Source organism: Peromyscus maniculatus, chromosome 10, assembly GCF_049852395.1.
Source record: "Peromyscus maniculatus bairdii isolate BWxNUB_F1_BW_parent chromosome 10, HU_Pman_BW_mat_3.1, whole genome shotgun sequence".
NCBI classification, from domain to species: Eukaryota; Metazoa; Chordata; class Mammalia; order Rodentia; family Cricetidae; genus Peromyscus; species Peromyscus maniculatus.
The window spans coordinates 10824559-10896647 of NC_134861.1; the positions used below are offsets into that span (position 1 = coordinate 10824559).

Below are 72089 nucleotides of genomic sequence, written 5' to 3' on the forward strand. Positions count from 1 at the left end.
TGAATTCTGATAAGATTTAAAATCACCTGGGAGAGAAGTCCCTGGGCATATCTGTAGGTGATCTTCTAGACTTCATGGGTGTCATTGTTCCATGGACATGGATTATGTACTATATCCGAGAAAGGGAGCAATCATGACTCTCTGCTTCCTGGCTGTGGTACAATATGACTGACCATATAGCTCCTGGCTTCCTCTGCTTCCCTACCATAATGTGGACTGTGTCTTGGAACTGTAAGCCAAAGTGTACTCCTTTCCCTCTTAAGTCACTTTTAGCAGTGTGTTTCTGTCACAGCAGTGGGAAAAGTACCTAGGACAGTGCTACACACAAGAGCACCCAACAGGTACATGCCACACCAGAAAACTGGCCTCGGTAGTTTTTTCCATGTGGCAGCTCACACTTTTCATTGTCTCTTGCTAATAAGTAGATTGATTTGTGATGGCTCTTCTCTCATAACAGTGGCATGTATTCTGAATATTAGCTGTTCTCTGATGGCCAGGAGGATGGAATCTTGCTTCTAGTCTACAGAATAAAAGTTCACTCATTTCAGGTAATGAGATGTGACTTCTGGCTCCCTGGTCTGGGGGGCCACATGAGACCCCAACTCTAGGGACTCTTTCAGCTGTCTGTTGTAGACTGGTTTGTTCCCAACAGTGACATTCAGCAAGAGTTGGGATGGTGTGGATTTCCTAAAGTAGCTCAGAGGGAATCTGGGCTGGACATGGGGAGAGTGCTCTGTAGGCTGAATTACTGGCTCAGGCACATGGGGAGAATCGTGAAGTGCTGCTCCCCTTCAGTCATGCTACAGGTTGATGTTCAGTTTGTGGACAGAAGGTGTGGACTGGTAGCATTCCAGGCTGGCGACCTGGCAATGTCATCCATCTGCTGACTGTCTCTACCAAGGCGACTGAAACATACACAGAAACCTCCTTTTGTAACTGTGTGCACAAACCTGATATTGGAACTGCTGTAGGAGATTAGTGGGTGCCCCAGGCAGGAGATTAGTGCGATTTCACCAGGTAAGCAGGGCTGGGCTTAGTAATGCTTGTTAGGGGATTTCCAAATAGAGTAGAGAGGACACACAATGCCTTCTCCACCTTGCTGATGAGATCACCCGTGAGTAAGGGAAAGAAAACTGAGGCCTGGAGGGCAAGTCACTCAGTCAAGGAGATTCTGAGCCAAGGATTCCCATCAAGCAAGGAAGCACTGTAACATGGTGTGGATTGCTGCAGCAAGAATTTAGACTTGGAACTTTCTTATGCTGTAAGATAATATCCCATAGTTAAGGTGAAGTCTAAATATTGGGCCGGTTCTGTAGCAGACACTCAGAAATGTCTCTTTTGAAGTGCTTGATGACCATTTCCTCAATCTTCCTAGGAACATTCTATTTAAATCTTCATTTTTTTATAAACCAATGCTGATTCATTCTGCCCAGACATACTATTGCAGGGTCATTACCTGCTTTTGGTAGCAGATGAAGTCCTGAGTGGATGTGTGTTGATAATATGAGCATGGCTTGGTCAAAGGCTCCCAGGCCTCAGCCCCATGGAAATGGCAAAACCTTCTGCTGATCCAAGTATAAATGGTGACACTGTATGCAGAAACTATCAACCTTGACATCTATAGAGAAAGTATAGAGCATAGCTTCCTGGTCCTGGATGTCTGTAACTGGATACTGTTCCCTGACAGAGCCCTCCTGCTGAGATTTAGTTAACCCACATCCTCTTCATTCATGCTCTACATCACAAACAGCCGAGTTTCCAGGTGGCTGCTGCATCTCCACCTGAGCACATGGCCCACCGAATCTCAGCTTTTCTCTATGTGAGTATATCATTTCTTCATTCTCCACTGCTCCAGTTAAGTCAATGCCAAACTATGCTGGTTGTGGCTGCTCACACATAAGCATTCTGTAAAATTAAGAAGGGAGGCACTTATCTGCCCCCTAGGAATACCCTAGAGAAACTGTCTCCTTTTGGAGGGGGACAATTAGAGTGATAAGCTTATTGGGTATCATTCTAGAATTATTCTAACTTTTTAAACTTAACTCTGCCACATAGACCCCAAGAATGTATGTAGCATAACACATAAATCATAGTGATGACATTGTATATTTTAGTTTTGCTACAAGTAGCAGGGGAAGAGCATTTACCCCTGAAGATCAGTGTTTGATGATATATTTACAAGTATTTTATTTATTTATTTATTTATTTGTTTTGTTTTTTGAGAAAGGGTTTCTCTGTGTAACAGCTCTGGCTGTCCTGGAACTCGCTTTGTAGACCAGGCTGGCCTCAAACTCATTGAAATCTGCCTGCCTCTGCCTCCCAAGTGCTGGGATTAAAGGCATGTGCCACCACCACCTGGCCAATTTACAGGTGTTTTTGTCCTGTGTAAATTTCTCCTTGGATTTTGAATGTCTTTTTAATTTCTATACCAGTTATTCATTTTTTCCCATAAAATTTGAATCATATTTTAAAATTTCCCCCTTGAACCTATGCTGCTTTCTTAAATGGACTAATTTCATATTGGGGAACTCCCTTTTCTGATTTTTCTGTATCTTATTTTATCTGTGTTTCAGGCTATTTTTTTCATTGACTTTTAAAAATCCAAGTATTTATTATAATGGATAATCTTTAATCTATTTTTTTTATTAACTTCTAAAAAATTCAAGTATTTACTATAATGGATAATCCAAAGTCACAGTCATTAGATGGGACTTTTTGTTTGTATGTGTACAAAGAGCAAGGGATTGGCATCTGGAAAGGTATAATTATCTTTAATAATATATGAGGCATATTTTTGCTTTGACAGAATCTGAAATTTCTTATTAATTATACACATTTCTAGGTACAGTATAACAAATTGATACTTATGTATAGTGTATCAAATAAAGGTAGCTAACACTGACATTTCTTCAACTACTTTAATTTTTTATTAACACAAGGTAAATGTACATGTTTTTGGAATGCAGTGAATTCTATTATCAGTACATGAATGATATGTCCTGGCAATAGCATAATTAATGTTTGTGTCTTTTTACTTTTATATAGGAAGACATATACCAGATATTTTCTCCTGTGATGGTGCTAAGAAACAAGTCAATGAGGGTTGTTCATTGATGAATGTGAGAAGCTGGAGAGACAGGAGAGGGGATTGCAAGGAGCTAGATGCTTAGGACGTGAACACTGTCACATGGAACAGTCTAGTGTTCTGCAGAGAGGGAGGGAGACCTCTTGTTGATAATCACCCATTACCAGTGGCTGAAGACATGGCTCAGTGGTTGACAACACCAGCTACTTTTGCATGGGACTCAGATTTAGGTCTCAGCACCAAGGTGGTGGCTGTCAGTCATCTGTTCCTCCAGTTCCAGGGGATCTAACACCCTCTTCTGACATCCACAGACACCAGGCACCCACAGGGTGCGCACACACATAAAATAAATCTAAAATATTTACAACATTTTTACAAAATGAAAAGAAATTCCCCATTCCTCATTTCTATGCCCTCACCTCTTTGTAAGGGATATTTTACCTGCTTACTCATTTTGGTCTTCCAGGCTCCTAGATTCTCCTTTGAGCCTGTGTAGTCTCACTCATGCTTTGAATTTCTTTGTGACTATGCCTGGAATGCTTTCATTTAGACTTGGGCAAAGGTCTTCCTACTTTGTGTTTTTCCATCTGTCTGTTGTGTCTTTCCTGTCCGTTCCTCCCTGTGGAATCTTTGCAGGTAGCGTGCGTCTGCCTTAAAAGTAGGGCGAGCCTTCCCTGAAGTGAGAGCTCCCTATACTTGGTGTTGATCTTCATGGTGGATGAGTCATCATCTTCCCCAAGTCCTTGTGAGTACACTGTTAGGCAAATTTATGCTTCTGTGTGTGAATACATGAATGTGCTCCAAAATCTTCAGATAATATCCTAGGCTTTTCTCCCAAAAATGACAGACAAGGAAAAAAATAATTTAGACATGTCATTTGAAAACATATATTCCTAGAAGTATATATCCTAGGTATTCTTTAGAATGACTAAATTCATGAAGATCTGTCCAATTTGCCTAAAAGTTTGCTTATTTTTCCTCCTTGGTTCAAAGTACAGAAGTACGGCTGATATCTGTTAATGTTGTATGTCTGTAACGTCCCACCAAAGTGAAGAAAAGTATCTTTTCTAAGCCTCCTACTAGACACAAGTTAGGAGAGTGTCTGTGATGGCCGCAGTTGCTTGGATGGCCCCAGAGGGTTAACATGACGTTGAGGCTGACAGTTGCCCAGAGCTCACAGCTGGGGTGACAAAGCTTCCATTGAGCCACCGAGTAGTTCAAGTTCCCTCTGATCCTCCATCAGGAAGTCTGGGGGCCAAATGAGCTTCCTGAGATTTCCAAGCAGAGGCTTGCCAAGGCAGAGCCCCAGGCTCACCTGCCCCAGCAGCTGGTCCACACTGTGCTGGCTCTGATTGACAAGGCACAGGTGGCCTCGTTCATGGCTGCCCTAGGGAGGCAGGATGTGGGTGGTTTCCTGATGACATCTGCACTACAATCATAGACTTGTAAATCACGGTTAGGGAGGAAAGACAGCAACTCATATAGAAATCATTTGGAAACAAATTATAACATTTTAAAAGGAAGATCTTGAAGAGTGCACACATTAAAATGGGTTGATCTCTCCAATTTCTACCAGAATAAGCAAAATGAAGCAGGATCAGTATTCCAAAGTCTCTCCTGAACTGGCCCTGTGTTCACTCAAAAGTCACAAAGGGCCAGTGTGCATAGTCATATTATCCTCACTGAGTTCAAGGGAACAGATATGTGGATATATTGCTTCTTTTGTGTTAGGTCTACATTGAACCTTGCTATAAATAATAAAAATAATGAAAAACAACTGGAAAATATCACTACAAAGTACTTTGTCACATTTTTGCAGCCATTAAACTCAGTTAATTTATTAATTTGCCAGCCTGAGTATTTGCTAAGTTCTTGGCTGGGTTCAGCTTGTGAAGCTGTCACTGGGGACATCTGTGTTCCTCTGAGGAGGAGATCCCGGCCTGCGATCCTCTCCTGATGCAGGGCATACATAGGGAAAGTGGACCTCTCCAGAGCCCTATTGAGGCTAGAGTGTCCTCTGAGATATTTAGGGGGAAATAACACTTTAGTCTTCTAACCACAACCTAAGATTGCACTAGAGTCACAAGGAATGTAAAATAGAAATATAAGCCAACTCTCATGTAGACTTGGAGGCCCTTAAAAATCAGTTGATACCAGGAGCACAATGATTAGGAAACAATCTGGTAGGTAGACATGTCTAGAATCAACCAATAGATGAAGTAGAGACTTGTAACACATGGAGGAGCTCTCAAGGCAGGTGTGGCTTATCACTCATTTGCTGGGCCCCTTCCTTAGGTAGCTTATGACTGAGAAGCACATTAAATACGGAAAAATGACTTTGACCTCCAATTCATCAGCATTAAAGAAAGCCATTCCCATGAAAACCCGGTGCCCATCTGGGACAGCATTTCTTGCACTGGAGAGCATGGTAGGAATGTTAACCTGAGAATGGAGTCATCAGTGATTGTAGGCTTTGATGACTATAAGAAAATGACAGAGATTGGACTCTTCTCACGAGGAGGGGAGGAGAGGGGTGTGTGTGTGTGTATAGATATATTTTTGAACTATATATTTGAAATACTTTTGGGAGAAGTTTAAAATTGAAGCCCCACATGATCCAGCAGCCACGCCTTTGGGTGTACATCAGAAAGATTTACTGATTTGTATGCCTACATTTATGACAATGCCAATTGATGAACCAACCCAAGTTCCATAAGCAATGAATGAACAGAGGAAATGAGATTACGGACAAATTGGAGGACTGTTTAGCCTTGATAAAGAAGGACATTCTATCATTTGACATCATGGATGAATCTGAAGGTGATTATGCTCAATGAAGTCATCCAGGCACTGTGTGAGCCCATATATGGGATCTGGATGAGATGGACTCAGAGACAACAGAGACTGGGAAGGTCTTACCAGGGGCCAGATGTGGAGATAAGATGTCAGCTAAAGATTATGAATTTCAGCTCAGCAAAAGAATGACTTCAGGAATTTATCATACAGCAGTGTAAATACAGCTAAAAATATATTGTATATTTGAATAACACTAAAATGATAGATGTTAAGTGCTTTCATTACAGAAAATATATGAAATGATGAATGTATTAATTTTACAGATCATGGATATATACACAAAACATTATTTTGTACAGTCTATATGTAATTGTCAAATTATCGTTTGACAATAAATAATACTTTTGAGGTTTACACATTCATCTATATTTATTTATACACTAAATTTAAAAACTTCCTTAGATATAATATAAGACATAAAGTTTGATCAGAGGTACCCTGGATGGTTGGATAATGCTGCTCCTAGAAGACATGGTTCACTTGATGAAAATCTCAATGCCAGGCATGGATTGCCTCCTAATGAGATATTGGTCAAAGAGGCCCCAGCTGACCTCCTCAGCTACCATTCAGTCAAGGTCCAGTGCTTTGAATCAGTCCACCCCAACTCTATTCCATCTATGAGCTTCTGGAGCACATGGAAGAGCTGGTCCTACAGAACCAGAACTGCAGGATCACCATGACTCTGGCAGCAGTGGGGTATCTAAGACAGGTATTGGCAATGGTCCAGTGTTTGCGGTGCTTTGGAAACCAGAGACCTTGAGAGAGACCAAGGAATTGTTGGAATGAATGTTTGCATTCAAAGCTACGCATGTTCAATGGAGAAGTGGGAAGGACGGAGGAATGGAGCGAGGCATAGAGAGACTCTATGAAGATAATATGTGTGTGAAAGAAGCCTGTGGGAGACAGGGGAACATGCTGTTCCTGAGTAGGGCTGATGAAGGTGTGTATCAGCCTGAAGGTTGAACTCCAGCTTAGCCCCTGAACCCTCTGCCCAGCCATACAACTGTCCTGGTGCTGGACAGCAGGATGGCCAAGATGAAGAATGGTTCATTTTCTGGATTGTATCTCCTAAAAGACATCTGTGGCCCATGCTATCCTTGGAGGTCATATTGAAGCCCAAGGTTCATGTGAATGTCTATGGTATGTCCCTACAATAGCTGGGAGCTGTGTTGATGTCCCTGGCCCAAGTCACTGCTAAAGACCATATGGATGTCCTTGGTCTGGGATGCAGCTGAAGCCATATTGGTTGGGCTATGCTGCCACCAGGGACCATGTTGATGTGAGTGGCCTGCACTGCCTCTAGAGCTCATGATGATGTCTGGATCCATGATGAAGGCTATGTCATTTGGGGTCTGTGTTAATATCTGTGACCATGTTACCCCCCAAAGCTATGTTGATGTCCTTGGCCTGTGCTCCCACCAAAGACTATGATGGTGTCCATGACGCATGTAGTAGCAGAGGGCCATGTTGATGTCCATGGTCTATACTGCCACCAGAGACTATGCTGGAGTCTGTGGCACTTGTGGCACATGTGGATGTCTTTGGTATGTGCTGTCTTTAGAAACCATGTCTCCATGATCTATGCTCCTGCTAATTGTAAGCGTCAAGGAAACTACCTTTTCCACGATACTGATGACTACACACTCACATCTGAGAAGGAGAAACATAGAAGACTTCTGTGACAACAGGCCCCCTAAAATAAGTAACAGATTAGACAGGAAGCCACTGAAAAGAATTCTTAAAGTTTTTGATATGGATGCTGAAGTGTAGCTCTCCACAATTGATAGCTTCTGGGAATGTTTGGATGGGGAAGGACTCTGTTTTCCTTAAGGGGCTGGCCACAAGGTATTTTTGACCATGCTCTAGTGAGTATATGGGCAACATATATTGGTCTTTTTTTTTTTTTCTTTCTTCTTTTCTGGGGGTGTGGCAGATAGACCTGGGTGGACTGGGAAGTGAATGTACTCAGGGTTCATGATGTGAAATTCCCAAACATCAATAAAAATAGGAAAAAATATGAAAACACACTTAACCTTAAAAAAAAGAAAAAGAAAAAGAAAAGAGCCTTTTTCCCATTATGGCCAGTCTGTACCCTTTGATTAAGGGGTGAAGTAACTGCCTGAGAAGGGCCCAGTATGGGTTGCAGAATATTATTTTAAGATATATTACATTTGTTTATGCTGTGGAACATTTGTTTAATGATACAAAGATGTGTTGCCTCCTTTTAAGTTTCATTTGTTTAACTCTGTGAAGCTGTGTTACTTTGCCTGTCTAAAACACCTGATGGTCTAATAAAGAGCTGAATGGCCAATAGTGAGGTGGGAGAAAGCTTGAGTGGGGCTGGAAGGCACAGGAAATAAATAGGAAGAGAAATCTAGGAGGAGAGGGAAGAAAGAGCAAGAGAACAATGCCACCCACTCGACCACCCAGCTAGCCATGGAGTGAAAGAAAGATATATAGAAATAGAAAAAGGTAAAAGCCCAGAGGCAAAAGGTAGATGGGATAATTTAAAGCTAAGAAAAGCTGACAAGAAACAAGCCATGCTAAGGCCAGGCATTTATAATTAAGAATAAACTTCTATGGGTGATTTATTTGGGAGCTGGGTAGTGGACCCCCCAAAAGAGCTAAAACAACTAACAACATTTTGGTGTTCCAATGTGGGGCCATAGAAAGCTGGACAACTCCAAATGTGCACTGATTTTTGTATTGCTGACTCCTGGCCATGATTGTGAGATGGGCAGAGTAGATGCTTGATAAGTAGTTGCTGATAATTTTGTTTGTCTCTTTGAATGGGTAACAATAAGTATTTCCCAATATAGGAATTGGGGTAGAATTCTGATGGGGAAGAGCAAGGATACGTTGCTTCAATGAACTGCATGTGTGAACACTTCAGAGTGTCAGCCTTAACTCTTACCATGAATCACTCATCTTTTGTTTGGAACAGTGGGATGGGCTGAGAGCTGCTGCTGTCCCCAATTGGGACTAAAGGTGTTTGTAGTCTCACTCACTGTGATGAGAAGCCTCAACATCAGCTGATTAGCCATTAGCCCAGTACTTACCTTGGCATGGCCTCTGTTCCCAAGGTCTTTCAAGATCAAAGCCAAGTCTCTGAATTCACTACTTCCACCTCTACTTTTCCCAGGCTGGGCAACAACACTCCAGTTAGATTGGATGAGAGTGCAAAAGGTGTCTGCTTTTCTTCCAGATCTACCTGATGTGTCAGAGATCAACTAAATTAATGGAGCACTAGCATCCACTCATTAGTTGACTTAAAAAATTTTTTTATTGATTCTTTGTGGATTTCAAATCATGCATCCCAATCCCATTCATCTCCCCATCCAATCACTTCCTCAAGGCCTCTAGCTTCTGCTAAACTATTGATACGGGGCTCTCACTGAGACTCCTCTTGGAAATCCTGTTGTTATCTTGTGTCATGGAGATTCTGTGGCTTTGAATCTGCAAGTCTTGGATCCATCAGTTCAAAGATGAGGTGGATGTTAGGGTGGGCTACCTTGTAGTCCTGGTTCTGGGTTTGGGTGGTAGCTGGGTTGGTCAGTCTGCCAACTTTCCCTCATTGTCACTACTTGGGCAAGCTCTCCTGCACTGCCCTGGCTAGCTCTCCCAATGTAGCAGACAGCAAGGAATAGGGCCAGTTCTCCTGCTCTCATGGTCTCAGGTCCAGCTCACCCACACTCACACTGCCAGGGCGAGCTCTACTGTTTTGCCTAGGGCAGGTGCAGGGCCCACTAATCCGTAGACTTTTAAAATTTATTCAAAACACATGCTTTTCTTCTGCATTTACTTCATGGGCTTAGTGTCTGAAGAAATAAAATGTTGACTAAGAAAATAGGATCAGCCTATCTTTACCCCTAATCAAAGAGTACAGGTTGTTCATCAAGAATGGAGACAGAATGAAACAGAAATTATGCAGAAGTATATTTATAATTCATATAGCCAAAGTATTTTTGTCCAGGATGGAGACAGTGAGTATCTGAGCTCATAGCTTGCATCGGTTCAGGGGCAAGAATTTTTTCTGTGTAGTGTTCACATGCAGTTGGAGAGCTAGGGATACCAACATTGTCCTTCTTTAAAATCTGGAGATCTGTGAAAGAATGGCTACATTGTGCTCCATCATTATTCTGGTCTTTTGAATTTGCCTCCTTCATTATCTGAAAGGGACCAATGAGGTGAACCTTGGGAACAATAATATACTAAAATCCCATGCAACCTATTTCTAAATCCTTTACTTATGGGACAAATCATACCTGATCCAGGAACAGTGTCCGTGCCTGTGGATGACTTCATTCATCGGGATGGGATGGAGATAGCATTGGGATGGCAGCCTTATTCGTACTGAGAGTCCAGGGCAGCCTGGTCACTGTGGAGAGGGTGGACCAGGAAGGAAGCAGGCAGTGTGGCAGGGAAGAAGGGCAGAGATCTAATGGCTCAGGTCCTGGTGTTCAAAGTGCTAGGCAGGACAGATGGGCATGTGTGAGCCTCTAGGAGTTCAGAGCTAAGTTCAAAGAAGAGGTTTGTGTCTGGACAGAGGGCCATGCAGCTCTGAAGGTGGCATCAGATACCAGGAGTGGTTTGACTTTGTCTTATCACAGTTATTTCTGAGTACTTTTATTTTTAATACTACTTTATTTCACAAATAAAAGTTGTATATATGTATAGTGCTCAGCAAGATATTTTGCAACATATATATAGTGAAGAATGGTTAGGTCAAGCTATTGAAATATTGTTTTACATTTATTTATTTTGTACATATGGGCACAAATACCATGGTGCATGCATGGAGGTCAAAGATAACCTGAAGGAGGCATTTCTCTCTTTCAATGATTTGGAATCTGAGAGTTGAACTCAGGTTGGTGGCAAGTGCCTTTACTCACTAAGTCATCTGGCCAGCCCAGTGTTGACATATTATTGCATAAATATACATTTATGGTGAATACATGTCACAGGTACCAATCTAGCAATTCTCAACCCATTTCTAGCATCAACCGTCACCATGATAGACTACTTGCTGACTACTTCTAGTTAGTTTTACAAAGTACACCCACCTTTCAAGGCGATTCCTGGCTTGTCATGGGGACCAAGGGAGTCCTGGGCCCACAGGGCAGAACTGGGCTTAGCTGTAACACTGGGTCATTGCCCAAACTCCCAGACATTTCTTTCCTCACCTTCACAGCAGGGACATCACCCCAACCCTAGGGCTACAGAGGGGATGAGCCAGAGCACAGCTTGGCTCTATCACAGAGCGGGTGTGTGAGGTCTGGTATGTCTAGATCTGAAGACATTTAACCATAAAGAATCCTAGAAAAACTGGCTAACACAATGGCTTAAAATCAAAGATAGGCACTTTGGCTTGGAGGAAATGTTTATCTTGTATCTGAATTTTTCTGTGCAATGCTTAAATCCTCACAACATTCCTTGCTAATTGCTTGCTCTGATAACTTAGTGTCAGTGAGTTCATCTGCTTCCTTTCTTCCTTCTTCTCTCCCCTCTTTCCTCCTCCCCTCCTATCCTTCCTTTCTTCTTTGCTTTCCCCATTTGCCATGCAGGGTCAAGCACAAGGGATATAATGGCAAGATATAAGTGGCACTGAGCAAATTCTCAAACACAAAATAGATGTGCTATTTCTCAGAATGGGGACTGAGTCAGTCATGGTAGGGAGAGTGGAACAGCTGAAACGTGCAGCTGGCATGGTCCCTGTTATTGTCTGGGATACCCAGAACTTGGGTCTCCTCAGCCATGGACATGAGGGGCTGTACAGACTGATGAGTCACTGGGAGCTCAGCTTGTTGCAATACATCTCATGTGCTTTTTAGGGGGCATCCCCTGGCTTCTTGGAGTAGAATCATACACCTGGTTGGAAGGGGCTCAGTTTACTAGTAACTCTGGGGCAGATGCCAACTGTGTTCACAAAGATTTTGTCTGCTTCTGCCTTCCTCTTCCCATCCAAGGCCAAGTGCTTACCCTTTGCCCCACTGCAGTCTGATTTTCTGTTGGGTTGGGTTGGTAGCTGTGCCTTGCTCTCTACCCTCACAGCTCACTTTCCCCCTAGGATCCTGTCTTGGTCACAGGCCCAGAGGCTCTGCCAGCACTGCAAACATACATATACATGGCTCCTTCTTTCATGTTGTCTCTTCTGATACAACACTTTCATGTTGTCTCTTCTGATATACATTGCTGATACACTCAGATTTCATTTGTCTCAGCTACAAAGGATTCCTTGCTCATGTCAGAGCTTCATCCCAAACCCTTCTCTGTAGGCAAACTTTTCTTTCCTGCCTACCAGTTCCCAAATACCCAACACAGAGACTCAATATTAATTATAAATGCTCAGCTGATAGCTCAGGCTATTACTAACTACCTCTTACGACTTAAATCAGTGCATTTCTATTAATCTACATTTTGCTACATGACATTACCTCTCTTTCATCTTGCACCCCATTTCCTTCCCCTGTCTCGCTTGCAACTCCTCTGACTCTACTGTTCTTCTTCTCAATGTCCTTAGACTGGTTTTCCTGCCTAACCTTATCCTGTCCAGTAACAAGGGCTACTAGGGTCCAGCCCTAATAGTCCTCTCCCAGAATCCACAGGAGAATCTACAACCAGCTGGGAATCTAATCTTAGCAATATTAAATGAATCTATGCTCACCATGCTCTTTTAGTCCCTTCACTTTATTGTTTTAAGTTAATTCTAAATCTACAGCTTCTTTTCTGCTCTCTTATACATTTCTCTGCTGTTCTCTCTTTGTTCTATCTTAGTTCTACCTCAAATCTCTGAGTTTTCCAGCTGTTATACACATACAATCAGCAATTCTCTGGCCAAACCAAGGCCACAAGGCTTGAATTCTGTCAGGGTCATAAACGCAGATAAGAGTTTACACCAGGCAGTGACTGTCAGGCTTTCTTTATGACTCAAGGAGGGGGTGACTTTAAGAGTCTCAGTGAACTCTTAAAGGGAAAGGGTCAAATGAGAGGGAGAGAGACCTTAAATCAACTAGGGAAAGCTAAGAAGGGAAAAGGGGGATCCATGTGTAATACTCATTCCTAAGTGTGGTTAGATAATAAGATGGTTAGTGAACCAAGGTGAAAGGAAAAGGAGTTAGGAATTTGTTAGTGCGAGGTCAGCTTGGGGCAGCACTTTCCTCTCTGCTGGCAGGGTGAGCCCAGGGCATGCTAGTGCTCATCTACCTGCAGTCTGTCCTTGGGTGTCTGAGAAGTGTCTCAAATGAAGTATTTTTGCCTGGAGATGGCACTGGCCAGATGTCTGCTAATGGAGACAATTACAGGAAAACAGACTCTAAATCTATGCTAGAATAAGAGGAACAAAGACCTGATTATGGGAAAGGAGTCTGTGCATGACTGTTTTTATACATAGCCAAAGGAAAATTATTCACACACCCCAACATATAGGGGAAATTATGCCCAATAAATGATCAATAACACTGTTAGAAGTCTTTAGGAAAAGAATCAGATGTGAAGGTGACAATAACACACAAAGAATTCACTGCAGGAAACAGCTAATACATTCAAAACTTGAGTTTTGTCTTCAACCTCCACCAGACCCCCTGGCTTTAATAAGTCAGCCTTGTCAGTGCCAACTGAATTCTTACTTCATATTTCTAAAGCCCGCAGCAGTCCAGCTATTGGCCAGTCAGCTTCTTTATTAAACCAATCACAGCATAATTTACACAGTGTACAGAAGGATTATTCCACAGCATTCCATCCTTTTGTCTAAATAAAAAAAGAAAGGTTTTAAATTTAACATAGTAAAATTATATACAACAAAAAAAGTTATCAAGAAAGAATTACATTTACAACATCCAGTTCATTTGTGTTTGACAAAATCAGAGAAAATATTCGATCATCTATCTTATCTTTGTGAGTCTAAAACTTTCATATCTAATTTACCTTTTTATCATAACTAAGGAAAACTTTAAGTCTAATTATTTACTCTTTAATTCCATCAAAGATCCCAGAAGGGTGTAATGTTACTTAATGAGAGAGACATCTGCCTGGCTGAGCAGTCACCCAAAGTTCTTCTGTAATGTTGGGCCATCCAACTTTGGCCTATAAGCCTAGTATATCTGACAGACATTTTTGAGAAGCAGGGAATTTTGAAGGACTGTCCTACCTTGTCTTTGCAAAGTTTGGCAGTTGCTTTCTTTTGTATCCTACTGGTCCAGTTTTGACAGTATACTGTCAGCAACTGAGGCAAGGGCAATTTCTTTGCCCAAATGACTAGCTTTTGTCATAAAGAAAGCAAGCTCCATACAGAGGTTCTTCGATGTCCATTATTTTCTTTTGAAGCAAATTGGTGAGGTCAGTAGCAGACGTATCTCATTATGATGAAAAACCTTAAGTTATTAAGCATATTAAATGCCACATTCTGTAGGTCCTTGAAGTCCTTGAAGACTGTCTATCTAAATATATATGTTTATCCTTAAAAACATACCTAATGTGACTATAAATTTGATATTATAAATGACTAACTACTAGCCTATATTTCTTAATTATAAATTATATTTTTTAAATGAGTTGCATAGGCACAATACCCCAAACAAGAGTAGAAACATATATATGTACAGTATAACAAAATTAACTTTAAATTTCTATCGATAAACCAAAATCCATACCAATGTAAAGTATTTTGAAATTAATGGTTGTTTTTTGGATTAAAGCAGTTCAATAACATACCCCTTTATCTTATCATTTCTATATCATATCCCTCTTTTTTCCTTTAGGAAGAGATCTTTGAATTTAACTCTTGTTTAACATTTTTTTTTTATTATGACCAATTACAATTTGTAACCAACCCTCCTTAAATGATAATAAACATCCATAACTCTTATTTTGGAAATGTAGGCATCATTCTCTAGATTACTTCCTGTTGTTTGTGGGCACTGGTTTCTTTGAACCCTGAGAAAAATTTAGGGTAATGATTAAATCTTGGCTATAGTAGTTTGTGAGACTGAATAATCTCAGTTAGCAGCCTTGAAGCTGTTCTGGATGCAGAACCCCGAGGGAAACTGTAACAGAGGCATTCTGAGATGCTGGATCAACTGGGCCATCAGTTTTCATTGATGTCTTATCTCCTTATTCTGAAAATATGTAAATTTTTAATGGTACATTACAAGTGTGGAATACATGGTGTGTATAGGCCAGTGAAAGATGATTTTTTGTTTTATGTTTGAGCAGGTAAAATATGCATTACATATCTTGTAGTTTTTTTAGGTTTATTGTTTTTGTGTCTGTAGCCATGATTTCAGGGGGTCTTCCCCAATCAAACCTGATTATTTTATAACCCAGAATGAACCCACAGCCTCTCATTTCCTGTATAAATAAAAGCATAACCTTTTTTCTAAGGTAACATATCTTGCAACTTCCATTTTGAAGTCAAGACATTTTTAAAATATATATGTTGGTTTAATCCTGCAGTTTTCATAATCCAATGTGTCTTAGGAGGGAGCTATCATTCCTTCATTAGCAATAAAAAAACCCTAAAGACAGCACAATAACATACAGAATCCAGACTATCTATATTTCCCATCTTTATGTGGCTTATTATATTTTTAGTACTCTATTCCTTTTAAGGACTTCATTACTTTAAACTATTTTTTAGTCTATAACTGTTTCTACCCTTTCTCTTTTTCTTTCCCAAGCCTATGTACATTTTTAAACACACTGTAACCCATTTAGAGGTTTTTTTCCCATCAGAATTTTTCTTTATTTTGTATCTGTAATCTTTTTCTGACCATAGGAGCCTTTAAACTGCTCAGCAGCATGGCTAGGACCCCTGTCTCTGTTTTGGTGGCTGGCTTTGCCTTACTTGGTTCCCTGAGAGCCTAGCTTCATGGTGGAGGTACTGGCAGGAGAGCTCTGGGAAGTTGTTGAGTCCATGCTGTCACCAGCTAGTGTGCTGACACTGCTCATAAACCCCATTTAAGGGTTTGGTAGTGGGGCCTCTTTAACAAGCCACACCCATTTTTGTCACTAGCACTGAGCCACGAAGCCATCTCTTTAAGGAGTCAGGCCTCTGCTTGCCACTAGCAAACAGAAAAGGTGGTTACCCAGAAGTCACTCTTGATTCCATTTTTGTATGTTTAGGATCCTTTTTTAAGCTTTGTCAGGTCTTATGTGGAAATTCCAGCCACGACGCATTGGAATACCATTTGTTGGCAGACTTTTCTTTCTCACCCACCAGTTCCCAAATAACTGACATGGAGACTCAACATTAATTATAAATGTTTGGCTGATAACTCAACTATGTCTTACAACTTAAATAAACCCATTTCTATTAATCTACATTCTGCCACATGACATTACCTCTTTTTCGTCTTGCACCCCTGTTTCCTCTCTGTGTCTCCCTGGTGACTCCTCTGCCTCTGCCCTTTTTCCTTCCCAGTGTCTTTAGTCTGGTTTTCCCACCTAACGCTATCCTGTCCAGCTATTGGACAGTCAGCTTTATTGTTAAATAAATCACAGCATAATTTACACAGGGCATGGTAGGATTATTCCACAGCACCTCTCTCTGTGCTCTGTGCCATGTATACTGGTTCCTATACTTTTACATGTGCCATGTGCTCACCCCTCTAGCTGGATAAAGTTGTTTTCAGGACTCAGAGGAGATGAACTAAAAGCTGAGAATGTTCAAGTTCCAATATAAAATGTGTACATAAGCTATGCATATCTCATACTTTTCGTCACCTCTAGGTTACTTGTAATAGCTAATATGGCATAGATAACATATAAACCATCATTATACTGTATTGTAAAGAAAATAATGGCCCAAAGATATCTGTGAAGTTTTGGTACTGATGCAGAGCTTTTTCCCAGATATTTTTGATCCCTGTCTCTCTGTCGGCCTCTGACTCTCACATCCTTTTCCGTTCTCTAATTCCCATTTAGTCCTTTTAGGTGTGTGGCTCCCAGTGGCCTTTTTATCAGCAAGTCTGGTTGGCCCTGAGCCCCAACTGGGGGTGCAGACTTGGAACTGTTTACTGTTATCCCCAGTATGAACAGCAAAGGAAGCTGGAATACCGAGGAAGCTCTGTGGGTAAGTGCTTAAGTGTATTCAGAACTGCAACTTGTCATCTTCGTCCCGAGACCTGTGGGTGCCTTATGACTGGGAGCATCTTTGTTCTATGTTCGTATGGAAGCTGGGGTTTTGGTGGAATATAAAATGGTATCCACTCTCGTACCCGCAAAGCTTGGGGAGGAAGAGAAGCACTAACTTGTTGGGTTGATAGAATTCGCCCTTTAGACCAGAGCAGAAAGAAGTTTACTTTGTGCCACTGCACAGAGAGCAGCGAGCCCTGTAAATGCATAGAGATGGGCTATGTGAGGTTGATATCTGCTTCGGGCAAAGTCCTAATTCAGTTAGGGTGAACCACTGTACATACGGTTTCTTATGCAATTCCTACCATGCATATGGGGACAGTTATCAAGTGCAGCTAAGTTTGTTTGGTCATACCACTGTGCTGTTCTGCTATTTGGACAAAGGAGAGTCTTTTTTCCCCTGTTCTAGGGGTACTTGGAGGTGTGTATTGAAGACCTATTTCATTTCTGGTCTCTCAGTCATGATCTGTCCTCCATATAAAGGACTTTCTGTCCCAGTAACTCCCTTCTCTTTCCAAAACAGACCATGAGGGATCATGTTCCTCACAAGCAACCAAACTAGTAAAATACCCCCTCCACATTTCCTCAATAACAGGGTGTGTTTCAGTTGGGCTCCATTTCATATCAGTCCTAGAAGTGCATACAAAGCACTGATGAACTGCCTTAGTTAAGGTTTCTATTGCTGTGATGAAACACCATGATGAAAATCAAGTTGGGGAAGGAAGGGTTTATTCGACTTACATTTCCATTTCATTCTCCATCATTGAGGAAGCCAGTACAGGAACTCAAACAGGGCAAGAACCTGGAAGCAGGAGCTGATGAAGAGGCTATGGAAGAGTGCTGCTTACTGGCATGCTCCCCAGGGATGGAACCACCCACATGAGCAGGGCCCTCCTCCATCAATCACTAATTAAGAAAATGTCCTACAGACCTGCCTACAGCTGAGTCTTCTGGAGGCATCTGGAGGCATCAACTTCTCAACTGAGGTTCTCTCCTTTCAGATGACTCTAGCCTGTGTCAAGTTGACATAAGACCAGCCAACACAGGGGCTCACAGCTCTAGAAGGTTGCTTTAGAGTGTGCAATCTCAAGGCCATAAGATGTTGCATCTGGCCTCAGTGCCCATGCTTTGGCCCCTTAGCTTTCCATCACTGGTCTTAAAATTCAGGCTTCTGTCTAGCACATCAGTGTTAACTGGGAAGTTTTTGGAAATATATCTTCTCAAGCTCACCTCCAGGTCATTAATCAAGAACTCTGGAAGTTCTGCTAGGAACTGGGGCATGACCTGTCCTGTGGGGACTTTAACATGGGCTCACCTTATCCTTATCTGATCCCCAAGAGATATATCCACAGAAGAGCAGATCCTGAAGTCAGCACCCCCATTGGAGGTTGCTCATGAGTCAGATGAGAGAACATGATGACCAGAACAGGCAGGAATGTGGACAATCCACAATAGATTTTCAAGATGAAAGCTTCTTGCTGACAAGCAGAAGGGCAGTGCACTAATCTACAGGCTTATTGCTCAGCCCACTAAGGTCCCTGGCCCAGGCATCCTCAAGCTTTTGCTGGGTCTCTTCGAGGCTCCTCTGGAATCTACTGCCAGCTTCCTTCCTCTAGCTTTATTCCTGTACCCACTATCAACACAGTTCTCATCTGGCTCCTCCTGTCACACAGTCTCCTGGAGTCTATGTGGAGTCTCTCATTTGCCCAGATCAACACAAATTGCCCTTGCAATGGTGCATATCTTCATGGCCCACCTACTGACCAATCTGGTCAGCAGCACTGTGCAGACTTCTCTGCATCTTTCAACAATGTGGGAAGGAGATGAGCATTTACCTGCTTCATTAAAAAAAAAAAGAACTCCAACATGCTTCCCATGCTTCCCACTGGCTGTTTCTACAGTGGCCTCAAGGGCAGACCAGGATGACCATAATGGATACTTGGATTAATTTATTAATTCCTTATGGAGATCCCTGATTATCTCTCTTGCCATAGTTTGTTGTGAAATAATCTTTTTGTACACTGTGAAGATGTGTCTTTGCCAAGGTGCCTTTTGAGTAGTTTATTAAAGAGATGAAAGGCTAATGTCTAGGCAGGAAGAGTTAGGCAGGACTTCCAGACAAAGAGAGAGAAGAAGAGATGAATCTAGGCTCAGGAGAGGTGCCAGAGGACACAGAGAGGAAATAGGAGGTGCAAGATGGAAGAGAGTAAAAAGCCATGAAGCAAAATATAGATTAATATAAATGGGTTAATTTAAGTTGTAAGAGCTAGCAGGACAAGTCCAAGCTATAGGCTGAGCTTTCATAATTAATAAGTACCCATGTAATTTTTTGTGAGCAGGTGACCCTAGAAAAATCTGTGTACAATAGTTCTCTGACATGCCCTTGAGGATGTAGAGGAAGCAGCGTAGATACAGGGTGAAATGGTTGGGGTTTGGACTAGGGTGTCAGGTCACCTAAATTTAAATTCATCATTAAGTTGTTTTGTGTCTTGACCAAGTTTGGAGGGCAATGAAAACAGATTTTCTCCTAGGATTTCCAGTACTACCACATCACATTAAAGCCAAATATGCTTTTCTGGAAGAACTTTGATATTTCCATTTCCTTATTGGCTGAATTTCAAGTTTTAATTCCTTAAAGGAATTAAAGCTGCAAAAACTGAAAAAAAATACACAAAACAACCAAAATATCAGTCATTCATCTTTGTTTCATGATGTGGGTAAGCATTGTGGGGGTTCTTTGTGGTCTAGTCATTAAACTGTTTCATCTCTAATAAAAGAAAGGAAAAGAGTAGCATTGTTATGAAGATGAGTATTCTCCCTGCCCAGTAGATACAAGAACCATCTCAGGGGAAAAGGCTCCTCCTCTTACCTAAGACATTTTTCAGTAGTATTTAAGTAGTTTTGGAAAATGAGTTGTATTTAAGTAGTTTTGGAAAATGAGTCAGGCATGGGGAGTGGGGAGAGGAAAAGAGGCTTACCTGTGTGCTCAGCACATGGGGGAAACCAGCACAGCCTAGTGAGGACCAGAGTCCCCGTTTGGAGCTGTGCCACACTCATCTGATGTGCTCACTGATGCTTTCTTACTGAACCACTGTCCTATAGACCCTTCTAGTGAAAGCATTTATAATGCATCCTTGAACAAAAGAGACATTTCTATGGATTTTAATTCTAATGGAAAGAAAGCCTCCAAGCCACAAACAGAATGCATGTGTGTATCACATGGTATTTAGAAACCTATGGGTAGAAGCACAGAGAATAAGGTGTTAAATAAAGGGGTCGGTCCATGAGGGTGGACAGGTCGAGGTGGAGGAATTCTACTTATTGGAAAGAGATTCCATTAGTCTTTATAGGAAACTGAAGCTGGAGAAAATGCTTGAAAGGGGGAGGGAGGTAGAAGGTCCCTGACATCCACCTGGAAGAGTAAACAAAGGACTGCAGGTACCTGAGGAGCACTTTCCCTGGGATGAAGGAAATCCTGGCCTGGGTCTCATTCCACTGAAAGTTACCCTGTGTGTCTGTGTCTTGTTCTTTATTCTGAGAGATCTCTTCAGCAACAGGGTTATGCAAACTGAAAAGTAACATGGTTTTATGTAGTTCATATATGATACTCGGATGCAGGCCATATACTTCCTTCTCTAATAGTGCTTATCTGTTAATGGGCTCCCCTTAGCAGCTTATTCTTTTCTAGAATTTCTTTATTAGATTCTTTGTAGTTTCAGCCCACTTTCCACTGCCTTTGTGAAGTGTGTTCTTTGGAATTCACATGCCCCCCTATTTTATTCTGACTTCCTTGTCACTTGGCAGCACTGTGAGCTGGAGCACTGGAAATATGTCGGCATGGCATCAGGGGCTCTGGTCGTGCCCTTTGGATTTGCCTTTGCCTGATGTGTAACGCCACTTCCTGTGCCGTTCTCTGGATTTCCATTTGACCCTGCATTCAGTGGCCTTTTAAAGTTGAAATTATTATCATCATTATGTGTGTATGCATGCACACTTGTGTGCATGATCGGGGGGCTCAGATATCAAATGGCTTGGGTGTGGAGGTCAGAGGGCAACCTTATGGAGTTGGTGGTTGGTTCTCTCCTTCCACTTTTAGGTGGGTACTGTGGACCAAACTTAAGTCCTCAGGCTTTTCACTAAGTGCCTTTTCCTGATAGGCTATCTCTCTGGCCGCTCACTCCATAGCTTTTAAAGCATTGTCTTCTGACAGAAAGATAACACCAATGTCAATTTGTATTCTTAATGTCTTCAGCACTATGAGTGTTTATAGGCTAGAAGAGTATTTAAATATCCATGTAAAGGGAATAGTTCTTGGTGCAGATGGCTCAGGGACTAGGAGCATGTACTTACTGCTCTTATAGACAATTAAAATTCAGTGCCCAGCACCCATATAACATATCTGCAACTACAACTCCAGGGGATGTGACATCTTCTGGCCTTGTAGGTACCTGTACTCACATGCACATACTGCACTACCCATTCATATAATTAAAAATAAGGTAAATCTTTAAAGGAAAAAATTCTTAAAGGGATGAGACCTCTTTCAAAGATAGGGAACATGCTGTAATAATTATTCACTGGGAAGCAGAATTATACTTATAAGGAATCCTGCCTCTTTTAAAACTTGCCTATGTCCTTAGATATGTGTTTTCTTTCGTTTATTTATTTGATGTAAACATCAGTTTTCTTTAAATAAAATAATGGTATTTTCAATGTGCATGTTTCTTTTGCTGGAGGGATCTTTAGCATCTGGGGCTGTGCAGTCAGAAGGCAAGGCTCTGGGCCATGGATAATCCTCACAGTGTAGATGGAGCTATCCTGACGCTAATGAATGCGGTAAACTGTCAACTCAGCTCTGGACATGCTCCTCTTCGTTGTCTCCTGGTCTCCTTGTCTCCTGGGAGTAGACGCCTGATTAACTGGGTGGTTCCCGCTGAATGATTAGCATACCCCCAGGAGCTTTCATACAGAGTAGGGTTGGATTTGGGCCTCCTGATCTGGGCAAAGGACCTCTAGTAGCCCTGTGACTCAGCAGTCACATGGCGCTTCTCTTATTACATTCCACAAAGTGCACGGAGGAGGATAGGAGAATGGTTGGGCGACTCAGGGGTATTTTCCAGTCTTCGTAACTCCGCTGTTGGAACCTGCGGGTTCCATCTTGGCCTGGATTAGCTATGACACACAGCTGTGACTGACTGCCCCGAGTGATGCGTGTGTTACCCACAGCTTCAGGTAGGAGTCAGCCTGACTCAGGCCTTGGCAGGCGCTGGGAGCTCTCTGCTCCTTTCTGTGCAGCGCTTGGCAATTGGGTGGCCGTGCCAGGAGAGATACACTATCTGAGAACATTAGCAGAGCTGTCACTCTTCACGGCTCCGTGTTGCTGGAAGATGGCGTTGTCACCCCTGATCAAAACCACCTGCCGCTGCTCCTCCAGGAGGCATCTCAGGTGAAGGTGAGTCATGAAGAAGCTTCAGGTTTCAGCTGGTGAGGGATCACGCAGGCGTCATCTCACTGAGCTGAAGGAGACCCTGGGGCACCAGAATGCAAATCTTTCCAGACGCCAGCCTCCCTCTGGGGCATCTTGCCAGGCAGAGGCACCATGCTTACTTTAAACATGGGTGCAGAACCTGCTGTTCTATGAGACTGTTATTGGTGGTGATTATACCAATACAGCTCTAACAGTACCCGGTAGATGTTTGGTCTGGAAATGGGTGCCGTAGCCATGAGGCCCTGTGACTGATTTGAGAAGTTCACTAAGAGGTTTATGTCCATCCAGTTTATGGCCTGAGCAGCCAGAGGGAGCACATGTGGTCATGTTCTTGTAGACTATTCTACTTATGCTTTGTTGGTGTGTAAGTGCTAAGGAGTGAATTCCTAGTGTCCTCAATGCCCCCTCAGAGAATGAAAACATGATTCCTTCTGGATGGGGGGGTGGGAAAGGAAGGTCTTTGCTTTACTGAGTCACACTTGCTCTCTTGCCTTGGTTTCTCTGGTTGTGGCCTGGTTCTGACATGCTGGCTTGTCTTTGGTCAATTCTCTACAAGCAGACCTGTGGAATAATAAGAGATTTCACAAGGATTTGTTCAGAGAGGAATATTAGTAAAGGACTCAAAGAAGAGCAAAATGGACCAAGCAAAATCCAGTCAGAGATCCAGATCCACGATCCATGGGGTACTGGGAGGGACCGCAGGCAGCATGTGTTTGCTCTCTGTGCAAGAAACTGGGCTCCCATTTCTCCATGGAGTCAGGCAGGGCCCAGAGACTGGAGTTTCTGATCCCCTGCTTCAAGTGGGAGAGGGTGCCAGCAGCAGATGGATGGGCCTGTGTAGATGTAACCAACCGTCTTATTAAATAAGAAACACAGAACCAGTGTAAAAGAGAAAGCCAAGAGGTCAGAGCTCAGAGCTAAAATCTCACCCTTCCTCCTGTGGTGGTCCTAGCTTCCCGAAAGAGATCTATTTCCTGTGTGTCTGTCTTTTCATAGTCTTTTGTTCTGCCTTCTCATTGGTTGTAAGCCCAAACACGTGACTGCCTCATCACTGTCTGTATGTACAGCCCCCCAGGTCTTAAAGGCATATGTCTTCAATGCTGGCTGTATCCCTGAACACACAGAGATCTACCTAGCTCTTCTACCAAGTGCTGGGATTAAAGGCATGTGCCACTACCGCCACACTCTTGCTATGGCTCTAATAGCTCTGACCCCCGGGCAACTTTATTTATTAACATACAATCAAAATCACATTTCAGTACAATTAGAATACCACCACAGGCCTGTCTGCATTTCCCATCTCTGCAGTAGATGGGTCTGACTGCATTTCCCATCTCTGCAGTAGATGGGTCTGACTGCATTTCCCATCTCTGCAGTAGATGGTCCTGACTGCATTTCCCATCTCTGCAGTAGATGGGTCTGACTGCATTTCCCATCTCTGCAGTAGATGGGTCTGACTGCATTTCCCATCTCTGCAGTAGATGGGTCTGACTGTATTTCGCAACCCAAGTCATTAGCATTACCTCAGATGTGTTGTGTCCAATGTCTTTTGCATGGTTGCCCTTGCTAAAGCCACACTTTTATCACAGGGCCACCACAACACCCAAAGGATAGAGCCTAGCTGAACACATGGGGCCATCACAACATCAGAGCGGGCTTGGAAGCTCACCCTGGGGGATCTCTTCCTGTATCTCACTCTCTCTCTCTCTCTCCTCCTCTCTCCCTCCTCCTCCTCCTCTTCCTCTCCTCTCTCTCTCCTCTCTTCCTCCCTTCACTTCATTTTTTGGAACGAGGTTTCTCACTGCCCTCAAAGTTCACTGACTGACTAGGCTGGCTAGCCAGCAATCTTCTGGTATCACTCTCTCTGTGCCTCCCAGCAATGGGGTTATAGGTTTGTAACACCACACTTGGATTTTTATGTGAGTTAAGGTACTCCTGTCTATGCAGCAAGCACTTTATTCTCGGAGCCTTCCCCTAGCCCAACCAGCCAGCTTTTCTTAACAATGTCTGATGAGAACAGTCAGCTTCGTCCATGTGGTACAAGTCCCCAGAGATGATTCTGTAGAAGGCGTGAGTTCCAAACATGCAAACTATCTGTTGCTAAGATCAGTAGGTGACCCTCTAGAGCCACAGGGAGAGTAGAGCTCTGCAGACGCCCTGTTCAGCTGTCCCATGGCCAACTTGTGGTTGCTGTTTGTGTCGTACATGGAAGCTTCTGGGTGGTCTTCAGTTTCAACTTGATGCTTTCATTCTTTATCCTGTTTATGATCTCTTCACAGCTGTTTCTTGACTTGACTCCAACATGTTAAAGTTGAAATGTGAAGGCGTGAGATGGGTTTGGGGACACAATTGCATGGTCCGCATGCCTTCTCAATAATAAATGTATAACAACTAATTTATTACCTAGATCCACTTGCTGCTCCTATATTCAATTAGAGTTTGTTTGGCCAAAGAATAGAGGCCATGTGACTCTCAGGAGAGTGTATGAAGTCTGGGAGCCTGGGTAGGACATTTCTTTAGATATGTCCTACCATATCTAAGCACTTCAAAGCAAAATAAGAAAAGTTAGAATAAATAGAGATTTCTATACTGAAGTGACAATTGCCAGACATACGTTTTGAGGCAAGTTAGCTCTATGCTTGGTGTCAGCCAGTGAACTAATTATCAATGGCTGGGTGACAAATGAGTCCAAAGCTTAGATAGTGACTCCCAGCTAACTAAATAGCTATTATGTTTGTCCTGGATTCAGAATTTGGCTAGGCTTGCCTGGGTCCCACAGACAGCTGTGGTCATCTGGAACTGTAATGCACAAAACAGTAGTCACCAGCCAAATGTAGAAATCATTAATTCACTGAAAAAGTTAATCCCTGTTCCTTAGCTGGAGCAGTCACATATTAAATGCTTACTAGGTCCTTAAGAAAGAAAGCTGCCAAGCAAGCCAGTTAGAGGACATTTTCTCTATTGTACAGAATTCTACAGTGCACCCTTGATTCAGAGGCTTGGTGGAGCCAGAAAGCCCAGAATTCTCTCTGTCTATGTGTTTGGTTGGTGAAGCACATCTCTTTTCAGCTACAGGTCTCTATAGGTTGTTCTGGTTTTATTTCGTGTAGACTGGCTTCAAAAATAGAAACGAAAAGATGAGCCCCAATACTCAAGATTGTTTAGAACCTCTACTGACCTCGACGTGTTTGTGCCTCATAGACAACCAGTTCATGGTACACAGGCTAGCAGTCACACAAGAGGAGCTGAACACATCATGAAAGGCATGACTTAGTGGGGCCATCACAGTGTACCAGGCAGTAAGACTTGCACACTTTTCTGAGTAAGTAGTTGTATTTGTAGAGCACAGAATGGTTTTGAAGTGTTTTTTAGTTCATCTTCTATGCTGGCCTCACATCAGACAGCATCCCGAGATTATACCATCATACCATAATGGTAGTCTCATCAGCAACACCTTTTTGTTCCCCAGTTATAATCTGTGCTGGTGGTGGCCATTCATCTGCTCAGAGATGGTCTTCCCTCTAGGATCCAGACAGAGGCCAGCCCCTATTTAGCACATGCCATTATGTAGCAGTAGAGAAGTGACCCACACTGCGCATCATGACAAAGCCATCTTTTGACCATTCCCACTGTGGCCCGCAACCACAGAACAGGGAAGTTTCCTCATGATAGGAAACTTTCTAGAAATCATTCTCAGGGCAGGGCCATGCATGCTTCTCACAGTAACATGGACAAATCCTTCAGTGCAGTAGCTAGTGGAACTGAGGGTTAACACAGAAGTTCCTATCATGTCATCTGTCGTCCTTCATATTCGTTTTCCTACACTCTATCCCTTCAGGTTTTAGGATGATGGTTTCTTTCCTTAGTCTTTTGGTCTAGAAGTGTCTGCACAAGTCAAACAAAAACGAATGGTAATTATTCCTATATTGAAGTTGTAACACACACACACACACACACACACACACACACACACACACACACACACACAATTTTGCATTTGAACTTAGTATAATCCAGCAAAAGATTTAGTCATCCCTCACCTGCTTCTGTGTCTTGATGACAGGAGAATTAATAGTCAATAAATATTTGTTCAATCAAAGAATACATGTACACATGGAAGAGGTGAATCATTATCTCATTTTCATCATAAAGCTCAAAACTAATAGAAAATAAAGCTTAATGGTACATAGAAAGGAAAAGTTAGCATCGAGGATGAGCCAGCAATCTGGTAACAACAGTTTCTTCTATACCAGTGGTTCTCAACCTGTGGGTGATGACCCTTTTGGGGTCAAATGACCCTTTCACAAGGGCCACATATCAGATATCCCACATATCAGATATTTATATTATGATTCATAACAGTAGCAAAATGCAGTTATGAAGTAGTGATGAAAATAATTTTATCGTTAGGGGTCACCACAACATGAGCAACTACATTAAAGGGTCACAGTATTAGGAAGATTGAGAATCACTGCTCTATCCTATCAGCTACTGTGCAGCACTTTCTTACATGCTCTTGTGTGTTCTAGTAGGTTCAGTTGGCTCTACCCGATTCAAGCATTGTCTCTCATCAGGTTTTGGTCTAGTTCCCCAAATACCATCAGTAAACAAGATAGAAAAAGACATAGAATTTCTAGAGAAGAAATGGAGCTAGAAATAATGGCATGATACATTAGGAGGAGAATATATAGACAAGGCTGAATGGGGTCCTAGGAATTGGTAGAATTGAGATTGAGTTTCTTCTCATGTGCAGGATAGTACCTTTAGGAGGTAGAAGTAGCCTCCCTGGCATGGGTCCTAGGAGAAGGGGTACTCAGGAGGGAGATGTTCATGGAGGCCCAGAAAAGGGTGAAGAATCCATGTGGAGAGGAAGAGATCAGGGATCTCCAGAGAGACAGAGCCAGTAAAATGGACAGGTGGAGAGACAGGAATATAGATGGTACCTTAGTTTCTTTTCCTGTTGCTTTGATAAATGCAACTTGAGGAGAAAAAGGGTTTATTCTGACTCACAGTGCAAGATTACAGTCCATCATCATGGGGAAGTCTAGGGTACAGGAGCTTGATGCACCGGACACACAGTATTCACAGTGAACATCCCTAGGTAGAATTAAGTTCAAATTGACAGCTACAGTCAACTTCTGAAAGTGCTTGGGTGGGCACTTTTACCTGAGTGAATTGAGCTTCTGTCTGCATAGATGTAACCAGTCTTTCTCCATGTTTAAAGCTTCCCTCTTGGGGAGATGCACATCCAATAGCAACCACCATGTCTTAATCTCCATCAGCATTATTTCAGTAACCTTTTACTACAAGTATCATGTTAAAATTATTCTTTCATGACAGTTACAAACTCTTTCAATTCTTACCATTATGACCACAGAAAGCTGTCTGCAGACTAGGTGTTGGCAAGCCCACAGTTTCACTTGGGTGGGTGTGCTTATGACCACACATACAGGACAGCTGATATTTTGATTATCTAGACAACTATCTGGCCCTGTGGCTGGGAAAGATTGACTCCTACCTGCACCTGTCTATCATCTAACAACTACCTATCATCTCCTAATTATCTACCTACCTACCTAGCAATAGGAATCTATCTATCTATCTATCTATCTATCTATCTATCTATCTATCTATCTATCTATCTATCTATCTATCTACCAATCCACCTAGCTATCTTTGTCACTTTTGTGTTGTTGGGAACACAATTCCCAATGTAGACAACTTAGTGGGGAAAAAGATTTATTTTGATCATGGTTTCAGATATTTCACCAGGGCAGGAAAGGCACTGTGGCTGAGCTTTAATCATGGCGGGCTAGGAAACAGATGATTCTCTTTTAGATGCAAACAATATCACAGAATAAAATCCAAATCAACTGTGCTAAAACATAGATAAAGGTAAGATCACCATGTAAGCATGAACTACCAGTCATCACCCTTAGTAAATTGGTGTCCGTTAATTCCCAATCCAGTCAGAACTGCCTGCACTTTCTGGCAGTATCCAGTCTAGGACCAGCCCTGCTCCTTGGATCTTCTCTTACACCATCCAACCCAATTCCCTGCTCATTTATTCTTATAGGTTTCTACTTTGCTGAGATGCATGTGTCTCCATGCTGTGTGCCCAACTTGCTTAACTGCAAGTGGACCCTTGAGGTCTTTTGTGTGAACATGTACACTCATCATATGTGTGTTCAATATAAACAATTTAAATGTTTGCTTGTGTGCTCCTGAGTGTATGTGTGAATGTGTCATGAGTGTGTGTGTGTGTGTGTGTGTGTGTGTGTGTGTGTGTATCTATATCTACATGTGCATGTTGGCTTCCTCAATTTTCAAGCTTTAATAATTTGCCATGAATATTAATGCCATGAAAGGCCTCTGTGTTTTGAATAGAATTGTTCAATAGAACAAGTGGCCAGTTTCTTGAGTTTCCTGTTGTATAAGAGGCTGTGGCCAATTAATGATTCCTATCATGAGTGTATGTACTATCCAGATGGTGGACATGGGAAATTAAGAGGAACATATAACAAAGCAGAGCACCCCATGTATGGGACACGTGGACATGGATGGTGAGGCCTCTGGTCAGAGGTCTAAGTCTGAACATCATGAATGTCAGGGCCAGCAAAGAAAACCTGAGGTTCATGGAACAACAAGATTGCTCCCTGTTGGAAAGCTGGTGACCTGTTTAGCCCCTCTAGCCTCTGCCCAGTCCCACATAAGCACTTGGGGTTCAGTTCTGAGACACAGTATCCACCGGCACTAATCCACACTGCACAGGCCCATCTCACTTCAGTTAACATGTTTTCTTGCATTTCCAAGAAATGACTTAACATGAGCCTCCTAGGGTTTCAAAATAAGTTTGTTTATGAAAAACAAGATTTATGTAGAGGGGGACACACAAACCAATTTAATTTTCTCTCAGGAGGAAGGAGCCTTGACAAGTGTGAATTGTGAGACTGTGGGAAAGTTTCTCCCCTGTGGTCATCAGCATACAAACACAGAAGCCACCAGGGCCTGTTCCCACCATGCTGAAAGGGTGGACAAAGCTCCAGTCAGAGAAGAACTGAAGCAAGGACAGTGCCAGCTCTGCAGACACAAAGGTCACTGGGAAAGTGCACTTCCCTAAATGAATAAGTCCTGACAAAACGACTTGCTAAGATATAGCAGAATACCCTTATATCTTCTTGCTTGGGCCAGCTTCTTGGTAATGAATTCAGGTCCGCATTAACGACATCATCTAAGGTGCCCACCTGCAGTGCACACCAGAGCCTTGTGTTGGGGAAAGGATTTGGTATAGCAGTGGGAGGTGATGGGAAGAGTTTCCAAGAGAAGTGATTTGAAGAGTAGTTGGAAAGGCACAGGACACAATGGTCCTATACCCTCAAGACTTAATGGTAATATGCATGGAAACAATGATCACAAGACAAAGTGGGAAGCAAGAGAAAAGTTGCTTTCTGATGTCAGGGTTCGTGGCATCATGTCTTACTTAGTGCCCATGATGGGTAATCTTCATTGTCATCTTGACCAGATATAGAATGAGCAGTAAGATAAACCTCTGGGAATGTCCATGAGAGGTTGAATTGAAGTTGAAAGGGATGTCTTGAATGTGGAAAGTGCCCTTCCATGGGCTGAGGTCCTAGACTGGAAATGGTTGCCTCATTTTCCTTTCACCATGTCTGTTCCACCATGATAGACTGTGCCCTCAGGCTCTGAGCTAGCAGAAACTCTTCTTTCTAGAAATTGCTTCTATGGAGGATTTTGTCATAGTAATGCTAAAAGTAACTAATATAATATCTAATAGTGTGTAATAACTTATGCTTCTTTTTGTTCAGAATGATGAATATGTGGTCATTCTCACTCAATTCTTCCCCAAGTTACTTTACAGATTCTGTAGGAAAGCATAACCCTAGAGATTTTCTTGGATAACTCTTCTTTATATATGAGAATTATTTATTTGGGACCATAGGTTTTAAGATGTTTTGTTCCATTATGGCAGGGAGTGTCGTGGAGAACAGTAGCTTGCTTCATGGTATTCAGAAAATACCAAGAGGAGGAGGAGGACAAGGAGGAGGAGGAGGACAAGGAGGAGGAGGAGAAGGAGAGAGGGAGAGAGAGACAGAGAGGAGAGAGAGGGGAGAGAGGGGAGGGGAGAGAGGGGAGAGAGGAGAGAGGGAGAGGGAGAGGGAGAGGGAGAGGGAGAGGGAGAGGGAGAGGGAGAGGGAGAGGGAGGGAGGGAGGGAGGGAGGGAGGGGGAGAGAGAGAGAGAGAGAGAGAGAGAGAGAGAGAGAGAGAGAGAGAGAGAGAACAGAGGGATGGAGACTCTGCTAATAGATCTCTTCATTATTTATTCCAAGAATCACCTGACTTACTGGATAGTGCTGGTGGGCAGGTCTTCCATAATTCAGAGCAGGTTTCCATCATTAGTTTGGTCTCAGGAAATACCCTCAGACGTACTTAGATGTGTTCTTTATTTATTTCCAAGGCATATCCCAATCCAGTCAAGCTTACAATCAAAATTAATAACTTACATTTTCTAAAGGTAACCTTTTTAGCTCTTCTGTTGCTTTATTGCACATCTCAAAGGCCTGTGGTAGAGGATCTGTAATATTGGGGAAATATTATCTTGGATCCTAGGAGTCTTGTGTTTGCCCCTTCTACTTGTTATCTCTGTGACTAACAGTCAACTGATAAGCACATGATCAAGTTTCTTCATTTGGGCAATGAGATGATAGAATAAGGAATCTGTGAGGTTCTTATTTTCTAATCACATTCTAACTTTATAGAGCACTTCCAGTGGTCCATGAGAATACACCAGGAGGTGTTAGCTACAACTCAGAGCTGAAGATATGCCTATGGAGTAGATTCCGAGAAGTCTATGAAAGGGATCTTTAAAACACTCTAACAATTGCAATATAATAAATGATTATAGATTTCATATCATAAAAGACTGTGTATTTGTTATCTCTTTTTTTTCCATGGGTCAGGATTCCATGGCCATGATTTGGCTTGGTCCTCAGCATTTGCAAGGTCACAATAATCAAAATTATCTACTGGCTACATCCATCTCAGGAGCTTGATCTTTTTCCATATTCAAATTGTTGTCAGAACTTATTTCCATGTGGTATAGATAAGAGGTCCTGATTTTCTTTTTGGCTATTAGCTTTTAGAGGCTACCTGAAATTTCTTTTTATGTGTTTCTGAGGGAAATGACAGCCATCTCAAAGCCTTGAAATTTACTTCTTAAAATTCAGTGAGGATAGTCTTCCTTCTGCCTACAAAGACATATATCTATAGTGGGTGGGATAGTGCCCTTCTTCAGGATTCATGTCTACCCACCTAACAGGACTACCATATCTACAGCTGCAATTAGCTAAGAAGGCATACTGAGGTTGGGTAGGCCCTAATACAATGAATGGCAATCTTACCAGAGCAGAACAGAATACATCTGGTTATAATGATCCACGCCTGTGTTCCTAGCTCTAGTAGTCTGACAGAGGAGGATCACAAGTTCAAGGCCATCATAAGCAACTAAGTGAGAAAATGAAAACTGGGGTGTGTCTCAGTGGAAAGTTGTTTGCTTGGTGTACAAAGGACATGCATCTTATCTCAGTATACTGAGGAAGAAAGCAGATAACAGCACCAAGTCAAAGGAGTAGTTATATCCAAAATATATGAAGAACTCAAAAAGTGGATATCCAAGAAAACATATTTAACAATTTAAAAACATGGTGTACAGATCTAAACAATCTCAAGGTGACCTGTGCATGACAAGAGGGATGGGGAATTGAGGTTCTTTGTATTTGGATAACACACTTCTGAGGAGTGGGAGTGCCCAGGTTTAAATACAGTTCTCTCTCTCTAAATCCAAGCCTCCCGTTTTCCCCATGTGTCTGGATCATTAGAGTTCTTTGTTTCTTGATGTCCCAAAGGTCTGTGTTGCCACCTGTTCACTGTGATAGACCCAGAAATGGCTGCAAAGATTCTTCTTGCTGTATTCATATCATTAACCCCATGTTGCTGCAGCTCTTACCACTGTGAAGCAGCCTCTCTTTCCCACCTCTGGGGAGGGGTGGCTGGCACACCCCTGACTGTAAAAAAGTAACTTTGTACAGGCTGCGCATGCCCAGCTACAGATGGAAGAACCGTAGATGAGCTCAATACTGCATACCACGCCCCAAATAATAAGGAAACAGAACATCATTTTGTCATTAAATTTTAGAATATTTTTTTGGTATCGCTTAATAGCATCATCACAAAAATTTCTTTATAAGAATAAAATTATATTTAGGAGATGTCTTAGAAATTATGGGTCTTTCTCCCACCTCAGTTATTTCTTTTCTTCCATCTCTCCTCATGAAGATGGATATACTTTAAACTATTACTATTTCATGGATGGAGAGATAGTCAGTGGCTGAGACTGCATACTTCTCTTGATCCATGTTGAGGAAGTAAGCTGTACTTGTATCCAGACACATCACAGATTATTTCCTAGGCTCCTCTTAATACCTTCTGGGCAGGTTTTCTATCCCTATTCTTCAGGGTAAGTGAAACCTGGAACTGTAGCTCTGAGAACTCTTTCATTTAATCCCTTTTTAAACATGGTACAGAAGTGTGCCCAGCAAACATCCAGTTTATGATGAGAGTCGCAAAAGACTCTAAACTCATGGTGTGGTATGACTCAGTGCTCTGTTGCCCCTCAAGGACCCTGATGATAGGTTCAGTGTCCTTTGGACAATGATGAGGATCAGCCGTCTTTGACTCACACAAATGTCCAGTGCAAACAGAATGAAATTTTAGGCTGAAATTGGGAGTCTAAACACTTCATAATCTCTGCATCTTGACCAGTTGTGGGTTTCTGAGTTATTCACTGTCTCTTGAAGCTTCTTTGGTGAGGTTGGGAGATGTACTAATTGATGGGATAATGACACGTCATTGGGAATTGACTTAATACCATATCTCATTAGCAGAGTGACAGTTTAGGTCCCCCCCAGGGCCTATCAGTTCTCTCACTGTGAGAACCATCCTCAGTATCCTGGATTTATTCTTCTTTATGCACAAGGTTTTCAAGTCTGCTTATTTTGCCTCTCCCTTTTGCTGAGTCTTGTGGGATTTTTTTTTAAAATTAAAAATGAACACATACACACATTGTCTGAATCAGAAATTATATTTCAAATGTTAAATACACAGGTCTGAACTACACACTTAACCAAAAGGCATCTAGGAGAAAAAGTGTCCCAGCTCTGTCACACCAGGTCTTGTTTGAAAAGTTTCTCATACTTGTCAACACCAGACTATCATACAGCAAGGGAAAACAGAAAATTATGTATTCACACAATTAGCCTGAAAAATCACCTATATAAGGTTCATTCTAAGGATTACTCTATATGATTCCATTTATTGGAAGACAAGTGGTGATGACTGACAGGTTTGTCACAAGAAGTCCTGATCTGCCTGAAGTGAGCTGCTTGCTTCTAACTTGCCTACATGTCTGCCTATGAGCAGAAACCTACATGTACTTTTCCATCTCGAACGGTTTTATCAAACTCTTTCCCCTTTGGCCTTCAATGTTCAAGGAATCTGCCTTGTCCTGTTCTTACTTTATTTAGTTGCCTACATATGGTCCTCCTTTGGATTAAGCAGGGACCACTTCATTTGGGGTGAAGTTGGTCCCATTGACAAACTATTTTTATTACTCAAGATTCATCGTTTATTCACCTTAATTCTTTCATGGTATGATGGGGGACCAACATTGAGTTCTCTCCTAGGCTTATAGCCAGCTCTACCCACTAGACCTATGGATGGATGCCATGGTCATCTCACTCTGTCTTGATTACACTATTTACATATCACATTTCTCAGAAACCAGTGCAAACCTCGAGAAACAGAAAATATCAAATTATGTGCTCAAAATTAAGGACCAGTCAAATTTTAGTTTTGTGCACTTATTTAAATGTATGACACTTGTAGGTTTTAATACCATGCTTCTATATATTTGCAACAATTTTAATTGAGTTTTTATAATATTAAGGCCCCTACTCCCTTAAGGCCACTTTACTATCACTTATCTGCCCATCTACCCCACTTTCATCAAATTCACCCATAAAGCCTCAACAGTAGCCTGGGTATAATGATGGGCGGGGGATGAGCAACCATCCTGGACCATTGATGGTGTTGTGGTGCACAGTGTGTGCTCATGTTCATGTGCACAAGTATGTATGTGTATGAGTGTTCTCATGGGGGCAGGAGCTTGTTCTTGTGTTCATGAATCCAGGTGCATGTGAGTACATATGTGTAAATGTATGCATGTGTATTCAATGTGCACACATGCATTCATGTGTGTGTATATGTGTACATATACCCACACTCCTACCAGTCCTAAATGATGTATTTCACTTATGTGTCATCTCCCCCCACCAAATTATTTAGCCTTTTCCATGGAAGGAGTGAAACTGGCATAATTCATGTCTGCTGGAGACTCACTTAGTACATATGGGGTGCTATGGAATAATCCTTTTGTACACTGTGTGAATATATGTTACCATGATTGGTTTAATAAACAAGATGACTGGCCAATAGTTGAACAGGATGAATTTAGGTGGGAGAGCCAAACTGAGAGTGATGGTATGAGGAAGGGTAGAGTTGGAGAAGTTGCCATCCAGGCACAGGGAGAAACAAGATGGACATGCTATATGGAGAAAAGGTACTAAGCTATGTGGCAAAGCATAGATAAGAAATATGGGTTAATTTAAATGTAAGAGTTAGCTAGCAACAAGCCTGAGCTATTGGCTGGGCATTTATAAGTAATATTAACTCTCCAAATCAGTTATTTGGAAAGCAGCTGCTGGTCATTTGGGAGCAGGTGGTTGGGACAGGAAAACTCCACCTACAGTGGGGAGTATGATCATGCTGATTACATTTAAAATGAGGCTGTCACAATTTCAGCTGCACTGTTAACAAGAAGACAGATGTTTTAAATTTATAGGAAGCAGTATAGGAAAGCCACTGAGGAAGGCAGTGCTGGCAGATCACACTGTCCTTGGCCTGCAACCTCTTCTTTGCTTGACTGTCTGCCCCTGCCTAGCTCTTCTCCTCTCAGAATGTGCCATACCTGTCATGAAAGGCCTTCAATTGGCTCCCCTTTGCTTCTGCAGTGAGATCCTGACTTGCTCCTTAGATCTGTTCCATCTGTTCTCCTTCCTATAGAATCTGCAAAATATTCTAGAAGCAGCCCCAGAGCTTGCAGTTTCTTGGGGCCACTGTCTGAATGTTCCTAGTTCTGGTAATTTTCATGCTTTTTTTTCATTCCAGAAAGTCCTGTCTATCATCTGTAACCATCATTCCCTGACTCTCCCTCAGGATGCTATTTCTAGACCCTTTTAAACTTTGTGGTAGAGCCCTCATCTTGCTTTTATTGGAGTCATTAATGCACACATCTGTTTGTCCTAGCAGACAGAATCCCAAGATGCTACTTATTTTAAACCCTGGCTTTCACATCATCCCACCCAGCTAACACTAAAGCCATCATGAGACACCCACAGGGACAGCTGTGCTTCTCATCAATGTTTTCACAAGTGTTCTCCCAGACATTGCATGTATGCTAATTTCACCCTCTTTTCACTTGTTGGCCCAGATGGCAAGGGACACTGAAGAGAGGCAGGTCTGTGTTTCTTGATATCCAGGTTCCTAGCCCACATTGCTGTTCTGAATTATCCCCAAGCAGGGAGCCATCCATGGAGGTATGAAGATGGGGCCATTTAGCCCAGGGCACCAGCTTCTGTCTGCCTATTTGGTTCTTCATTTCCAAAACCTTAGAGAATAATTATCTGGAATGTTCCAAGGAAATCAGGGATTAGAAGCAGCATCCAGCATGGGTTTTAACTCAGGGCAGTAAGACACCAATATTAACCCCCATGAGAATAAATAATTTTACAAGTCTATAAAGAAGAAGCCTGTTCACTATTTGAGCACCATGGCTTGGTTTGGATTAGTGATGTGGAAATACCAAATTCCATCTCAATTTTCTAAGAACTAACTTTATGTATGTCAATAGACTTTGACATTTTTTACTTGTGGCTCCTCTTTAATATTAAAACCAAGATCACACACTCTTAGATAAATGTTAAACCCCTTTACAGGCATCATATCTGAGATCCATTATTGTATCTATCTATGTATATCTATGTATCTATCTATGTATATCTATGTATCTATCTATGTATGTATCTATGTATGTATCTATGTATGTATATGTATGTATCTATCTATGTATCTATGTATCTACCTATGTATCTATGTATCTATGTATCTATCTATGTATCTATGTATCTATCTATCTATCTATCTATCTATCTATCTATCTATCTATCTATCTATCTATCTATCTGTTATTTTTCAAGACAGGTTTTCTCTGTGTAAAAGCCCTGGCTTTCCTGGAACTCACTCTGTAGACCAGGCCGAACTCGAATTCATAGAGATTCACCTGCCTCTGCTTCCTGAGTGCTGAGCTTAAAGGTTTGTGCCACCATGCCCAGCTGAGCTCCATGATCTTAAATAACCATAATCATCTGCCGCAGGTAACACCATTTTTAAGATAGAGAAATGCATACACATGTGTAGCCTGTTTTGCTTAAACCTCCACATAGTGTCCACAATGCCTTTCTTTGCCAACATTGTAGCTACTTCTTCTCAGCAGTCCCACCATTTCTTTCCTTGTGGGGGCCTCACACTGGGCAGTTCTTTCCCCTTCAGGAAATAGAACAGTCTGCCAAGTGTTTATTTAGTCTGCTTCTCTCATGTGTCAGAGCTGGGACTTTCCCCTTTCCTTCTGGGAGCTCAGGCTCCGTGGGTCAGTGCAGGGGACTGGGTGGCCTGTTGTCTGACATTCAGCAGAGTCCACTGCCTGACTTTACCTCAGGTACAATCCTTTCCCCGTACAGCCTTCTGGGTAAAATCCCATGTATCTATGTGGGATTAAACATGATTCCTGCATGTCCTAAAATAAGAACACTGATTTTTGAGCTGGTAAGTGGACTCAGTGTGGTATGGATGCCCATTGGGAACCTGCTCAGAATGAGGAGGAAACAGGGAATCAACTACTTTCGAGTTGGAATACCACACTGTCACATGCTACATGTGTTCAAATACAGTTTTCAGTTTGCTGGATTATTTGGCAAGATGGAACTAGTCTCAGTATTCCTTGGATTTGGCATAATATCCAGCCTTGGGGAGCTGACCATCCTTCACTTCAGGCCTGACACTTGGCCAGGACCATCGTGCAGTTTTGCTCTACATGGCTAGTGCCTACTCCTGAGGCTCCTGAGGACCTGCCAGGGCACTCCCAAATATTGCCTTGCTTTGAATTTGCATGTATTCAAAAGCATTCTACCCCCAACTTTCATGTGAATTCAGCAAGTGAACATTTGCTTCCATGTAGTAATGTTTCTCTTTTCAGAAAGAGCATGCCAGGCCTGGTGGCATAGGCCTGTAATCCCACCACTAGGAAGAACAAGGAAATGGACAGTTCAAGGCCAGCCTGAGGTGCTTAGAGTGCTCCTGTTTCAAAAAGCTTAAGACCTACCCACCAACCAAACAACCTACTAACCAACCTATCAGTCAACCAACCAACCAACTAACCAACCAGCCAACCAAGGAAGGGAGAGATGGAATTTGAGAGACAACAACAGCTACTACTAGAGATCTTCATGCTGAGTAGCAAACTCAAGGTAAGTGCTCAGGTGTGCACCCACTCTTTGCTCTGGCAGAGCTTTGGCCTAGTCACTTGGAAATCTCTCCAAATATTCAATATCTTTGAAATCCACCCTCAGGTGTCACTTCAAGAGAAAGCCACACAGTCTGTCAGCCAGCACTCACACTCTCCTTCCTCCAATTCTTCCAGGAACCCGAGTCTCTACTGTTTAGTATTTGTGGCATCATCTGCCTTTCACTCCTTCATTCTAGCCATGATGTCCCCTGCTAGACAAGTTCAAAGAAGAATCAGGCCTTTTCTTTGCTTTTGGATTGTTGATTGATTCCCATTGTCCTGAATAGTACAGGGCATGTAGGAAGTAACCAAAAACCATCTGTTGAGTTAGGGCTTTTATCTCTATTGAACACTTCTGTGTTTGTTTTGATTGACATGCTTGGTTGATTGATATCGCAGGTCTTTCTTTTTGGACCACCAGGCCCCCTGCAATAATGACATGGAGACTTATTATTAATTATGAAAGCCTGGTCCTAGCTTAGGCTTGTTCCCAACTAGTCCTTAAAACTTAAATTAACTCTTTTATAGTAATCTATGTTCTGCCATGTGGCTCATTACCTCTCCTCCATTTTGTATATCTGACTCCCTCCATGTCTGGCTGGCTTGATCTTCACACCTCAGAATCATCCCAAGTTTCTCTCTCCCTGGAAGACCCAACTAGTCTTTCCTGCCTACCTATTGGCCATTCAACTCTTTATTAAACCAATCAGAAACATCTTAGGCAGAGACACATCTTCACAGTGTACAAAAAGATTATCCCACAACATTTCCCCCTTTTGTCTAAATAAAAAGGAAAGGATTTAACTCTAACAGAGTAAAACTATATACAATAAGGACAAGTATCAGGTAAGAATTACATTCACAATGTCCATTTCATTTTTATTTGGCAAATTCAGAGACAATACTCTACTATCTATCCTATCCTGGTGAGTCCAAAGTTTTGTACCTAAATCCCTTTCTATCATAACTTGCATTAACAACTTAAAAATATCTTTTTAGACCTTAAAACATTTTCTTAGATAAACAACTTCTTTTATGTCTCTCAACCTTTATAAAAATTACATCTCTTCTGAAAGTTTCTTTTCTGAATTTGGTAACCTAGCCTTACCTTTTACCTCTTGGGTTTCCAGGGAGAAAAAATTAAAAAGAAGAAAAGCACAGTCTTTGTGACCCTGCATGTTGCCCATAGCTCCTCCCTAGAATAAGTAGATCACTTAGATTGGAAGCCAAATGAGATGTTCTTTTACCAGTCTGTCTAGTACAGTGTTGAGCCGTGTACTAGGTAGATAATATATATTTAATCAGTGAAGCTTACGTAGTGACATAATTTATACTAATTCTGAAACTGGATAATTTCTTCTTGAAATCAGCCATTTTCCATGGTCTCTTCCTGCCACTGCTTTCATTTTAGCATCATATTCAAGACTTCAATGCAGTAAGTAATGCATCTGTTGACTTTTCAGAAAAGGGCTCTCTGAGCTGACAACGTGTTTGCGAGAGCGGCTTTTTCACTGGCAGCAGATTGAGAAGATCTGTGGCTGTGGAGAGGACTCTAGCTATACTTTACAGTGGATTTTCTTCCTTTACAGCCCTGCTAGAACCACACAGGAATCTCCTTGTGGTTACTGGATATAAAGCTCATGAGTAGGGCCTGTGTCCTGACTCTTTCCGCTCCATATTAGTCCACACTCAGCTTCTAGTACACCATCAAAACACTGGAATTGTTTTCAATTCCAGCAGCTTTCAGGGCTGTTGTCCTCTGCTCTAAATGAGGGATATTGATCTCTCTGGGTATTCCTCTCTTCGTATTTGGAATGTGTGTGTATGTGTGTGTGTTTGCACATCAGTATGTATGCAATCTCCTTCTGACTTCAGACAAGCCCAAGGAAAGTCACTGATGTTCAGTTTCTGTGGATGACTCTTACTATAAGAACTACTCTTCAAGTGTGTCATGTGTTGAACATTGAACACCTGCATTCATTTTTAAGTATTTGCCTTCTACCAACCTTTAGAATTTTATTTTTTTAAATTTTTTTTCAACTTGGCAAATATTAGAATTTTTAAAAGTAAACTTGATCATAGAATTCTTGACATCTAACAATGATGCACACTTTCAGTCTTTACTTATTCACGTATTCTACTTCTGGGAATTGAACTCAGGCTACACACAAGCTTTACCCATGATCTTCACTCTCAGACATGAGCATGGTTTTACCCAGATCTCAGCATTTAGTTTCAACGAGACAACATATAAGACAGAACAATAGGTTTATATAAAAATTACCTTAATGTTAATTTTCAAGTACCCCATGGGTACTGTGGTAACACCTTCTATCCCAAGAAATGCTTTTACCTCTTCTCTTCAGCTTGCTCTTAAATTCCAGGCTTCTCCATGGCCTTTCTTTTGTGCCTCACCAAAACTTTGGATCATAGTTCTTAGACTGGCTTCAGCACTGATATCTAAACTCCATGAAGACCAATTAATCTTACGGTGTTTGGTGGATCCTGACTGCAAGATCTCTGGGATCTCTCAGGTGTTCCACTATGCACTGCTTTGGGCCCTTTGTGAGTTCTTCTTCAGTCCTCCATTTTCATACTCTGGATTTGCTTCTGTGTGACTGTAGCTGGTAGATGAGTCATGAGTACCCAACCCCCACCCAAGTCCAAAAGGAGGCTTTATTTTTCTGTCATATGTACCCTTTGGACTTCATCATAATGGTGATAAATGTCCATTGACTTAGACCCTTCTTAATTTCTCATGTTCTGAATAGAATAAAAAAATCCCTTAAAATTCTTTTATCTGTATAGTTTCATTCTTATTTCAGGAAATGACATGATTCATAATAGTTATGATTCATAATATTTATGATTATGCTGAAATGCTATATCCAAGTGACTTCATAAATATAAAAGTGCTCTATGAAATTAAGTAAGCATTCAAATAGCTCTTGGTTGAATATGAGATCTGGAGTTCATGCCTGGCCCTGTAAAGATGGTCAGAACCTATGACTAAGGATATCACAGACCCTATTGATGTTGGTCATGTTGCCAAACTATCTTTTAAGACTTTATGTTTATACCGTATGTTTGAGCTTCCTCAACCTTGGTCAGAGAAGCTTCCTACTGCATAGGAAAGTGGTTAATGCAGAGACTCAATAAGTGACCATGAGTTCTCAGCTATAGGTGAAATATCTGTATTAATTCTCCCCACTGCAGACTCAGGAAGCATCATGGAAAAGGATGCAGATAACATCAGAGCCGGAAGATAGACAGCTGTTGCACACATGAACTCATGACTACACAAGACCTATACAAAAATCAAACAATTTGAAACTTCCATCATGGTGGATGGAAAGGATCCACAGACCCTTCCTATAGCTGAGGAGCTACAGGCAATTGATGATTATTGAGGGAAGGTAGAGTGACTTTTCTTTAGGAATGTGCACACTGGTATGGTCCCCACACCTTAGTTGATGACCTCACTCCCACGTGCATAAAAGAAGCATGAATTAGACTTAGTGGATTATTTAAGAAAATATAAAGGGCCAGAGAGATGGCCCACTGGTTAAGAGTGCTTACTCTTCTTGTAGAGTACTAGAGTTCAAATCCCAGCACCCATGGCAGGCAGCTCACACCCACTTACTTAACACCATCTTAAGGGGATCCAGTTCCCTGTTCTGGCCTCTGTGGGCATCCGCACACTCATATACATAAAATAAAATAAAATAAAATGAAATAAAATAAAATAAATATTCTTTAAAAAGACATGAAGTTGGTATATGTGTTGAAAGGGGGTTGGGAGAGCTGGAGGGAGGGACTGGGAGTAGATATGACCATTATACATTGTGTGGAATTTTTGAAGAGAGAAAGAAACACTATATAAACCTGAAAAAATGTTATGCCATCCTGAAATGTATTAGTAAATTGTTTTAGTTTTATAAAGAGAAGGAAAATGCACATTTAAAATAAAACTGTGTGTGAATTTGATAATAGCTCAGATGTCAGTGTAGGTCCAAGTCCTGGTGGCCTGTGGAATGCAGGCTGCACCTGCCTTCATGTTCTCTGGCCTCCTTTGCATCCAGAACCCCCATTTATGAGCCTTGATAAACACTGGCCAGTGCTATCCAAGATTTACCCTTCTGTCTTTAAAAAGAGTCACAAAGAAAAGGTGTGTGTGTGTGTGTGTGTGTGTGTGTGTGTGTGTGTAGAAGGTAGTTATTGTGTGTGCTGGCAAGGTTTATGTAAACTTGACACAAACTATAGTCTTCTTAATAGAGGGAACTTCAATTGAGAAAATGCCTCCATAAGATCAGACTATAGACAGGCCGATAGGGCATTTTCTTTTTTTTTTTTTTTTACATTTTGTATGTTTTTTTATTTGCTCCAGGTGGGGTTCATGGCAGATCACTTTCCCTCACTCTGGATTATTTCTGATCCCATGAGGAGCCTTCAATGTGGCTGACAAATTCAAAATGGGGGGGGGGGAGTTTTCTCGTTGCCACCTTCCCGAGGCAGTCATTTTAGATGATATTCAAAGGTTATTATTGCACGAGTCTGGAGAAATTCCACACTCAGCTTCCCCAGGTCCCGACCACCTCTGCTTGACCCCCTTTTGGGCAGGGAGAAGCTGGGCATGGTTCAGGGGGGATACGGTTCCTCCTCTGGCTTGTTAAAAACCAAGAGGGAAAACGACACCCTCTCCCTCAGAGGCGAGCCCTCCAGCTGCCCTCTCCCCCCACATCCTGGGCTGAAACCCCTTGCACAGAAGGCCAGGTGGAAGCTGATGTTCTCGCTCATCTCGCTGTTGTGAAAGCACCATTATGAAGTCAGGTTGTACAGTAGTTAACAGTACCTTTTATATATATATCTCATATCTATCATATATATATATATAAACTGTAAACAAGAGGTAACAGCGGCTTCTAGAAACTGGTTTTCTTCAAGGTTTCCTGTATGGTAGGCACCTGAAATACTGTAGAAAAGTGTCTGGTGTATTCTCAGCGCCCTGCTGCTAGTTGGGTTCTGTTCTGCATGACCAGGAATGGTGCTCTTGAGACTGCTCAGGGGCTGGGAGGGGACTCTGCCTCCCGAGGGTCTCTATTCTGTTCCTGTTTGTGCTCCTATCTGATCAGGCTAGAGACAACCAAAGAGATATATAGGAAAAAAAAAACAATATATAAATTTTTATAGAATTTTCCCTCTCCCTTTCCTGTCCAAGGTATCACTACTTTCTGTTGTTACTGATTTTGCTGTAATAACCCTCTTGTTTAAGTCACAGCAAGAAACAAAAACCCAAACAAACAGAAAACCCCTCTGAAAAGAGCAGAAAACAAAAGGTTCCCCTCCTCGGAAAAGGAGGGGGTAAAGGGGAGGGGCCTATTTTGCTTTTTTTTTTTTTTGGTTTTTTTTTTTTTTTCGAGACAGAGTTTCTCTGTGTAGCTTTGCGCCTTTCCTGGAGCTCACTTGGTAGCCCAGGCTGGCCTCGAACTCACAAAGATCCGCCTGGCTCTGCCTCCCGAGTGCTGGGATTAAAGGCGTGCGCCACCACGCCCGGCCCTATTTTGCTTTTTAAATAGGACTGAAGATTAACATTGAAAACTCAGGAGATGATGTCCAACCCTTTTGCAAGGCCAAGCCCTCCGGCATTTCCTCCTCTGTTTGTTTGAAATTCCTTTTTCTCTTCTGGGTGCTGATACTTCTCTCCGTCCTCTCGTTCTTGGTGTTTTGTGGTGTTTTTTTTTTTTTTGTTTGTTTGTTTTAACTTTGTTATCATCATCATCATCACTACTTCAGTTTGCCCCCATGTCCCTTACACACAAGCAAAATATTCCTTCAGCGGAGCAAAGAGATGGTGGATGACCGGTACGCTCCACGACCGGCCCAGCAGTCTCTGCCTCGCCAAGCGGCTCATGTTGGAGACGTCTGTGTAGTGGACAGGGAAGCCAAACACCCTTTCCATTTCAGTGCACCAGAGGATATCTTCCTTCTCATTCATGAAGACGGGGAAATGCTGGTCTTTGCCCTGCTTTATAGAGTTTGACCTGGTGGTAATGGTCCTCACTTTGCTGAACTTGGCTATTCTGCCGTGTTCCAGACACTCTTGCAGCTCCAGCTTATCATTCACAGTGGATGCCAATGGCCTGTTCATGCCAGGAAGGTTACCCCAGAAGTAATGGGCCCTGTGTGCAGCAGACACTTCTTTGGCGTCAATCATCACGGGGTTGGACTCAAGAAATCGTGAGATGTCCCTCTTGTCGCTCACGCCCATGGCCACCACGTTCTCAAAGAGCCAGAAGAAGGGGCGGTCATCTCCCTCTTTGGGCCGCGCATCATGGAGGAGGCGGTAGAACTCAAAGAAGAGCCGGCCAGTACCCTCGTAAAGTCCCTTCCGGGCAGGGTTGACGATGGAGAGGTCATTGCAGGGACTGCCCCCAATCACCAGATCGAATGGGCCCCACTCCTGGATATGCTTCTGTGTGACGCTGCGGACGTCCCCGACGTACATGATCTTTCCTTGGTGCCGCACCATGCCCACAGTGATGGAGTCCTCACACACCTCTGAAGCAATGTAGCCGTCCACTTGGATGCCCAGGTCCTTTAGCACCAGGAGCCCTGTAGCAATTCCATCAAAGAGAGATAGCACCCGGATAGGCTTCCTCTTCTCAGCCGGAACAGGTGGGTAAACCTTTGGGGGGTCAAATTCCTGGTCATGGTTATTGGCAAAGAACATCTGGAGCCTGGAAGGCCAGTCTTCCCGTCTCCGCAGCAGTCCATAGGTGCCCTTGTGCCCACACATATAGCAGTTCCAGGGGTCTTCCTTAATGGCTGCCTGGGCAGCTCCTGGCCCCACCAGGAGATCCACACACTCGCACACAAAAGCACCTGCAGCAGTTATTGTTCCCACAGATGAGCACTTCACGCCCCCCACAGCAGATGGTGCAGTACGATTGGTACCCATCATCGTCATACTGGTAGGCGCACTCCAAGAAGCAGTTCTTACAGTTCTGGCACATTCCACCAATGAAGAGTGGGTGCTCCAGGGTGACATTGAGGCTTCCACATGAGATACAAATGTCCTCGATGTTCCGACACTTCTGCCGCACCTCATATACCAGCCGCTCTCTTGTGCGCTCGTCAATGATCTCCTTGACCTTAGGCTTTTCTGCTGTGCTCTTTCTGGGTTTCTTGGCTGGTGGGGGAGGGGCATACGCAGCCGCCTCGGGCTCAACCCACATGTCCGTGTAGACCTCCTTGTATGGATTCTTCTCCTCTTCCGGTGGCTCTAGGCCCTTGGGACCAGAGGGCTGGAAGCCCCCAAGGGCCCATTCGATCATCTGCTTGTTCTGCACCTCCACAGCCTTCCCGGTGTCACTTTCGTCACTGTCATTGCAGGCCGGAAACAGCTTCCCAGCACGGCTGCTGGCCACCTGGAGGACTTCGTAGATGGCTTTGCGGTACATGGGCTGCTTGTTGTAGGTGGCCTGGTGGAAGGCGCTGCAGAAGGAGCTCAGGGGCATGAGCTTCTCGACGCACACCACCGAGAACTTGCCATCTCCGAACCACATGACCCAGCGAGTGCCTTCAGTGGCCCGGCTCCGTCCTGTCATCCACCAAGACACGATCCGGCCTGGCCACCAGGAGAAGCCCCGGAGTTTCCCCCACACCAGCTCTCCAATGCCAAAGCCACGGCCGTCCTCATACTCAGGCTCATCGTTGGCTGCTTTGGTGGCATTCTTGTCCCCAGCATCAGCCCCCGCTGGCTCAGGGGTGGTGGCCACAGTAGGGGACGCAGGGTCGGTGGGCTGCTGCACAGCAGGAGGGCTAGCCTCCTCTACCTTCTGAGGCTCTCCAGAGGCCTGGTTTTCTTCCACAGCATTCATTACTGCAATGACCTTGGCTTTCTTCTCAGCCCATAAGGCCAGGTGCAGCCCCTCTGCGGTCCGGCTCAGGTCGGGCATTTTCTTTATTAGTAATGAATGGAGGAGGACACAGCTCATTGTGGGTGGCATAATTTCTTAGCTGGTGGTACTGAGTTCTGTAAGAAAGCAGGCTGACTGAGTCATGAGGAGCGAGCCAGGAGGGAGCCACCCCCATCCCTACACCATGGCCTCTGCAATAGCTCTTGCCTCCAGGTCCCTGCCTCGTTTGGGTTCCTGCCTTGACTTCACTTAGTGGACTATGATTCAGGATATGTAAACCAAACAAACTCTTTCCTCCCCAACCTTTTTTTGGTCATGGTGTTTTATAGGAGCAATAGTAACCATAATTAAGACACTGTGTCATTAGGTCATTAGGCCCTAATGCCATTGGGTCACTTCAGAAATAATTACAAGGAGGCAATAGATCAGATTTATCTTGATTTCTGGCCCAGCAATCATCCTATACTGTGTTGTCTTGATATTATTTCAAGTGGACCGATTAGAAGCTATGGTCCTGGGACATTAAACCCTGAGACCCACAGCTGCTAATGACCAGATCAGCATCTTCTGGGTCTGGTTAGTGTCCAGTGAGGAATTATTTACATATTAGAGTTCAAGGTTTTGCTTCATTTCACAGAAGCAAGATAAGGTCTGGCTGACTGATGCCATTTGACACGGAGAACCATATTTCTGTGCCCTGTCTTCTTGCTCCTGAATTCCAGTCATGCTGACCTTGACAAGGATCGTGACCACGTTGCCACCCACTGCACTAGTCCTGCTCCCCTGGCCATGAACTTCCTTTCAGTTTGTCCCAAACATTTGCAAGTGGTTTCTCTGCCTCAAGTGGTCCTCTTTGCAGCAACCTCTTTGTTTTAATGGACACAAACAATCCCAGGACTCAGAATGGCTGGATGAGAACAAACACCTGTAAGAGCTGGCCTACAGGTGAGCGTTGCTAAGTTGTTTAAAGATCCAGGATCAGGGAGCTTGAGATCTCACAGTGCTAGGAAGAGGCACATCACAGTTAGCAAGGTGAACTCAAGAGCACTTTACACAGAGAAGGCAGGTCAGCCAAGCACATAGGACTGTGAATCCATGAGTGCAGAGTTCCTGGACCTTGGATCCAACTATGAGGGGAGACCTGTAGGAAGCATGTGGCAAGCCTTTGAGAGACTCTGAACTTCATCTTCCATCCCTGAATCTCGGGACAAGCCACAATTGGAACGACTTTTTCACTTGTGCAGGTTAGTATGTGGGACCTTCACTATGCAATTACTGGAAATCCATTGGAAGGAACTGAGAGATGCTGAACATACATGAGAGATGCTGAACACCCACGAGAGAAGCTGAACACATGTGAGAGATGCTGAACACATGTAGGAGATGCTGAACATAAATGAAAGATTCTGAACACCCATGAGAGAAGCTGAACACATGAAGATGCTGTGTTCACTTCCATCTGCACACTGGCTTTGCTGATTTACTCAGGACCTTCCAGAGCCCCTTTGGGCAATGAGAAAAATATGACAAATGTTTCTGCTTCTTGGACCCTTTCCCAACATTCTGAGTTCTACATCTTCATAAATTAACAAATGAGCTGGCCAAAGTCCACACACAAGCAGTGTTGACGTATAACTGATGTATAACTGATAAGTAGACCCAAGTGGGCCTCTGCTAGCCAACAACTGCCAGGCCCATCTTCAAAGCCTTTTCTTATTTTTGAAGTTCTTATTTTGCATGAAAGATTTTCTCCCAGTCACCATCTACGTGTTTGGAAACACTTTCTAATTAGTTTCACAAAGTTGTTTTTAACTTGACAAGCTAAGTTAGGCTCTAGAGCAAGAGCAGCAGAGGGAGGGAGGTTCTCTGTGATAGGCAAGGGAGCTCTTCCAATGGCAGATAATAGCTTGCTTTAGGACAAATTATTTGCTATACTTCTTTGTGTATATGCTTTCATTGTGTGTGTGTGTGGGGGGGGTGGATGTGTGGGTGTGTGTGCCCACAAGTGCATGTGTGTGCATGTGCATATGTGCTTTCTCATGTGTGCACCTGTGCATGAATGTGTGCACACATCAAAGTCTTGGTCTTGACTAATATACTAGTAATCACTGGCACCCAAACATTGCTTAGCCATTTTCAAGTTCAGGGATCCTTAGACCTCAGGATGTGCTTGGGATTCAGCTTCCTCATTGTGTCCCCTGATTCCTTCTCTTCAACTGCACCCCAGCTTTGGTCGCCACAGGCATCCTGTATCACCCATTCCAGCTGGGCCAGTAAGTCTTGGCGTCTAAGAAAGAAATCGCTGTGTACAGTCACTCCTTCTCTCTCAGTGGCTTCATCGTGCTCTTCCTCTTAGGGGCACAGGAGATAAAAATGTTTCTGTGGATGCATTTAGTGATTAGCTTTTATGCTCTGAAAATATCAAGGGGTATGGAAGCTCCAAAGAGAGAATAATCCAGTGTGTAGCCTCCAAATCAGAGGCATTCTGAGGGTGTTTCCTCCCTACTATGTGGAAGTACATGAGGAGTTTCCCCGAGGAGGAGTGAGTGTTGGATGCAGTCTTTGTTGTAGATTTAGTGCCATATCCACCTTTTCCTCACATGTGATGCTCCCAATCTACATGCAAGATGCAGTACCACCTCAGATTCCTATAGGCTTCAGCATAATGCAAACTTCTTTCCCTAAAGTCCTCCTCTCTGTGCACTTCCCCTTTCTCCATATTCTAATGTTGTTTTATACAATCCTTCCTTGCTAGTCTGATCTACAAGAGCCAGTTATAATGTTAGCTCTCAGCAGAGGATCAAATACGTACATGGTAGTGTCTGTACTTAGCTATACATTTAAAAGTGCACTATTGCTTATACAAGCTAGCATTGCAGCAAAGACTGAACTAAACCTCAGGACCATGGTCAGGCCTCAGGAAGGGTGGCTGGCTCCTGGGCTTCACCCACAACTCGGTGCTGTCATTCTCCAACCTCAGGCACTTGCCACTGCCCTCTCTGTGTCTCGTGCCTTTCTCATAGGGGTTTCCAAGTAGGGAAGGGAGGTAGGTATAGAGGTACCGAGGTGGCCTGTTCCCAGTTTCTCCAGATCTCTGGGTGAATACATAAATTAATTGCTGAACCCTATTCTAACCACTTCTTTATCAAGGCATCCTTTGTCTTCACCTACAGCCTGCTAATCACCCCCACAACCCCGTGCATCCCACACTGAAAGGGTTCGATTTTGTATTTATTAGATGTTATTTCTTTTCCTTCATGTTAGATTCCTCCCCTCTCCTGTTACTAACAACTGTCTGCTCTAATTTTGGCTGTGTTGTTGAACTTCCCTGTAACTTTCCAATTAGTGAATCAGGTTCCAGTTGCAACATTTCAATGGTAAATTGCTTCAGTCCCTCACCATCCTATCTTAGAGCACCCTAAGTCCTATACTGGCCACTGACTCCCCTCTCCTCATGGATAGCCAACAGTACTTATGTGGCAGCGTATGTGAGGTGTGTGAGTGTGCAACAGAATTCCTCAGTCCTACAGATCCCGTTCAGCGTCAGTCTCATTGATTGGTGTGTCCTAGGGGAATACCCAGACAGCACACTGGCACAAGGGATGCAATCTATAAGAAAGATTACACTTTCTTTCCAATCAGGTGACCAGGGTGTGTCTAATCAATATCCACCAGAGATCCTGTAATTCTGATGTTTGTATTCAAAGTGCCCCTTGGACTCGTAGCTTTCAATAGACTATCAGAACATAGGACAGAGGGGTAAGGGTTATCTGTGGACTAGGGTCATATTACAACAGCTCTGTCCCTGGTTGTTATAGAATTCCAAAGTGTGTTTCTGCTGAAGCCTTCCTAAATCAGAAAAAAAGGAGGCATTAAAGCCTGTAGAAGTATGTGAGGACAAATAGAGACTTAGGAAATGCTGTTTCACTCAGTAGCCACACACCACCATGAGAGGACAGTGGATCAGTAAGCACACACCACAAGAGGACTGTGGATCAGTAACCACACACCACCACAAGAGGACTGTGGATCAGTAACCACACACCACCACAAGAGGATTGTGGATCAGTAAGCACACACCATCACAAGAGGACTGTGGATCAGTAACCACACACCATCACAAGAGGACTGTGGATCAGTAACCACACACCACCAAGGGAGGATTGTGGATCAGTAACCACACACCACCATGGGAGGACTGTGGATCAGTAACCACACAGCACCATAAGGGGACACAGTAGCAGCAATCCAATTAAGAAATGGGCTATAGAACTAAACAGAGAATTCTCAACAGAGGAAACTCAAATGGCTGAAAGACATTTAAGGAATTGCTCAACATCCCTAATCATCAGGGAAATGCAAATCAAAACAACTCTGAGATACCACCTTTCACCTGTCAGAATGGCTAAGATCAAAACCACTGAAAACAGCTTATGTTGGAGAGGATGTGGAGCTAGGGGAACTCTCCTCCACTGCTGGTAGGAATGCAAGCTCGTACAACCACTTTGGAAATCAATATGGCACTTTCTTAGAAAATTGGGAATCAATCTCCCCCAAAATTCCACTATACCACTCTTGGGCATATACCCAAGGAATGCTCAATCATACCACAAGGGCACTTGCTCAGCTATGTTCATATCAGCATTGTTTGTAATAGCCAGAACCTGAAAACAACCTAGATGCCCTTCAACTGAAGAATGGATAAATAAAATGTGGTACATATACACAATGGAATACTACTCAGCAGAGAAAAACAATGACATCATGAGGTTTGCAGGCAAATGGATAGATCTAGAAAAAGTCATTCTGAGTGAGGTAACCCAGACTCAGAAAGACAAACATGGTATGTACTCATTCATAGGAGGATACTAGATGTAAAACAAAGATGACTAGACTGCTACTCACAACTCCAGGGAGGCTACCTAGAAAACAGAACCCCAAGAAAGACACAGGGATCGTCCAGTGACAGAGAAATGGCTGAGATCTACATGAACAACATGGACATGAGTGGGAGTAAGGAAGGGCAAGGGTCGAGGGAAAGAGAGCTTAGGGGAGCGGGAGATCCCAGCTAGATCAAGAACAGAGAGGGAGAACAAGGAATAAAAGACCATGATAAATGAAGACCACATGATAATAGGAAGAAGCAAAATGCTAGAGAGGTCCACAGAAATCCACAAAGATACCCCCACAATAGACTGCTGGCAATGGTCGAGGGACAACCGGAACTGACCTACTCTGGTGATAGAATGGCCAAACACCCTAATTGTCGTGCTAGAAACCCCATCCAATGACTAAGGGAACCGGATGCAGAGATCCAGTGCCAGGCCCCAGGTGGAGCTCCAGGAGTCCAATTGGCAAGAAAGAGGAGGGTTTGTATGAGTGAGAATTGTTGAGACCAAGGTTGGAAAAAGCACAGGGATAAATATATAAACCAAAGGAAACACATGAACTATGAACCAATAGCTGAGGAGCCCCCAACTGGATCAGGCCCTCTGGATAAATAAGACAGTTGATTAGCTTGATCTGCTTGGGAGGCATCCAGACAGTGGGACCAGGTCCTGTCCTCAGTGCATGAACTGGTTATTTAGAACCTGGGGCTTATACAGGGACACTTGGCTCAGCCTTGGAGGAGGGAACTCGACCTGCCTGGACTGAATCTACCAGGCTGAACTTAATCCTCAGGGGAGTCTTTGCCCTGGAGGAGATGGGAATAGGGGGTGGGCTGGGGGGAAGGGGGGGCGCAGGAGGGGGAAGAATAAGGGAATCCGTGGCTGATATGTAAAATTAAATTTAATAAATAAATTTTTTAAAAAAGAGCCAACATCAGTTCAAAATTGCAATTTAGTGCAAAAGCTTCAAAGATAATGTGTAAATCTTGTAGAAGATAATTTCTTCCCAATTTTGTGCTTTTATTTTATAGATATATCTAGCCATGTGAAATTTCTTTAATGTACATTAATAGCTCTGAATGTATTTCAATATGATCAACAGAAACCAAATAAAATGCTTCATTGTCAAAAAGAAATTAAAGCCAAGAAAAAAAAAGAGAACTCAATCTGAAAAAGAAGCATTCTAGATTTATAATGAGGAGAAAGACCTTGTAGCCTAAGTTGTTTCTGTTGCTATGGCAAACAGTATGACCAAAGTAACATAGACATAAGACTAAGACATAGATGTCTTAGTTAGGGTTACTATGGCTGTGATGAAACACCATGACCAAAAGTGTGTTGGGGAGGAGTTTATTTCACTCACAGTTCCATATAATAGTTCATCATCAAAAGCAGTGTGGGCAGCATCTCAAGCAGAGCAGGAACCTGGAGGCAGGAGCTAATGCAGAGGCCATGGAGGGGTGCTGCTTACTAGATGGTGCTTCATGGCTTTCTATAAGAAAGCCCAGCCTGCTTTCTTATAGAACCCCAGGGCCACCAGTCCAGGGATGGCTCCACCCACAATGGGCTAGGTTCTCTCCCACGCATCACTAATTAAGAAAATGCCCTACAGGCCTGCCTACAGTCTGATCTTGTGGGGGATGTTTTCTTAATTGGGGATCCCTCCTCTCTGATGACTCTAGCTTGTGTTAAGTTGACATAAACCCACCAGTACAGGAGGAGATGGTTTGTTTCAGCTTACAACTCCCAGGGCATAAACCGCTATTGAGAGAAGTTGGGGCAATAACTTAAGGCAAGTCCCAAAGCAGAAATCATGGAGGAATGGTACTTACTGGCTCACTCCCAGGCTCATATTCAACTAACGTTCTTGTATAGCACAGGCTCACCTGCCCATGGATAGCACCACCCATGGTGGGCTGGGCCCACTTACATCAATGAGCAATAAAGAAAATGCCCTGCAGACATGCTCACAAACCAATCTGACCTGGGCAATCCACCAAATAAGATTCTTTAGATAACTCTGGGCTGCATCAAGTTGACAGCTGATGCTAACTAGGACACCATGACTGTGCACTGTTAGATCAGGAAGCCAGTGACAACGATGCCACTTTTCTGAATGCTCCTTTCTGGGTAAGGATGGGAAGGTTTGCTACTACCTGGCATCAGTGGTCGGAGAACTTATGGCTACATAGTAATACATTAAAACTTTATTTGTCCTATTCAGAGAAAAAGTTAGTGATGCTTTGATAGATTTTGAATGTGACTGCCATTTATTTTTGAAATTAAGTGGAGGGTACTGTGTGTGATGCTGGACATTCAGTTATAATCCAGAGCTATCAAAATGCCACAAGGAGAAATGACCTGTTTAGCTAAAAGGCCTTCAGAATGCAAGTGTAGTAAATGTCCTGATGGGACAGCAAGAGGTGTGAGAGAAGCACCACTAGAGGAGTGTTAGTCTGGGATGGGTGTGATAGTGAGAATGAGATGGATTTCTCACAGTCTCTTGCATCTGAACACTCATTCTCCAGTGTTAGCACTGTTTTGGAAGGTTACAGAACCTTCTAGAGGGGCTTTGCTAGAGAATGTACATCATTGGGGATAGGCTTTCAAATTTCCTGCTGTTTTGGTTCTGTAGCTCATGCAGCTATGCCTGCCTTGTCATGGGGACTGTATCCCCTCTGGAACTATAAGCTAAAATAAAATCTTTCTTGCCAAAGTTGCTTTTGATCATGGTATTTTGAAAATATTTATTTATTTGTGTGTTATGGATCTTTTGCACACATATATATATATATATATCTGTGCACACTATGTGCTTGCTAATGCCAGAAAAGGGCATCAGATCATTTGAACCGATGTAACATGTTTGTAAGACATCATGCTTGTGCTGGGAATTGAACCTGGGTCCTTCAAAGTGCAACTAGTGTGCTTAACTGCCAAACCATCTTTCCAGCCCCCCTGGCCATGGTACTTTATCACAGCAATAAAGAAGTAATGAATATAGTAGAGTTTGGCTTCTTTCAGAATCAGATAGCAGAAGGGAAGTGGGGTAGGATGGGATAAAGAGTCCCAGGAGAGAGAACATAGTCTAATAGAATGCTTTAGTTTGCTTTCTTTCTTTTATTTTTAAACTTTGATTGATTCTCTGTGGATTTCACATTCTGATCCCACTTATCTCCCTATCCCTTCACACCTGCCCTCTGCTCTTTCCAGCTCCCCCAAACAAAACCAAATTTAAACAACAACAAAAACAAACAAAACAAAGAAACCAAACCAAACAAACAGAAAAAAAAAAGAGAAAAATCTTGCCATGGGAGCTATAGTGTGGGTCACACAGTTTACCCTTTAGTCCATCCATCTTTACTTGAAAGTGTTCATTACCATGAATCATTGGTCTGGATGGAGGCCTCTAGCATCTTCTATACCATGGAAAATGGGCTTTTACAGGGGCTCCTCTTGGGTATCCAGTTGTCCTGTGTCATGGAGATCCTGCTGCTTTGGTTCTGTAGGTTTGTTCTCTTCACCTGCTGCAACAGTTAATAGATGAGGTGGATGTCGGGGTAGGCCAACTCATAGTTCTGGGCCTGGGTGGTCAACCTGCCAGCTTTCCTTCATCATCACTACCTGGATGAGCTCTCCAGCATTGCCTTGGCTAACTCAACCAATGCAGCCTACAACAAGGAGTGGGGCCAGTTCTCCTACTCTCAGGTCCTCAGATCCAGGCCACTCTTACTCATAACTCTGGGGCCAGCTATATTGTTTTGTCCAGGCAAAGTGCAGGACCCTCTCTTCTGATTGCTGTAGGGGGCATTCAAGGAGAGGTGGGGGTCAACTCTCCTGCTCTCTTGCCCTCAGGGTTGGCTCATCTGTGTCCCCAAACACAGGGTCTACTCTAGTGTGCTGCCCAGGTGAGGTGCATACTTGTTGTGAGGGGGTAGGGTCATCTTTCCTGGGAGGTGGGAGGGTGGGGTAGGGGGGTTGGGGTGGGCAGCTCTCCCCTGAGGGTTAAGACCAGCTCTCTTGCTACAATATCCAGTGAGGGGTGTGGCCAGCTCTCCTGTTGCAGTATCCAGTGAGGGATGGGGCCAACTAATCCCAGGGCCAGTGAAAAGCAGGGCTGGCTCAGCACAGCATGGTTCCAATGACCCCCTGTGCTAATACAGGCCACAGATATCATCCCAGACCCCAGCTGCAGTAGGACCATGGACCCAGACACAGCCCTCAGCAGCAGCTCCAGCCCAGATGTCACCATGACCCCAGTGCCAGCATAGGCCACTCATATCAGTATGGCCCTGGGCATCCAAAATTGTCTCAGGTGGCTGACCAGACCCTGGGCATCTGCAGAGCACTTGGTGGTAACAGGAGCCATGGATATCAACTCAGACCCCAGCCAGTGTAGGGCCATGGACCCAGACATGGCACCAGGCAGCATCTTGGGCCCAGATACCTTCATGGCCCCAGGTGGCAGCACCGGCCACCTAGATTGGTATGGCCTCAGTAGTGGCATGGTCCTTGCACACCAACATGGTCTCTAATGGCTGACCAGACCCCAGTCATCTGCACAGCCCTTGGTGATAATAGGAGATAGACATCAACTCAGACCCTGGCTGCTGCAAGGCCATAGACCCAGACATGGCCCTTAGCAGCAGCCCTGGCCTCAGCCACCCTCATGACCACAGGTTGCATTCCAGATCCCAGGCATCTGTGTGGCCTTTGGTGACAACGTGGGCTGTGGACATCAATACAGACCCTGGCTGTGATAAGACCATGGGCCCAGACAAGGTCGTAGACAGCAACCTGGGCCTGGATGTCACTATGGTCCCAATGCAGGCCACTCAGATTGGCATGGCCCCCATGGCAGTGTGGCCCTTGGATACCAACATGGCCCCAGGTGGCTGCCCAGACTCCTAGCATGGGCATAGTCTTCAATGGCCTCAGAAGCTACGGGCATCACTATAGTCCAGCTTGCCTCTATTACTGCAATAAGCACTGTGACCAAAAATGTCTTTTAAAAAAAAAGCATTTGTTTGACTTATACTCTTAGGTCACACACAGTCCATTGTTGAGAAAAGTCAGAGCAGGAACTCAAGCAGGAATTGAAGTAGAAACCATGAAGGAATGCTGCTTTCTGGTTGCTCACTGGGTCATATTCAGCTAGCTTTCTTCTATAGCCCAGTCTAGAGATGGTGCTACTCACAGTGGGCTGGGACCACATGTATCAGTCAATCATCAATCAAGTCAATGTATCATAGACATGGCTATGGACCAATCTAATCTCGACAATTCTTCAGCTGAGGTCTCCTCATCTCAGGTGACTTTAGGTTGTATTGAGCTGACACTAGCAACCAGCTTGGACACTGGATAAGATCAAGGCATGGGATGTTGTTCTAACTCTCTTCTCTCTTCTTTCATTTCCAAACATGGACTTTGATTTGAAAATTTCAGTGGACATTCTAAATGTGATTGAGCTTGCTTGTGTGATAAAGTGGATGGATTGGTGTCAGCAGTAACTTCTGCAATTAATTGCCAGAATTTGGTTTGAAGTTATGGAGATGAACAGTGTTAGTCAGCTCAGTCTCTTATAACCAAATACCACAGACTGGGTGGCTTAAACCACAGAGATGAATGTCTCACAGTTTTGGAAATTGGAAGTCCATGGTCAGTCAACGATGCAGCTAACTTAGCATGAAGTAAGACCGTAAGACCCACATCCTGGTCCATAGATAGGGTGTGTGTGTGTGTGTGTGTGTGTGTGTGTGTGTGTGTGTGTGTGTGTGTGTGTGTGTATTCTGGGACAAAAATGAGGCCTGGCAGGTCATCAAGTCAGTATTTGATGACCACACGACAGAATGGATCACCTTTGGGGGATTGGCAGTGCATCTTAGCACAATGAAAGCTCTGGGAGAGGAGCGGTCACTGTCTTTAAATGTATCTCCAACAGAGAGCCAATTATAAATCTGTGGTCTCTTGGCTGGCCCTTGTTAAACTAGGTGAGTCACAAAACAAAGCAAAAAGACATGAACATGGAAAAGGGACTCATAGGGAGGAGTTGACAAGCCTGAGTGGGAGATAAAGGGAGGGGGGGGCTAGGGTAATCAGAATGCATTACATGCATGTATGAAATTGTCAAGGGACAAGATTAATTTTTAAAAAGCCCCCCAAAGTCCTACTCCATTTAGTTTTATTCTATTATTGTTCAAGACTACTTATGACTTCATAAACTTGTCTAGATTTTCACCGTGGAAACGTGACCAGAGCTCACATCTCATCTTTGGCAACACAAGCCTGAGAGCACGTCCAGGCGAGCCTGGGTTGGGTCCCAGGACATTCCTCAAAGATTTAACGTGAGGAAGTTAGGTGTAGGATATCACCTGGAGGGTTGTGTAAGGAAGTCCAATGGGAAGGCCCCTAAAGAGGCTGCATGATGGTCTCTTTCTGGCATGGGCATTGAGATAGACCCAGACACTTGGGAGGAGCTGGCTGGAACAGCTCCCTGAGAGGCAGAGCACGTGAGCCTCACTTAGGTGAGAAGCCAGCATAGAAAGAGATAGTGGGATGCTGATCCCAGCTCTGAGACACTGGGGGAAGCCCTGGGGAGCCAGTGAATACTGTGCCTCTGCTTTCCCAGGTACAACAATAAGCAGGAGGGATGTGGAGCTAATGGATTCAGTAAGCCAGCTTTCCTTACTCTTTGTGCCGGGCCCTGTGCCCAGCACATCGCAGCCATGCCAGCATGGTATCCTCCTCAACCCCTGCCAGGTAGGCATTGCTGTTCCCATTTACCAGCTGTCACTCACCACCCAGAGACTTAAGTTATCATGTGTCAGGGCTCCTTGCTTACTTTGTACTCTCTCTCCACTGAGTTATTACATTTACTATGTAGTAGGGTTCCCGTGTAATTTTTAAGTGTAGCCCACAGCTTCTAGGTTTCTGCCTCTCCGTGAGCTCCTCTAGCCAGCTCCTGCCAGCTCTTATGAGACCTCCAAGTCTCCGAATTCTATCTCCATGCTGTGTTGAAGGGTTGCTAACTTTAACCATGTGTGGAGTTAGTTCTGGCTGACTACCTGTCCTCCCCATGAATCAGCATGATTCTGGGGATCAGAAGCCTCGCTGTGGTCTTTGTTTCTGTCTGTGTTATTAGGCACCTGCTTCCCTTGGCCTGTGTGGTCATGTGGTCAGCAGACAAGGATGGTCTGTTGTAGTAATCAGTTCCATGTAGTTAGGAGACAATTAGTTTCTTCCTATTGAGAAAGCAAATTATTCCAGTTAGTAGATGTGCAAGTTAATTTTATGTGTTAATTTGCCTGGACTCCAGGCTGGCAAGCATTATTCTGGGTATGACTCTGATGGTGTATCTGAGTAAATCAGAGCTGAATCAATGGACTGAGTGAGGTGGCCCTCCCCAAGGGGAGGTCTTGGGGAAGGTATTGGAAGGCTAAAATGGAAAAGGCTGAGTAAGAGGAACCTTCTCTTGCATGACAATGGAATGGAAACAGCGTCCTTCATCTGTCTTTGGACTTGACCTGGAGCCATAGCTCCTCCCTACTTACTGAACACATTGGGGCTTGTCAGCCTCACAGTCACATGAACCCATTTGTATTGGTTGCTTCTTGCAGGATCTTGACAGACACAGCAAATATGGAATATTGGTGACATGGGGACACAGCACTCACTTCTCTCCTTAAGCGTCTGACCGTTTTAGGGACTTTGTATGAATTTAAAATAATATAGATGTTGAGAACACTAAATGCATGCCACCTACTGTTGCTGGGTGTTGGAATTTCCTCTAATCCAAGTCTGGCTAAAACCTTCATGGAGAGTCTAAAAGCAGTTTCATAAATTCCTGAGATAAGCATTCTTCCAGAATTCTACCTCTATAATTTTTGTATTAGAAGCAAAGGGGTTACCTGTGGTCTGTCTCTCAGAGATTTGGGATTTCCTGACTTACCTTAAAGTTTCTCAGCTCAACATGAGTCAGTCCAGTGATGGGTGACACCACACTGGAATTGTCTTACTGACTTTTGGAGTAGTGCAGAGAGAGAAACCATAGGAAGAGGGAAGCCGGGGTGCAGATGTATGCCCAGCCATTCCCTCCCAGGGACAGTGATCTGCAGGTGGCCTTGGCAGACAACTCAAAAGCTTGCTCTCCACTGAAGGCTTCAGCTCCTCACCATTAACTTTAGGTCTGAAGACTTGGCCAAGGATGGTCAGAGGTCAAAGAGCCCAATATAACACAGATGTGGAGGAGGGGGTGCTTGGTTGTGAACAGGGACAATTAGGTCCAATTACCTTAATTCTGGAAGAGCTGAGGTCAAGGTGCACAGAACACAGGGAGTGTTCCAGGTGTGCTCTGTCCTGAGAGAGCACTCACACCTCACCGTATGGTGGTCCTTTTGACTAGGTTCCTTTCTTTTACTTGATAGCTCTGGGCTATCTTCAGTGGTGGAACACAACACACCTAACCTGACTATCTTTCATACTCCCTCTCCTTCCCTCATATCCTATTACTGATGATATAACTACCTGTCTAATACACAATACACACATAAGCCCCAGCTGTACCCTATGACCTGGACCATGACCTGAAGGCCACAAGGGAGGTTCTCTCCCCTTCTGTGGAAACTTGCTTATTGCTTTTCTTCTCTCACACACTCTGCCCTCTATCCTTGCCTGCCACCCTTCTTTTCTCCCCAATTTTGCTTTAGGAGCTTCAAATTTTATTGTCAGTGAATTCCTTTCCAGATTCTTCTTTTCTGTTGTCCAATAGAAATTGTCTAGAGATACAGTAGCTTTTGTCCATCTGCCTGTTATTATAGCTTCGGGCCTGTTATCCTCTTTGGAGGTTTTAAAATTGTATCTTGTTGGATTATACTTTCCAACATTTTTTTGAGGCAGCCTCACATATCCCAGGCTAGCCTTGAAGTCCCTGTATATCTGAGGATGACCTTGAACTCGTGTGTGTGTGTGTGTGTGTGTGTGTGTGTGTGTGTGTGTGTGAGAGAGAGAGAGAGAGAGAGAGAGAGAGAGAGAGAGAGAGAGAGAGAGAGAGAGAGGAGGGGGGAGCCTGTGTTCTCAAGTCTTTTTGAAGATATTAATCTTAATTCAAATTTCAAATGAATTATTTCTGTGGTGATGTGCATCACACGCTGGTTTCTGTTAAACATGTGGTGACTTGAATGTGATTCTTGTGTCTGGATGATTTTCAGGGTGCACTCCTAGGGAAAGAAGCTTCTAGCACAATGAGACTGCACGTTCTGAGGACCTGGCAGCTGATCTGGCCTCATTCCTTCGTGAAGCTGGATGTTCAGCTGCTCCCTGGTGTCTAGAGGCTCTGTAGTGACCATTCTGTTGCTCAGAGAGGAACACTGAGTGAGCTTGGCAACCCTGTCATTTATCCGTGTGTGTCAACTGCATGCTCTGGGAGATGGTGTGCACCACTGCCCAGGCCCGCTCTTGTGTGCTCACAGCTGCAATTCCTCAGTCTGGAGCTTCTCCCTCAGTTAGATCCCACCTGTTTCCCATCCTCTGATCATCCCTTTTCTTGCCTGTTCCACAATGATTCTAGTCCTTGTTTCCAGGTTCTGATATCAATTTATTTTTTCCAATGTCTTTGCTGACCTGTTTTAGCACCAGCTTCTTTTCCTAAAAATCTACACACACATGCACATACATACAAGCAAAGCTGGACCCAAGATCCCTTTCTTATGTAGACCCAGCTCTCCTTTTCTTCCTAGCTGAGCTCCATGGACAGGTAGGAGCCTTCTCTCCTCCACTCTATCCTCACAGAACATGAGTTTCTGGCATGCGCTGCCTATGGAAAGAGTTTAGTCTCTGGAGGGCAGGCTCTTCAAGGCCAGGGCTAATATTATGGTCATGGTCATTAGTGCTGCCAGCCAGTTTCATTTCCAGAAACATCTTTTTATGTGAGTGAATAAGGGAAAAAAACAAACAAACCAGGGATCAGAGAGCAACCGTATTGAGCTTTGAAACTAGAGACACTTAACACGAGTACTCGATCCACTGAGTCAGCTTAGGAAATTTTATCCTCACTTGCTTTCTTCCCTTGGCCAAGAGCCATGCTTGAGTGGCCCCTATTGTGCCCACACCTCCATGTCCAGCTTGGCTGTCCCTAAAATTATGACCCTTGCTACCCAGGCCGAACTCTTGCTGTGTTTCTATAATTTATCTAGGGAGATGCCAAATGAAATCACTGTTGCTGTGTGCCCTGCAGAATGCTTAGGGTTGGTTTTTTGGTAAACACCCGAGCAAGCACAATTCTGTCGGCCTGAGAGAATGCCTTTAAAAATGTCCCCAGCGATGTGCCTGGTATAAAACTGCCTGCAGGAACACTTTCTGAATCAAGTGGCTTCTATTTCTGTGTTGAAACAAAGAGAGAAAGAGAATCCACAACCATATTTTCATGTTCTCTACTTTGCATAAAGAAACCTTTGCCGGGCGGTGGTGGCGCACGCCTTTAATCCCAGCACTTGGGAGGCAGAGCCAGGCGGATCTCTGTGAGTTCGAGGCCAGCCTGGGCTACCAAGTGAGCTCCAGGAAAGGCGCAAAGCTACGCAGAGAAACCCTGTCTCGAAAAACCAAAAAAAAAAAAAAAAAAAAAAAAAAAAAGAAACCTTTAGCGAGTACCTGCCAGGGAGGGAGGGGAAGAGGACTGGCGTGCCTTTGGTCTGGGGCTCTTATGTGTTGGCCATATAGACAGGGTGCAGTTGCTTGGATACTTGATTGGGAGGCTGGTAGATGGGAGCAAACCCCAGGCTCCAGTTGTTTTATGTAACCAACCAAAGATCAGCTCACTGTTGATGATAAGAAGAAACATCAGCCTCACCTCTTGAGAATGGCCACTACCCTTTAGGAACTTTCCACTTTAGCTCATCAAATATTTTCTCCTGTCTGGTTTCCTGGAACGCCTTATAAAAGTTCCCCAGTGTGTCCCCTCAGTGGAACACTAAGCAGTTTGCGGTCTGGCGCTGTCTGGCTGTGAATCACTGGATGCTGAATCTACTCATTAAAAGTTTAATGAGTCTAAGTTTATCCCCTTAACCCGGCAGAGGGATAAACCCCATCTCACTGAGAAGGCCTTACCATGATCTCTAAGACCTGTGCATTTCCCCACGTTCCTGTGTGGGCCCTTCTCTGACTTCAGCTCCCTCTGCCCATTGTTTCTACTGCTCCCCCTCTTAGTGGTCAGCATGCCTGGTCATCCCAGGTTCTGGGATGTCCTGCTTGCTCTTGTGATCTTTGGACTCTGTCCCCAAGTCTGTGTTCCCGTGGCTCCTCTAACCTGCTGTGCTGAGGCCCCCCAGTCTCACCCCCCTCCTTCCTTCCCTCTACAGCAAGGTTTTGCTTGCTGTTCTTTCTCTGATGTGCAGGTGCCTGCTGGGGTGGGGCTTGGCTGTGCTCCCTGCCTTTCCATAGAGGTTATCAGGAGGTTAATGATGCTCAATACGGCTGGTCCCTCTTTTTAAGGACATTGAGCCTATTCTTGCATTTATAGTTTTGGACCTTTTCCAAAGGACCACTCGTAAGGCCCCAGTGATATCTTGGATCCACAGTTTTGTCTGATTTACCCAGGGCCATGCTTGCCATACAAAATATGCTTATTAATAAGACACCCTGCTGAGGCATGGAGTCAGAGTGGGCAAACAACAGCTGTCTAAAGGTAGAGCAGAGATATGATAAGGTGAGATCAAACATGCACACAGAGGGTGTAGGCACAGTGGGCTCCTCACCATGTATGAACAGTGACTTCATTCAGGTCCCCCGCTACCTTGACTGGCATTAAGGAATGTATACAGCGTTAAAGGAGGGTCTCCCATGGTCTTTGCTGACACGCTTGCTCTCATAGCACTCTGATCACACAATGCTGAACCACGAAGGCACTCAGACTTGTGACATCACTGGAATGGCAGCTAGATTCACATTGCTGTAATGGAATACTTAGGCAGTCAACATAAACAGAGAAAAGCTTTATTTGTGATGTACAAGTCCACGATCAATTGGCCCATTACTTTGGGGCCTGTGCTAAGTTGTGTGTGGCAGAGAAAAGTTCACTCATGGGTAATCTCACAGAAGGAGGGGTCCAGGATGCCCAGGGCTTATCCCCTCTCTCTGTATATCTGAATGCCTTGCCCTCACCTTCTCATATCCCTGCCTGACCCTCAGATAGCTGCTGCTTCCCTCCTCAGACTCTAGCCCTCAGCAAGGTGTCTCACTCAGCACTGTGTTCTCAGTGGACACAGTTGAAGAGTCTAAGATCCCACAATCCTCTTCAAAGCATTCCCTGGTGCCATAAAACTTCCTCATGAGGCTGCACTTCCTACCTGAAGACATTCCATGATCAAACTACAGCATTTTGTTTCTGTTCACACATAGCTCACAGTAGCTCGGTGCTGTTTGTCTCTGTCAGGCTTTTGAATTCCAGGCTCTTTCTGAGTCTCTCTCTGCCTATTGATGGAACTCACCAGTGCATCAGAGCAGCCACCTCAGGCTGTGGAATTCTCCTTGAACTTAAATGCCTCTCCCCACCCTCCTGCATTCTTTGTTCCTCACCTGCCCCCTTGGAAACCATGCGTGAGCGCCAGCACACACATCACCACAGCTATTAATAGGCACTGGGCCTGTCACAACTTAGCACCCTAAGGAGGAGCCCTGCAAAACCATGAAATGCAAAATGATGCTCTCAAGCTATGCTATTTAAGAAAGGCGTGCCTCACTTTTGGCAGAGTGCAGGGAGTAACACTGGGGTTAAATGGAGCCAGTATTTAATTCCTAATTGGCTACACAGCCCTTGGGAATCTCCTGCAAGTCACCAAGCTTGGGCTGTCTCATTGGGAATGTGAGCACAACCACAGAACACCTTACCCTTGTTGGGAGAGATGAAAGAGATGAGCAGAGGCATTTGCAAACTACAGGAAAATATGTCCTTGTAACAAGCTGTGTAGCCATAAGTTTTCTCCGGTCCTGTCCAGCCCTGTCTGGCCCTGTGGTCAGGACAAATCTCTCCCTTTCATGTCCTGCAGCTGCTTGATCTCAAATAAACACACAGAGGCTTATATTATTTACCAACTGTATGGCCATGGCATATGGCTCGATTTTTTTGCTAGCTAGCTCTTATGACTAAACTCGGCTCATTTATATTAATCTATACATCACCACAGGTTCTGTAGCTTTACCTGTGTGCCATTACATGCTGCTCCTTGGATGGCAGGGTGGCATCTCCCCTGCCTCTCCTTTCTCTTCCTCCTATCTCTCTTGGATTTTCCCACCTGGCTCCATCCTGACCTGCTGTAGGCCAATGCAGCTTTATTTACCAACCAATCAGAGCAATACATATTCACAGCCTACAGAAAGACAGCCCACAGCAAAGCTGTGATCCCACCAGACAAGAGCCATGTTGTTTAATAGTTCAAATCAAGTATGGTTCTCTCATTCTGTCTGAGACCAGACTGGCATTTGGGCCACACTTTCTTAAAATGAAACAATCTGTGCCCCAGGGAAACCAAGGTGTTCCTGTTTGTGAGCTCTTTAACAGCTGGGGAAACCGAGGCTTATTGTGGTCAGGGGTCTGACTAGTGTCCCGGGCCTTGCCAAGCCCCAAGATGCCCTGCTTCCTCTGGGAAAGCAAACAAAAACGACACAGCAGGGATCTGTGCATGTTATCTACTTAGGCAATCTATGGCTGTCTTGTTTGGAGAATAAAGATGGGGTCTGAATGAAGATGTGGACCTGTGCTTAGGAAGCCTTTGTCTGTAGCATTCAGTACTGCTTAGGAAGTTTGCTTGTCTGTGGGGAGGATGCCCAGTGGTGCTCATGACCCAGTAACTCGCAGTCTCAAGGAGTCCCGGTCTGAGGACTCCTATCTTCGGGAACCCTGGCATGTTGATTTTTATAGCCTTTTGCTCTGTGGACAGATATTCTCTGAAGTCATTGGTATTTGAGATTGAAGACTGGATGATTGCCGAGACTCCATGACTGTGGAGAGGGGGACTGAGCACATGGAGACCCAGAAGTACTTTTATTTTTAGTCCCCTTTAAACTGGAGAGAGTGACTGAGCACTTGGAGACTCAGAAGTACCTTTGTTTATCTTTGGTCCCCTTTAAGAGCCATAGCGACCAACCTCTGTATTGTGACTGGATGATCTCATGACCATTCGCTTGTCAGATGTAGCTTCCACAAGCCCCCAGACTATGAATTCTTTGTGTTAGCATCTGGAACCAGTGGGGGTGGTCCCCTGCTCTACAGAACCGGCTGGTTTCATGCCCCATCTTTGTATCTGGCAAATGCAGCCATGAATGGCTTTCTTTTGCTCATCGACTATAAAAGCTCATGTAACCACTTCTACAGAGGAACATGTCATCTGGAGGTAACCTGAACCCATGTTCCATAAGCCACAGCCATTCATGTTAAACTTAGAATAAACGAGTTCTTACTCCCTTTTAGAAAAGCTGAGTTTTTAATGTCCTGGCTGCCACACAGCAGCCGTGGTCCCCCAACCCCACCACCATCAACTTATTGGAAGGAGTGAGGAAAGAAAAGTTGTCAGACATTTGCAGAAGGCAGGTAATGGGTCATCTGGGTCCTTCCTCAGGGAATAGCTTGGGGAATCTGGGCAGGCACCCTCCAGGAGTCATGTGATTCCTCTGGCTGGGGAGATCATGAGCTGCTCATGGCCATAGTGAGCTGGTATGCAGCAGGAGTGGGCAGAGTTGTGTGAGGAAGGGATGGTGATGTCTGGGATGATGTTCTGTGCATTCTGGATGGTGCATTCTGAGCAGCTGTGAGCATCCTTGGTCCCTCAAACTGCACTTCTTGTTCATCTCTGCTCTTTCTTGCTCAACTCTCCTCATCTGCACAAGGCTGAATGGAAGGGAAGTCTGCTCCAGGGTGCTTGCCTGACCCTTCCCAATCAGGAGGCAGAACAGTCTCCTCTTCACCTTACACCACCACTCTCACTGCTCTGTGGGAAGACAGAGGACCCTCTGTCCCTGGGCCTGGGCTTCTGCTCTGCCCCAGCACTAGCCTCATAGGATGGGGATCCAATGGGGTCAGTCTGGAGGAAGGAGACATATTGGGTGGAGTAGCATTATGACCGAGGAACAGGTTGCCTTTCAGTCCACATCACTGCCCAGCTGTGACATTCTGTGATAACTGGTTTTCCTCTTGGTTCATTTCTTAGCAATGTAGGGTTGTGCCCTTAAACCTCCTCCAGGGGCCTGGGTGCCTTCGTCTCCAGTATAGGCACATGGGTCCTGGGCCTAGTTTCTCAAAACCTGCTGGCTCCAGGGGAAATACAGCCTTCTTGATAGATGACCTATTTGAACGCCATAACTAGACACATGGGCAGCTTCCTCACAGGACAGTCACAGGCAAGTCCCAGCTCTATTTGCTTGAATATTGGGCTTGGGCTCCCTTAACAAAGTGCCATCCACTGGCTGTCTTACTCAACAGAAATGTGTGTTTTTTTGTTTTTTGTTTTTTTTGTTTTTTTTTTTTTCAGATCACTGGAAGCTACAAGTGTGTGATGAGGGCTTGGCAGAGGAATTGCTTCCTCCCTAGGCCATGCTTCTTAACCTGATCCTGCCTTCTAATTGTGCCTTCACACAGCTGCCCTTCTCTGTTTCTGCCTGCCTGCTTGCCTGTCTGTCTGTCTGTTTCTCCTCCTCCACACCTTCTCTCTCTCTCTCTCTCTCTCTCTCTCTCTCTCTCTCTCTCTCTCTCTCTCTCTCTCTCTCTGTGTGTGTGTGTGTCTTGTCTGATAAGGATACAAGATAAGATGAAGACCTGCTCTGCAGAAATCTTCAAAATTTATATTTCAAAATTATCGGAGTTACTTTGGGGGATGCTGCGTGTGGAGCCCCAGGGTCTCACACATGCCACACCTGTGCTCCATCCCTGAGCGATATTCCCAGTCCTAATCATGTCTTAATAGGTCCGATCTAGCACAATCACATCAGGAGGCTCTGGGGACTGGGATACTCCATATGAATTAGAATTTGGGAGATACCACACTGGTTTATACTTTGAAAACTCCATTCCTGGCTTGTGGCTCTGTTTTGAAGGCTGCAGGGGCTTTAGTGTGTGAGCCTGGCTGGAGAACTAAGTCACTGGGCCACACTTTGAAGGTCATAGTCAGCCTTGCTTCCTGAATTATTTTCTATGCTTTCCTCTGAAACCCTGCACCCAAATAAATACCACCCTCCACTCCCCGCATCCCATCCCCACCAACATGTTACTCTGTCAGTTAATTTGGCCACAGTGGTAAGTTACACAGAGGGGGTAAACGTCAGCCTATGAGAGGGACTCTGTGGCCTCAGGACTCCCAGATGTTAATCCCAGGTGAGGCTCTTCCTGTCACTTATGTGAAGGGACTTCCAGCACCCACCATATCCTCTCATTCCTGTCCCTCTTTCTAGGTGATGTGGTTTATTGCTTCCTGGAAGCCACTGCCCTTAATAGATACAAGGCTCTGCTCTCTCTCACTGCCCTGGGCCTTTTCTACTTAGTGAGCTATTAGTCTGCCAGGACTTAGCTCAAGTAACAAGAGGCCCTTCCCCCACATCTGACTGAGTGGGGACCCCAACCCCAGGGACCACCAGGTGTTGCCTGTGCCTCTTTGTCCTCCAGATGAGCCTGCGCCTATCAATAAGACAGTCAACAAGACACCCTTCTCTTTCTCGTCTCTAGTGCCTGCACACCTGCTCCACCTTGCTCAAATGAAAGAGCTCATTTATTGGCAACGTTATTCTGAGAACATTTTTCTCAAGGCTGTTTTGAAAGGCGTGCTAAAGCCAGCAAAGGCATTTGACTGCTCTGTACGATGCCCCTGCTCCATGGCTGGCGAGAGGGCCAGGGCCTCCCACAGATGTGGCTGCCTAAGATTTCTCCGCTTCAGACACACCAAGATCCAATGGAATCCACCCTTCTCATTTCCCAGAATTTTGCTATAAATTCCTGACAACTGCCAGGAAATGCTATGGAAATAAAAACAAATGAATTGGAGAAGGCGGTGTCAGTTTCATCGAGGGCTGCACAGAGGCGGGAGGACTTCATTATTTCTCAGGCAGTATATATCCCTGTTTCTCTTTTGGGACCGCTGGTCTGAAGAGAGGAAATTCCTCCACGTCTGGTACCAGAAGCCAGGCTTCTGGGGTGAAAGGGATGCATCACATGCAGACTAGGAAGGGGTGTGGGGAAGCAGGGCTCCAGGGAGCCGGTGACAGTGACTCCCTGGAGATGAGGATCCCAGGACCTCACACTGAGATGCTTGTAATCAGCACAGGCTGTGTTGTGGGGTGCCTGCTACTGACCTCTCTTCAGAGCCAAATGGCACGGTCTGACACATGGCAGTGTTTGGAGGACTGACCTTCGTTTCCAGGAACATAAATCCAGCAGCATTTACTATGCAGGTCCCGCTGAAGGACCTCAGGCTCAGGGGCTTTGGCTTGGGGTAAACGCTCTTCTTCCTAGTCCAGATGGGACATTATTGTTGGGGGGACATGTTATTGTTGGGGAAGGACACCCAAAACTAACAAAAATCCCCCTGAGGGGCCATAAACCCATGTTGTTGGGCAAGGGAACAATAACCTGTGTTGTTGGGCCTCCATTGTGTGTCCGAAGGGGTACTGGGGGCTACAAATTGAGACCGGAGGGTTCTGGGAAGGGAAGAGGCTGCTAGAGAGTCTGTTTTGTAAACATGGCATGACAGAAATTGCCTGCATGCATTATTTGGGATGCCCTGGGCTGTGAGAGTAATAGAACTTAATGACCAGGGAATGCAGGCCTCTGCATTCTCCAAAGAGGCTGGCAAAAGGGTGGTCCTGGGACGAGGCATCTCTAAAAAACATCCCTGCATTCACAATGTACCTCAAGTACCCCAGGGGCAAAGGGTGGTCACAAAAGGAACCTTGAAATGACAGCATTCTATCTGGGTATCAGTAAACAACTCTCTCTCTCTCTCTCTCTCTCTCTCTCTCTCTCTCTCTCTCTCTCTCTCTCTCTCAGAAACTCTTGCTTTTACTCCTTACCAACTCCTGGTCTGGACAGATGGACACAGCCTTAGCCATCCCTGATTTCTTCACTATCCCAGGCACAAGGGCATGACTTGCAACAGAAAGAAATGATAGCTCAGAATGCAAATTCAGCACATCTTTCTTACCTCAAAGTTTGTCCTGATAGAAGAAGAGAATGACGTTATCCCAAAGCCCCTTTTACCCCCATCCTTTGCCCTTGGGGTGCTTGAGCCACATCATGAACACAGGGATGTTTTCAGGGATGCCTCAGATCCAGGCCACTGCTTTGCCTGACTCTTTGGACCATATGAGGAAGCTTGGGTTCCTTAATCATAGGTTCTATGATTCTCAAAGTCAAGGGCATCCCAAATAATGCACCCAGGTTATTTCTTACACCATTTCTCAGTCATCATGTAACCATCTAAAAGAAAGCAGCAGGCCAAAATGGGATCAGAAGGGTTTCTGCCATACACTGCCACTGACACCAGGGGACTTCTTACATAGCAGTGAGTGAAAACCCATCTCCAAATGTGCCAGGCAGGAAGGAGGCCTTGGAGCAGGCCTAGGCTGGAGCACTACAGCCATCCCGACTGTGAAGTGCTATATGCCCAGACCTTCATCTCCAGTTACTGGGTAGGCATCTCCTGTGACTCACAGGCTCTGAAGTCACACCCTTGCCCTCTTCTTCCAGGACATGGGTTGTATCTGCTTGTGTGCAAAGCTGAACCTTTCACTTCCCCCTTCTTCTTTATGTGTTGACACTCTGGTCATCACCCCAACCCAGCCTGTGTCCCAACCCTAGCACCAGATACTGTCTGTGCCTGCATCAGCTACTTTACACCAAGACCAAGGTAACTTATATGCTGTGGGATGTCTTTCTGTACGCTATGAATATGTGTCACTCTGATTGTTTGATAAATAAAGCTGCATCGGCCTATGGCAGGGCAGGAAGAGTTGATTTGGGCTTGTGGTTACAAAGGGATAAGACTCCATCATCGTGGGGATGTGTGCCCGGAATGGCAGCTAGAGCAGGAAGCTGAGAGCTCATGACTCAGCCGCAGTCATGACTCAGAGAGAGAAAACTGTAAGTGGCTCAGACTCTTCTTTTCAAGCCCACCCCCAGTGACACTCTCCCTCCCACAAGGCTACACCACCTAAACCTTCTCAAACAGCGCCACCAACTGGGGAACAAGTGCTCCAATGCCCTGAACTATGGGGGACATTTCACAGTGACCCCTCCCTGTGTCTGTGTGATCCACTCCTTATTCTGTTGGTTTGCAGATTGATTTGGGAAGATTTTCTGCTGTGGATATCACTCTGTATAAATAAAACACTGATTGGCCAGTGGCCAGGCAGGAAGTAGGCGGGACAAGGAGAGAGGAGAATTCTGGGAAGTGGAAGGCTGAGTGGGGGAGACACTGCCAGTCGCTGCCATGACAAGCAACATGTGAAGATGCCGGTAAGCCACGAGTCACGTGGCAAGGTATAGATTTATAGAAATGGGTTAATTTAAGATATAAGAACAGTTAGCAAGAAGCCTGCCATGGCCATACAGTTTGTAAATAATATAAGCGCCTGTGTATTTATTTTATAACTGGGCTGTCAGACTGCCGGGGCTTGGCGGGACCCGGAGAGAAAACTCCATCTACAATTTTCTTCTCATGGGGAAGGCTATATTAAAAAAAAATCAATATTCCTTATAGTCTGTGAGTCCCATTGAATTCCCAATCACACTTAACTTGGTTTGCTTGTTTGGTGATGTTGATGCTTTATTCTGTGGAGAAACCCACAGTGGTGTTCTCCTCACACCTGTACCTTAGACCTAAGGGCATACTCACAGGTTCCCTGAGTGGCATGCACACTTCATCTGTAAGTGAAAGCACTGATGTTCAGGCCTGAGGTCAGGGGATTGCTCCCAAGTGTGTGGGCTCAGAGTGATGAGAGGAAGAATTCCCTCTGTGCCTTCTGTCAGCTTCATTCCAGCTCACTCTTACCCTCGGCAGCTGCCTTCAGCAGAGCCTGAACCACCGCCCCCAGCACTGAAACTTCCACAGGTAGGTTTAGGAGTCTTGGCCTTTGCTTAGAAAGTGATTCTTACTGGTCTTTTGAAGACAGCTTTCAAAGGACCAAGCCTTGGTCTGAGAGTCAGGGTGGGGATAGCATTTCTCACTGTGTGGATCATGGTTTTCTTTCAGGAGTAGGCCATTATTTTTATGTGTGGGAAAAAGAGTCTCAGAGCCACAAAAGGAGAGCTGGGAATCCATAGACACAGTAACCAGACAAAGCCCACTGGGACTCCATCAGAACAAAGCTGCCTACCTCACCGGCATGGAGAAAGATGACGTCAGTGTCAGGACAAGGGGTTCTAAATTAGATTCCAACATCTTATCTTCTCTTACAAATGCAATCCCAGCACAGCATTGTTCCTGGACAGAGGCCCTTGATGAGTGGGTTTTCTTATTGGACCTCTCAGTGAATGTCCTGAGCTAGCTAGGAGTCTTACATAGAGCATTATAGAAAGGAAGCTTTTGTCTCCCTGCAGGTAATAGGGGCTGATCCACGAACTGACAGCCTTGACCTTTCCCATATCTGGACCTTCCTAAGCCAATGAACCAGGGCCTCTGTAGAAATAAAGGCCTATTCATGGATGCCAGCTCCAGACACCCTATTGCATAAAGAAGACTCCAGTCTGCAGGATCACGAGGTGACACCCCCCACCCCTGCACTTGGGCTTCTCAGGGGAATCTGCAGTGCCCAGATGCAGTGTGAGCTCTAGCAAATTTCTGGCATGGAAAAAACCTATGTGGGAAGCTTGGTCCAAACTTTAATCAGAAATAAGTCTGATTGACAGACAGCTATCAAATGGTTGTTTAGCCAGTTACTCTCGGACTCAGCACAAGTATGTAGGTCTTTGAACTGTCTTTAACATCGGACACACATC

At 44.2% G+C, this 72089-nt stretch overlaps 1 long non-coding RNA gene and 1 pseudogene across 2 annotated transcripts; one reads left to right on the top strand and one right to left on the bottom strand.

Annotated features, from left to right (window-relative positions):
• Positions 1-963: 963 nt before the first annotated feature.
• Positions 964-42015, top strand: LOC143267503 (uncharacterized). Of its 2 annotated transcripts, none has more exons than XR_013042636.1 (3): positions 964-1819; positions 38005-38275; positions 41530-42015. It is a non-coding gene; the product is annotated as an uncharacterized LOC143267503 (long non-coding RNA). The 2 variants fall into 2 exon arrangements; XR_013042637.1 differs by lacking the exon at positions 964-1819 and adding an exon at positions 22164-22523.
• Positions 42016-43871: 1856 nt separating this feature from the next.
• LOC102908400 (DNA (cytosine-5)-methyltransferase 3A pseudogene) lies at positions 43872-46299 on the bottom strand (annotated as a pseudogene).
• Positions 46300-72089: the final 25790 nt, after the last annotated feature.